Source organism: Oncorhynchus masou, chromosome 28, assembly GCF_036934945.1.
Source record: "Oncorhynchus masou masou isolate Uvic2021 chromosome 28, UVic_Omas_1.1, whole genome shotgun sequence".
NCBI lineage: Eukaryota > Metazoa > Chordata > Actinopteri > Salmoniformes > Salmonidae > Oncorhynchus > Oncorhynchus masou.
Window position 1 is genome coordinate 63,922,264 of NC_088239.1, and position 72,089 is coordinate 63,994,352.

At 42.4% G+C, this 72,089-nt stretch overlaps 1 protein-coding gene across 1 annotated transcript; it reads left to right on the forward strand.

Moving 5' to 3' along the window:
* Positions 1 to 4,384: 4,384 nt before the first annotated feature.
* LOC135518054 (tumor necrosis factor receptor superfamily member 10B-like) lies at positions 4,385 to 46,085 on the forward strand. Its single transcript, XM_064942890.1, has 10 exons — positions 4,385 to 4,619; positions 32,838 to 33,009; positions 34,083 to 34,214; positions 38,690 to 38,801; positions 39,071 to 39,210; positions 39,488 to 39,580; positions 39,697 to 39,755; positions 40,686 to 40,991; positions 41,424 to 41,460; positions 43,092 to 46,085. Exons 1-10 carry the CDS (start codon positions 4,584 to 4,586, stop codon positions 43,391 to 43,393), a joined length of 1,389 nt encoding a protein of 462 aa, XP_064798962.1. The 5' UTR covers positions 4,385 to 4,583; the 3' UTR covers positions 43,394 to 46,085.
* The last annotated feature ends 26,004 nt before the right edge of the window (positions 46,086 to 72,089 follow it).

Here is a 72,089-nt window from a genome sequence, read left to right on the forward strand (position 1 = left end):
CCCATGCAGGACTTCAAGAGTCCTGTATGCTGGACATACATTTTTTTAAGCATTTCTTATACCAAATAAAATAAAATAAAATCACATGTTATTTGTCACATACACGTGGTTAGCAGATGTTAATGCGAGTGTAGCGAAGTGCTTGTGCTTCTAGTTCTGACCATGCCGTAATCTCTAACAAGTAATCTAACCTAACAATTTCACAACAACTACCTTATAAACACAAGTGTAAAGGAATGAATAAGAATATGTACATAAAAATATATGAATGAGTGATGGCTGAACTGCATAGGCAAGATGCAGTAGATGGTATAGAGTACAGTATATACATATGATATGAGTAATGTAGGGTATGTAAACATTATATAAAGTGGCATTGTTTAATGTGGCTAGTGATATATTTATTACATACATTTTTCCATTATTAAAGTGGCTAGAGTTGAGTCAGTATGTTGGCAGCAGCCACTCAATGTTAGTGATTGCTGTTTAACAATCTGATGGCCGAGAGATAGAAGCTGTTTTTCAGTCTCTTGGTCCTTGCTTTGATGCACCTGTACTGACCTCGCCTTCTGGATGATAGCGGGGTGAACAGGCAGTGGCTCGGGTGGTTGTTGTCCTTGATGATGTTTTTGGCCTTCTCGTGACATCGGGCGGTGTAGGTGTCCTGAAGGGCAGGTAGTTTGCCCCCGGTGATGTGTTGTGCAGACCTCACTACCCTCTGGAGAGCCTTACGGTTGTGGGCGGAGCAGTTGCCGTACCCGGCGGTGATACAGCCTGACAGGATGCTCTCGATTGCATCTGTAAAAGTTTATGAGTGTTTTTGGTGACAGGACAAATTTCCTCAGCCTCCTGCGGTTGAAGAAGCGCTGCCACACCTTCTTCACCACGCTGTCTGTGTGGTTGGACCATGTCAGTTTGTCCGTGATGTGTACACCGAGGAACTTAAAACTTTCCACCCTCTCCACTACTGTCCCGTCGATGTGCATAGGGGCTGCTCCCTCTGCTGTTTCCTGAATTCCACCACTAGACTATTGGAAGAGGGATGCAAGTTCTTGTCTGCTGAATGTTAAATACAACAGCCAGTTGAACTCACGGGTAGTTTGAAAGAATAGCGAACGTGCGATAGCGGTAGACTATAGCAGTTATTTTTTAGACCCATAACCATTCAATCTTCATGGTGAGAAGTGAAACCATTCTGCATCTAATTCTAGTACTATATTATTCAAGGTTCAAATAAAATCAAATGTTATTTGTCACATGCATATATTTAGCAGATGTTATTGCGGGTGTCGCGAAATGCTTGTTTTCCTAGCTCCAACAGTGCTAGGAGAATGATGAAGATAAGGACAACAAAATGTATTTCATTTAACAGTTGAAAGCGAGGAACGAATGAAGCAACAATAGAGAGAGAAAGAGGATGTAGGCTAATAACATTAGGGGAAATATTATGAAAGGTAGGGTACATATGTGTCAGCCTACGAATTATACAAATAGGCCCTATTATATTTCAAAATTACAATCAAATTCACTGGCCTACAATTGTAGCATGTGCTGCACCAGAATTGTATGTTCTCCCCCTGCTTTATAATGGTTTGAATGAAGTAATTCCAGTCCATATGATACAGTATAATACAATACAGTACAGTAATACAGTTCAGACTCAAAAAGAGGACGTGTCTTAGGATGCCTTCTGGGCCGGCTGCCTTGCAAGGGTTAACACACTTAAATGTCTTACTCATGTCGGCCACAGAGAATGAGAGCTCACGATCCTCGTGAGCGGCAGTGGACTGCATCGACCACTCTGTTTTTCATGAAGCTGACGAATAAGTTGTTTAACTTGTTCAGGACCGAGGAGTCAGTGTCCACCAGTGTCTTTCTTCGTGTCCGCGTGATGGACAGAGAACCCCCACTGGCTAAATGGACGGGACAGTATATCCGGAAAGAGCCATGATTCCGTAAAACAGAGTATGTTACATTCCCTGATGTCTCTCTGGAAGGAGATCCTCACCCTGAGCTTGTCTACTTTATTGTCCAAGGACTGAACGTTGGCGAGTAATATATTAAGAAGCATTGAATGGTATGCACGCCTCCTGAGTCTGACTAGGAGCTCACTCCTTACTCATCTTCTCCTACGACAGGGTCTTGGAGCAGCCCCCGGGATGAATGGAATTGCCTTGAAGAGTTTAAACAAAGGATCCAATTCAGTAAGTCTAATTTCTAAATAATGTAAGAAATAAGACAAAAAAATATAAAAATACTGCAAAGTTGACCAGGAGCTAGAAACAGGGCGACCATGTATGTCAGCACTATCTTGTCCGAGGAGCAGATATAGGGAAACACTGCTAGTTTTGAGTGCTAAAATGCATTGAGTACTTATAGATGGCCCATATAGTACTAGTTCCCATGTCCAAACCAGTCAGTGTGTAATAGCAACTACTGGTTATGTCAGGAGAGGCCAGAGAGGCTTGTAAACAAGCCTATCACAACACTTCCTGTTGTTGAGTCGTGCAATGACCTCATGCACAAGAAGTAACACAGGATGTGAGCCGATGGGAATACATGGTTGCCGATTTCCTAGATAGTACAAAAACTGAAACACATGTTTATTTTATGTGAAAACTTTTGAATGGGGATGAGGCATCTGTTATTCAACTTGAACTATTTTGTTGTGCCAAAATACAACAGGTTAAAGTGTTTAGTCATGTTCATATCTTCAAACTATAGCAGGGAGATGATTGATTTGGCTCAGTTTTGACCTAAGAAAACTTTGATACTGCACTGTATTTGTTTCTCTCCTGCTAGGATTCAGTGGGGATTTCATTACTCAAGCCAAACATAAAGGCAGAGTGTGAGCAAACAGCATCTCTATGTGAAGACTGAGCTCACTGTTTATGCTCGCCAGGATTAGGGTTTCCAATGGCAAGCAACAAATATGAGTCAAGCCCAGAGTCAAACCTTCTGGCACTTTAATGTTTTTCTCTGTTGTTCTACTTTACATCAGAGGTGTGTGATGGCCAGCCCAAAGATAATTGTTTTAGTCAGATACGTAGAAGTGGAGGAGTTCTGTTTGTACAGTGGACGACGGAAAATCCTTTTGCTCTCCACCACATATTTTGTCAATTGAGCATTTCCCTAGCATAGCTGGCATAACAGTTGTCAACATGTACCCAGACACTCTCATACAGATGCTGCTCAGCTCAGGCTAAACTGCATCCTACGTACAGTAAGAATATGGCCAATATAGTCTTGTTCACCATCTGTGTAAGTTATCATAGAGAGCCTAGCAAGGGAGGATGTCAACGTGACCAACAGTAACTCTGTAGAACTATTGCACCAGTGAAGTTTCGAGCCTACATCATTCTATAATCGTAACTACATTTGTGTTATTACATGTGGAACTACAGCTAACTTGCATCGTGGGTTGCTAGGCTTGACTAAGCCTTTATCTTAATTGACACCAAAAATACATGTCTAATGGAAGCCACATTTTATCCAATGGTATTGAATTACACCATTACACTGTTAAAACTACAACACTCTAGAGATGGGCTGAAGATCTACACTAAAGATGTTAAATTACTGAAAATGAAATGTCACTTATTTTATTTCAGGGTCAAAAATCCTCTACAGACAAATAAAAAGGGAAGTTGGCTTAGCTTATCCCGTGAACTGACATAGTAATTCCTCGTCTTTAGTCTTTACTTGAGTAAAGTCACAGGTTTGCTGATTGCACAATATCTGTGTTGCATCATTGTCTGGCACTGGCAGAATGGATCCTGTGATTTAAAGAATACAATCAAGTGCTGGAATTCCCCTGGGTGCAATAACTAGTCCTAATGAATCAGTTCATCTGAGAGCCATACATGCAGCTTATTCAGGTACATTATCGAAAGTTCAGATAGTCACTCTGTCATGTGGCAATTATGTCAACCCTACACATTTCTAAATGTTCTGGACAATTACGACACCTAAACATCCCCACTTATACAGAGTGTGCTGGTCTGTCTTAAACTAAATAAGAAATCTTATTCAGCCTACTTACAGCATTGAGGTTATTGTATAATTAATTATTAATAATGAACGTATTGTATATGAATTAATTTACATTCATCATAACAGATTCATGATATATGATATTATATTTAAAATTATAGCCTAAAATTCTAGTCCTAAATATATTTAGCAAAACTTGTTGGATAGAACGAAAAAAGAACGTCCAACGTGTATCAAATATTGTTTCATTTTTCACAGTTTCGTCGGCCTACTTCTAAATGTTGGGAGTGACATTGTTTTTGACATTGTTTTTTCCACTCCAAATGAAGTTATGTGATTGGTCTATGGGCAGGGATGACGTCAATGAGTGTGGAGGATTTTCTTCGAAAGAATTATGCCATCGGCGGGACAGTCTCTCAAATGTGAGTGCGTAAAACGGACGCGTCTTCAGAACGTATCGCTTTTATATATACATGGAAACAACTGGATGTTTTACTTAAAATGCTTTATTTAAAAAAATAGTTGTGTTTGAAAGGAAGTTTTAGATTTCTACACGAGGTTGAAGTTTGAATGATAGTCGCTGGAATTCCATGATGATCTTCGATCTGACGTTCATGAAATGTTCGGTAAGAAAATAAACATTGTATTATATAGTGTTCTATGTTGTTGTAACATAGCCTATAACGTTATGTCCGATCAAGGCCACTTTGTTAATGGGATTCCTTGTAGTTTGAACGATACAAAGTAACTTTTACTCCGGCAGAAATAGTACTGATGGCCCAATGCTATGCAGATTGAGTACCTAAACTACTTTATGTAACCGTTTACAAACGAAGACTGAAGTTTACCTGAAGTTTACAACTTGCTCTCGGGTGAGGGGCCACGCACGAGCGGCCGCACGCCGCAGACCCGAGATACAATAGGCTAGGCTACAGCAATCTCAGCCGTCCGTTCTCTACTCCTTATTCAACTATAACTTTCGGTCGTGTCTCAAGTTGTAGCCCACTGCACTTGAACATCATTGCGTGATTAATGCTGCGTATGATCAGTGGTGTTTGTTTGTTTACTGGGACACATTGTAACTATTCATGTGCAGTATTGAAAGTTTATACTGTAGACTACTTAACTGTACGTGTGTTGTATAATTTTGACCCCTTCCCCCATGACAACAGTCACCATCTGGTGCGGGACATGATCCCACCCTATTAATTCAGCCCCCAGGCATCAGCTCTGACTGTCTGGGACATTGGATCAAACCGTTGGTTGGTCTCTACTCAAACAATTTGAAACACTGGCTAAATGCTTGTCATGATTTCATGATATGATCGTGTGGTATTTTTCTATTGAATGTATAGGCTAGTTATTACCTTGATGTAAATGGGTGTACATATACTTGTTAGGTTGTACCTACATTTTAATAACACCTCACTACAGTTTAGCCTACTTGTCCCACCATGTCGATCAATACATGGTTTAGCACCTCTTTACTTGTAGTTGAAGAACAAAATATTTAGAAATGTGGTCTGCAAAATATTCCAGCTTCAATATTACTGAATACAGTACTGTTGAAAAGGAATTTCAACTGTCCTAGATCCCTAGGTCACAGACAGACAGACACACACACACATGCCTATATATTTAATAGAGTCGTAGCTAGTCCTGCCAATGTAAAGTTTATTCCACACAGAAAGGGCCATTCAGTGCTGTGCTGTTGTATTTTCCAGCCGTGCAGTGCCAAAACCTGACACTATAAATATGGCATCAGTAAAACCTGAAACACTTAACCTCGGATAAAAGACCCTTTGGGTTTTCCACAAAATATACTGTTGGAGAAATTCATAGAAATAAATATGTTGGAATTGTTTTTAAATGAGTGACAAACTGAAATAACAACCAATTTGTGAGTAATTTTCATGGAAATACCATTCATTCAGATACATTTATTTCCACATTGGTTGTATTTTATTTATTGTGGTCAATTGGTTAAATTGATTGATTGGGTAGGGTTAGGCTACATAAAAGGCTTTTCCACCACTAAACAGCAAATACTCCAGTATTAAATCAACACTGGTCCAGTGTCTATGTGGGTCCACAATTTTCAGTGTTAAATTAAGACATTTGCATATTTCCAAAGAGTGCCTTTAGAAATAGCAACCATTACTGTATTGGTTAGTGACCAGAGCTTGTGAGCGGTGCAGAGCTTGCCCAATTTGACTGCAGCGTGGAGCAAGATTCCCAAAGGCTGGAGCTCCTACCTTCTCGCCCACTCCAATTTTGCTCCAGTAGCTCTCACTTCGTGAGCTCACGCCATACCCGCCCCAGCATGCATTTGCAGTCTACTTGTGTGCTGCTATAGCCCCTTGTTTTAGCTACTGTCACAGATTTAGCTAAATATTTTCATAAAGAAACTGATAAAACGCACAGGTGCTAAATCAAGGTAACTTACAAAGATGAGGAGCAAGAGAGGAAGTGTGGTGATGTCGTGTCCACAACTAAAGAATCATTGTGTAATCTGAAAAGACACATATCCCAAAAGCATGCTACATGCGCGTGCTAAAAGAAAGGAATGAGGTGGGTAGATAACTAAGTGTGTCATTGTAGCAAAGTATTTATAGACTAAAAATCAGATCGCTTAAACATTTAGTTCATTTTCGTTCTATTATCTATACAATAGACCATAAATGATTTTGGCCCAATAGGCCTGGCATATTCTCACATTCAAGGGGCTTTCTGTTTTTATTGAGTTATTAGGCCTACCTATAGAAAAATAAAAGAAGAACTTTGCATCTCTGCCCAGAGTGGCCAAAATGGTGTTTAGCATCCCCAGTGGCTCTGCAAGTGTGGTGAGGATATTCTCCACTGCTGACCGGCTCTCCAGGCACCATCGCATGAACCTGAAGCCACAGACTGGCCAAACTTGTGTTTCTAAACATTCATTTTAAGAATGAATTTAAAGGCACAAAAGTTAATTTTAATTTCATTCTAATTAAGCCACAACCCACCACTGCAACCTGTATGCTCTCGTTGGCTAGCCCTCGCTTCAAATTTGTTGCCAAACCACTGGCTCCAGGTCATCTATAAGTCTTTGCTAGGTAAAGCCCAGCCTTATCTCAGCTCACTGGTCACCATAGCACACCCACCCGTAGAACGCGCTCCAGCAGGTATATTTCACTGATCACCCCTAAAGCCAATTCCTCGCTTGGCCGCCTTTCCTTCCAGTTCTCTGCTGCCAATGACTGGAACGAATTGCAAAAATCATTGAAGCTGGAGACTCATATCTCATTCTCTAACTTTAAGCATCAGCTATCAGAGCAGCTTACAGATCATTGCACCTGAACATAGCCCATCTGTAAATACCCCATCCAACTACCTCATACCCATATTGTTTTGTTTTTTTGCTCCTTTGCACCCCAGTATCTCTACTTGCACATTCATCTTCTGCACATCTATCACTCCAGTGTTTATTTGCTTAATTGTAATTATTTTGCCACTGCGGCCTATTTATTACCTTACCTCCCTAATCTTACTTCATTTTCACACTCTGTATATAGACTTTTCTATTGTGTTATTGACTGTACATTTGTTTATTCTATGTGTAACTCTGTGTTGTTGTTTGTGTCACACTGCTTTGCTTTATCTTGGCCAGGTCGCAGTTGTAACTGAGAACTTCTTCTCAACTGGCCTACCCGGTTAAATAAAAGTGAAATAAAAAATAAAATAAAAAATAAAATACGTGCAATTTATATATTATAATGATTTACTACAACAAAATGTTGTTTAAATGCTGAGGGCTTTATATCCCTACCAGCCTATTTTGTCGCACTCGCAAATGCTTCACAGTGTATTTCATTGTAGACTATAGCCTTGAAATAATTGAAATAATAGAGCCTAAATAATTCATTTTCATTCCTTCTTAGGCTCCATGTCTGGCTCCTGACCTATTTACAGTGTTTATATGTTGTTTAATATGACATATAGCCTATTTGAAATGATGTCTGCTTCTTACATTCCAATGTTTATTCAAATCCTTCTCATTCAAATCCATATTGTTTAGTTAATTGGTAGGTCCAGTTATTCATACAAATAGATGGGTTTTGGTTAAATTGATTTTAATGAATGGAGCAAATTTGGAGTGGCAGATGTTAGACGCTTGTAAGTGTTAGCTAGCGTTAGCCACGTAGCTAGAATTCGTAACATGCTGTAACGTAGACGCAGGGAGTTAGGAAACAAGTGCTGTGTGAGTTTAATGATAATGAATATAGGATGAATACAAAACAAGAGAAGCGTCTAATAAGGAAACATAAACAATAATACCTGATGAATGATAGAACAGAGTGGTAGATAAATGGTAAGTAGTCAAGGTAGTAATGAAGTCCATGTGTGACTGATGATGGGGAGCAGGTGTGCGTACTGATAGTTGCCAGGTGTACGTAATGATGGGTTGCCAGGACCGGTGGTTAGTAAACCGGTGATGTCGAACACCGGAGCAGGGTAGCGGGAGTAGACAATGCCGACCAGGACGACGGCCCTGAGGGCGAGGAGCGGGCCGGTCAGCGAAGTGGAAATCTCAGATGATGTTGGGATCTAGAATGTAGTCCAACAGAACCCAACAACGCATCTCTGGACCGTACCCAACAGGTACTGGAGCCAACACTCACGACGTCGGGAGTGGGGAGCTGTAATCTATACATCACCTCATTGACGGGAGGACCTTCAATGGCCCCACAAACCGGGGACTCAGCTTCTTACAGAGCAGGCGGATTGGGAGGTTCCTGGTGGAGAGCCAGATGGGATAACCAGGATGGAACACAGGAGCCTCACTGTGGTGGTGAGTCTCACGTTGGCATCGTTCCAGATCTCTTCTGCGTGCCTGAACCACTCGTCCACCGGAGAAGCTTTGGTCTGGCTCGGGGTCCACGGAGCCAGGGCTGGCTGATAACCCATAACACACTGGAAGGGAGTCAGCCCGGTGGAGGAGTGACGTAAAGAATTCTGGGAGTTCTCTGCCCAGGGAAGGAATGGGGCCCACTCCTCCTGCTGGTCCTGGCAGTGACTCCTCAGGAACCTCCCCAGCTCCTGGTTCATCCTCTCCACCTGCTTCTTAGACTGAGGCCGGTACCCGGCTAACTGGTTAACTGCCTTGTTCAGGGGCAGAACGACAGATTTTTACCTTGTCAGCTCAGGGATTCAATCTTGCAACCTTAGTTAGTTAATTAGTCTAACGCTCTAACCACCTGCCTCACGAGGAGTCTGCCTGTTACGCGAATGCAGTAAGAAGCCAAGGTAAGTTTCTAGCTAGCATTAAACGTATCTTATAAAAAACAATAAATCATAATCACTAGTTATAACTACACATGGTTGACGATATTACTAGTTTATCTAGCGTGTCCTGCGTTGCATATAATCGATGCGGTGCGCATTCGCGAAAAAGGACTGTCGTTGCTCCAACGTGTACCTAACCATAAACATCAATGCCTTTCTTAAAATCAATACACAGAAGTATATATTTTTAAACCTGCATATTTAGCTAAAAGAAATCCAGGTTAGCAATATTAACCAGGTGAAATTGTGTCACTTCTCTTGCGTTCATTGCACACAGAGTCAGGGTATATGCAACAGTTTGGGCCGCCTGGCTCATTGCGAACTAATTTGCCAGAATTTTACGTAATTATGACATAACATTGAAGGTTGTGCAATGTAACAGCAATATTTAGACTTAGGGATGTCATCCATTAGATAAAATACGTAAAGGTTCCGTATTTCACTGAAAGAATAAATGTTTTGTTTTCGAGATGATAGTTTCCGGATTCTACCACATTAATGACCTAAGGCTCGTATTTCTATGTTATAATTAAGTCTATGATTTGATAGAGCAGTCTGACTGAGCGATGGTTAGCACCAGCTCGCTCGTAAGCATTCATTCAAACAGCACTTTCGTGAGTTTTGCCAGCAGCTCTTTGCAATGCTTCAAGCTTTGCACTGTTTATGACTTCAAGCCTATCAACTCCCAAGATTAGGCTAGTGTAACCGATGTGAAATGGCTAGCTAGTTAGCGGGGTGCGCGCTAATAGCGTTTCAAATGTCACTTGCTCTAAGACTTGGAGTAGTTGTTCCCCTTGCTCTGCATGGGTAACGCTGCTTCGAGGGTGGCTGTTGTCGATGTGTTCCTGGTTCGAGCCCAGGTAGCGGCGAGCAGAGGGTTGGAAGCCATACTGTTACACTGGCAATACTAAAGTGCCTATAAGAACATCCAATAGTCAAAGGTATGTGAAATACAAATGATAAAGAGAGAAATAGTCCTATAATTCCTATAATAACTACAACCTAAAACTTCTTACCTGGGAATATTGAAGACTCATGTTAAAAGGAACCACCAGCTTTCATATGTTCTCATGTTCTGAGCAAGGAACTTAAACGTTAGCTTTCTTACATGGCACATATTGCACTTTTACTTGCTTTTCCAACACTTTGTTTTTGCATTATTTAAACCAAATTGAACATGTTTCATTATTTATTTGAGGCTAAATTGATTTTATTGATGTATTATATTAAGTTAAAATAAGTGTTCAGCAGTAACCACTGCTTTTAACCAGGGCAAGGTGACCGGAAACATGACCGAATACAAACAGTGTAGCTATTCCCTCTGCAAGGCAAACAAACAAGCTAAGCGTCAGTATAGAGACAAAGTAGAGTCGCAATTCAACGGCTCAGACACAAGAGGTATGTGGCAGGGTCTACAGTCAATCACGGATTACAAAAAGAAAACCAGCCCCGTCACGGACCAGGATGTCTCGCTCCCAGGCAGACTAAATCACTTTTTTGCCCACTTTGAGGACAATACAGTGCCACTGACACTGCCCGCAACCAAAACATGCGGACTCTCCGTCACTGCAGCCGACGTGAGTAAAACATTTAAACGTGTTAACCCTCGCAAGGCTGTTGGCCCAGACGGCATCCCCAGCCGCGTCCTCAGAGCATGCGCAGACCAGCTGGCTGGTGTGTTTACGGACATATTCAATCAATCCTTATCAGTCTGCTGTTCCCACATGCTTCAACAGGGCCACCATTGTTCCTGTTCCCAAGAAAGCTAAGGTAACTGAGCTAAACGACTACCGCCCCGCCCCGTAGCACTCATTTCCGTCATCATGAAGTGCTTTGTGATACTAGTCAAGGACCATATCACCTCCACCCTACCTGACACCCTAGACCCACTCCAAAATGTTTACCACCCAAATAGGTCCACAGACGATGCAGTCTCAACCACACTGCACACTGCCATAACCCATCTGGACAAGAGGAATACCTATGTGAGAATGCTGTTCATCGACTACAGCTCAGCATTTAACACCATAGTACCCTCTAAACTCATCATCAAGCTCGAGACCCTGGGTCTCGACCCCACCCTGTGCAACTGGGTACTGGACTTCCTGGCGGGCTGCCCCCAGGTGGTGAGGGTAGGTAACAACATCTCCACCCTGCTGATCCTCAACACTGGGGCCCCACAAGGGTGCGTTCTGAGCCCTCTCCTGTACTCCCTGTTCACCCACGACTGCGTGACCATGCACGCCTCCAACTCAATCATCAAGTTTGCGGACGACACTACAGTGGTAGGCTTGATTACCAACAACGACGAGACGGCCTACAGGGAGGAGGTGAGGGACCTCAGGAAAGGAGGAGGAGGTCAGGAAAATGACCTCACACTCAACGTCAACAAAACTAAGGAGATGATTGTGGACTTCAGGAAACAGCACCCCCCTATCCACATCGATGGGACAGTAGTGGAGAGGGTAGTAAGTTTTAAGTTCCTCGGCGTACACATCACAGACAAACTGAATTGGTCCACCCACACAGACAGCATCGTGAACCTCAGGAGGCTGAAGAAATTCGGCTTGTCACCAAAAGCACTCACAAACTTCTACAGATGCACAATCGAGAGCATCCTGTCGGGCTGTATCACCGCCTGGTACGGCAACTGCTCCGCCCACAACCGTAAGGCTCTCCAGAGGGTAGTGAGGTCTGCACAATGCATCACCTTGGGCAAACTACCTGCCCTCCAGGACATCTACACCACCCGATGTCACAGGAAGGCCATAAAGATCATCAAGGACAACAACCACCCGAGCCACTGCCTGTTCACCCTGCTATCATCCAGAAGGCGAGGTCAGTACAGGTGCATCAAAGCAGGGACCGAGAGACTGAAAAACAGCTTCTATCTCAAGGCCATCAGACTGTTAAACAGCCACCACTAACATTGAGTGGCTGCTGCCAACACACTGCCTCAACTCCAGCCACTTTAATAATGGGAATAGATGGAAATTGATGGAAATATATCACTAGCCACTTAAACAATGCTACTTAATATAATGTTTACATATCCTACATTATTAATCTCATATGTATATGTATATACTGTACTCTATATCATCTACTGCATCTTTATGTAATACATGTATCACTAGCCACTTTAAACTCTGCCACTTTGTTTACATACCCTACATTACTCATCTCATATGTATATACTTTACTCAATACCATCTACTGCATCTTGCCTATGCCGTTCTGTACCATCACTCATTCATTTATCTTTATGTACATACAGTATTCTTTATCCCTTTACACTTGTGTGTATAAGTTAGTAGTTTTGGAATTGTTTGGTTAAATTACTCGTTGGTTATTACTGCATTGTCGGAACTAGAAGCACAAGCATTTCACTACACTTGCATTCACATCTGCTAACCATGTGTATGTGACAAATACATTTGATTTGATTTGTATTGTTGTAATTGTCATTATAAATTGGCCGATTAATCGGTATAGCCTTTTTTTGTTCTTCCAATAATCGGTATCGGTGTTGAAAAATCATAATCGGTCAACCTCTAGTGGAAATATTTATATATAACACATGGAAATTATGTTGTTGACTGCACTGGGCCTTCAACACTTACAGATGTAATTTAACATCTGAATCAACACTAGCAATGTTACACTGGGACTCCCTAGTGGCGCAGCGGTCTAAGGAACTGCATTGCATTACTACAGACCTGGGTTCGATCCCAGTCCATGACCGGGAGTCCCATAGGGTGGCACACAATTGGCCCAGCGTCGTCCAGGTTAGGGGAGGGTTTGGCCGGGGGGGGGGGCTTTACTTGGCCCATCGTGCTCTCGCAACTCCTTGTGGTGGGCTGGGTGTTTGCAGACTAACTTCGAACGTCAGTTGAACAGTGTTTTCTTTGACACATTGGTGCAGCTGGCTTCCCTGTTAAGTGGGCAGGTGTTAAGGCAGGTTGGCGGATCATGTTTTGGAGGACGCATGACTCGACCTTCGCCTCTCCCAAGCCTGTTGGGGAGTTGCAGCGATGAGACAAGATTGCAATTGGGTATCACGAAATTGGGGAGAAAAGGGGAGTAAAAAATAAATAAAAAGAAAGAAATGTTACACTGAAAATCAACACTAGCTAACACTGGACAATTTGCTGTGTACAATCTAGCACTAGAGGTTGTTTTGGTCAGAGTAACCTAATCATCACATCCAAGTTTGAAGTCATGCATTTTTCCGCTACTTAGACCAAATTGCTTCTCTCTCTGGGGTGGCGATGTCATTGTTTATCTCTTCTGTAAACAACAGAAACTTTTGAAGTCTTCTCTCCAGTCAATGCTTGTTGCTAGGGGACTGCGAGCAGACTTTCAACCCCCTTGATCGAGCGGACACTCAACTCCCCCAATGGTCCTCCCTCGACTCCTTTGCAAATGACTGCAGTGTACTTGCCTGTCTCTTCAGTAAACTTCCTGTGTAGAAAATACACAGATTTACAGATTATTAGGGGCATCAATCCAGTCATGCCCAGCCCACACTCATTTACACTAAATGTTATCTGTGGTTTGGTTTACTTTACTACTGGGTGTGGGTTCACACAGGAAATCACTCTCTATCTCTATGGGCAACGAAGGAAAAGACAACCATCAGCGAGGCCTACTGCTTCTATATTAGTAGAAGTACAGTGAGGGGAAAAAGTATTTGATCCCCTGCTGATTTTGTATGTTTTCCCACTGACAAAGAAATGATCAGTCTATAATTTTAATGGTAGGTTTATTTGAACAGTGAGAGACAGAATAACAACAAAAAAATCCAGAAAAACGCATGTCAAAAATGTTATAAATTGATTTGCATTTTAATGAGGGAAATAAGTATTTGACCCCTCTGCAAAACATGACTTAGTACTTTGTGGCAAAACCCTTATTGGCAATAACAGAGGTCAGACATTTTTTGTAGTTGGCCACCAGGTTTGCACACATCTCAGGAGGGATTTTGTCCCACTCCTCTTTGCAGATCTTCTCCAAGTCATTGAGGTTTCGAGGCTGACGTTTGGCAACTCGAACCTTCAGCTCCCTCCACAGATTTTCTATGGGATTAAGGTCTGGAGACTGGCTAGGCCACTCCAGGACCTTAATGTGCTTCTTCTTGAGCCACTACTTTGTTTCCTTGGCCGTGTGTTTTAGGTCATTGTCATGCTGGAATACCCATCCACGACCCATTTTCAATGCGGGAAGGAGGTTCTCACCCAAGATTTGATGGTACATGGCCCCGTCCATCGTCCCTTTGATGCAGTGAAGTTGTCCTGTCCCCTTAGCAGAAAAACACCCCCAAAGCATAATGTTTCCACCTCCATGTTTGACGGTGGGGATGGTGTTCTTGGTGTTCTAGGCAGTATTCCTCGTCCTCCAAACACAGCGAGTTGAGATGAGGCCAAGGAGCTCCATTTTGGTCTCATCTGACCACAACACTTTCACCCAGTTGTCCTCTGAATCATTCAGATGTTTATTGGCAAACTTCATAAGGGCATGTATATGTGCTTTCTTGAGCAGTGGGACCTTGCGGGCGCTGCAGGATTTCAGTCCTTCACGGCGTAGTGTGTTACCAATTGTTTTCTTGGTGACTATGGTCCCAGCTGCCTTGAGATCATTGACAATATCCTCCCGTGCAGTTCTTTGCTGATTGCTCACCGATCTCATATTCATTGCAACTCTCCGAGGTGAGATCTTGCATGGAGCCCCAGGCAGAGGGAGATTGACAGTTATTTTGTGTTTCTTTCATTTGCGAATAAACAATCTTGTCCCTGACATCATTGGAGAGCTCTTTGGTCTTGGCCATGGTGGAGAGTTTGGAATCTGATTGATTGCTTCTGTGGACAGGTGTCTTTTATACAGGTAACAAGCTGAGATTAGGAGCACTCCCTTTAAGAGTGTGCTCCTAATCTCAGCTCGTTACCTGTATAAAAGACACCTGGGAGCCAGAAAGGGGGTCAAATGCTTATTTCCCTCATTAAAATGCAAATCAATTTATAACATTTTTGACATGCGTTTTTCTGGATTTTTAGTTGTTATTCTGTCTCTCACTGTTCAAATAAACTTACCATTAAAATTATAGACTGATAATTTCTTTGTCAGTGGGCAAACGTACAAAATCAGCAGGGGATCAAATACTTTTTCCACTCACTGTACAAGTTCAACAGTGTGGCTAAGGATAGATTCCACTATTGGTCCCCAAAGCTACTTCATGCTATGGATGGTTCACAATTAAAAGTCACATAGCATACATGCCTAGTCTAAAACTATAGAACTTTAAAATATATCTCCTATATGATACTGTCTTTTATAATACTGTCTCAAAGATACAAACCATGGAACAGTGAAAGGAAAGAGTACCAGGCTGGCACCACTTACATTCCATTGCAAGCACTGGCGTTGATAGAGTAGAGAAGTCACATGCAGACTACAGCCTACAGTATGATGCAACCCCAGTGCAAGCCTTTTAATCAGAGGGCAGGTTGTCAGTGTGGTGGTTAGACTCACTCACAGGTCTGACTGATCGGTTCTCATTTAGAGTTCATATCAAACCTCAGAACGTAAAAGGAAGGATGTGGTGGGAAGGTGTGATCGTGTTAACATGTTTCACTCTATCTTTTTTATCACCAAGGACCAGAACAAACAGAGTGGCGGTTTTTAATATGTATGTCATTGAATAGACATTCAATGTGCATATTTGAATCACACCTGTTACTGTAATCTCCTCAGTGAAAAGGGTTGATAAGGACTAGTGAAGGTGACGTGTTCCTCTATTAACTACTCATTCATTCCAGACATGTAGTCAAATATCTGAACCACTTACAGCGCATGACCAAAACGTGTTTACCTGTTTAAAATGTAATATAATGTCATGTGTTGACCAAGTTCATCTGGAAATACACCTGTTCAACACCTTATGTAAAACTCAGTTTCCTGTAGACAGACAGACAGACAGACAGACAGACAGACAGACAGACAGACAGACAGACAGACAGACAGACAGACAGACAGACAGACAGACAGACAGACAGACAGACAGACAGAGAGACAGACAGAGTGCAAGAGTGTCACCTGACATAGCTGGCATTTATGACACCCACTTAACCTGAGGAACATGCCAAGACATGTTTGATATAGTTGAAGTTGCTCTAACATTCTCAAATTGGTGCCTTCACTATTATTGATTGGTGTTCATTATGATTGTTTGGATAAATCAATTGACTTTACCCGAGACCTAGAACTATCTGTTTGATGCAGTTGTTATCCAGCAATTCTGTCAGGATTACCTGTTACTTATGGAACACAGATAGTGAACCTTGTACTTTATTTCATGGTGCATGAGTTACTAGTTATTTACTAAGAAATGACTTACTAAAATGGTAACTAGATAATAATAACATTAACTACATCGTTGTTTCTTTGAGATTCATTAACCTCCTATAGCTCAGTGATTTACTGTGAAAAGAATGCATTTCATTGACTACTAGTTCAACTAAAGTGCATTCATGAAAACTCAGACAGTTTGATGTCTGAATTATCACCAGTCTGAACACAGACATCCGGAACACTACCTAGGATGGCATGTCCTATCATTGACAGTTGCCACACTTCTGTTTGAAATTTGAGTTCAAACTGCCTCAAAGGTGTCTCACAACCCTGCCAAGTCCTCTATCTATTTTTTACCTCTCGGATCTTATACCAAATAACGCCAAAAATGTTCCGAGGATGTTAAACGCGCCCCAACCTTTGTCCATAGGGTGGGATAGTGTTTACAAAGACATAAATCACACGTTGAGATGGTCACTTAGGCCCTGTAGACCTATTGGACCAGACACACAGTCTGAATCTTTATGGATAAGACTATAAACTATCCAGTGGCTTCAAATAGCTTTTTATTTGGAGACACCCTGTTATGGCACTAATGTGATTGTCTTTGGAACAAGGTAATGGACTCTCTTTAGAGACTTGAGAGTGAGTCACTCTTCTCTTTCTCTCCTTCTTCCCTTCTCTCTATCTCGCTCCACACTCCAACAGCCTACCAATAGCTGTGTCATTCCTTTCTAACTTGGTCAAATTCAATATATGGGTTGAAATGAACTTAACTCTGCGCTAAAAATACAGAATGTTACACTCAAGCTAATAGGTGGCATTAAGTTGGCTATCTACAGTGTTACCGTGAAGTTAGTTTCACAGAAGGTAAAACTAGGGCTGGGCGATACGGCCTAAAAATTATATCTCTATTTTTTTTGTTCACAATATATACAGTACCAGTCAAAAGTTTGGACACACCTACTCATTCAAGGGTTTTTCTAATTTTGTACTATTTTCTACATTGGAGAATAATTGTGAAGACATCAACTATTAAATAACACACATGGAATCATGTAGTAACCAAACAAGTGTTTAAAAAAATCTAACTATATTTTGTATTTTAGATTCTTCAAAGTAGCCAACCTTGCCTTGATGTTGAAATCAAGTGGCCTACCTTATTTCTCAGAATGAGAAGGAGTTGCTAATTCCTTTTTATAATTGTGTTTTATGCTTATTGCACATTTATAAAACACAGACTAGACCGCAAGTATAACAGTATTTGGCTAAAATGCTGCTTGTGGTACATGATACCCCAATGCTGTGCAAACTGAGCATTTTCCAGAATCAATGTTCATTGATACTCTCATTTTATTAGTCTATGCTCTGCACTAAATTTGAGTAGTTGAGACGTAAAAGGGTCTCGTTAGAAAAGTTAACCTCCTCTTAATTAAAATAATTTCTCAATGTGTTTCGGTGTCCATAGGAATGATTTCTGTTGGACCAAACCTCAAATGCAAATAGCGAGTTGAAACCGCTTGTCAGAGAGGAAGATGTGATATTTCAACTTTGTTGGCATAAGAGGCAGGGGACGTGCTTGGTGTGTGTGTGTAAACCATAGAGGAAGAGGTGAAGGAAGAGGCTTCACTCTCACTAAAATCTGTCCAAAATAAGTCCATTGCGTTTCTATGGGCTTATTTAGGACCTATGGGCTTATTTTTTCCCGCCTTTGGTACAACGACTCCCATTGTTAGGCCAGAGATGGGCATCTTGTCATTATACAGTTGAAGTCGGAAGTTTACATACATCTTAGCCAAATATATTTAAACTCAGTTTTTCACCATTCCTGACATTTAATCCTAGTAAAAAGTCCCTGTCGTTAGGTCAGTTAGGATCACCACTTTATTTTAAGAATGTGAAATGTTAGAATAATAGTAGAGTTTGATTTATTTCAGCTTTTATTTCTTTCATCACATTCCCAGTGGGTCAGAAATTTACATACACTCAATTAGTAGTTGGTAGCATTCCCTTGTTTAACTTGGGTCAAACGTTTCGGGTAGCCTTCCACAAGCTTCCCACAATAAGTTGGGTGAATTTTGGCCCATTCCTCCTGACAGAGCTGGTGTAACTGGGTCAGGTTTGTAGGCCTCCTTGCTCGGCACGCTTTTTCAGTTCTGCCCACAATTTTTCTATGGGATTGAGGTCAGGGCTTTGTGATGGCCACTCCAATACCTTGACTTTGTTGTCCTTAAGCCATTTTGCCACAACTTTGGAAGTGTGCTTGGGATCATTGTCCATTTGGAAGACCCATTTGCAACCAAGCTTTAACTTCGTGACTGATGTCTTGAGATGTTGCTTCAATATCTCCACATCATTTTCCTCTCTCATGATGGCATCTATTTTGTGAAATGCACCAGTCCCTCCTGCAGCAAAGCATCCCCACAAAATGATGCTGCCACCCCTGTGCTTCACGGGTGGGATGGTGTTCTTCGGCTCCCCTTTTTCCTCCAAACGTACCGATGGTCATTATGGCCAAACAGTTCTATTTTTGTTTCATCAGACCAGGGGACATTTCTCCAAAAAGTACGATCTTTGTCCCCATGTGCAGTTGCAAACCATAGTCTGGCTTATTTATGGCGGTTTTGGAGCAGTGGCTTCTTCCTTACTGAGCGGCCTTTCAGATTATGTCAATATAGGACTCGTTTTACTGTGGCTATAGATACTTTTGTACCTGTTTCCTCCAGCGTTTTCTCAAGGTCCTTTGCTGTTGTACTGGGTTTGATTTGCACTTTTCGCACCAAAGTACGTTCATCCCTAGGAGACAGACCGCGTCTCCTTCCTGAGTGGTATGACGGCTACGTGGTCCCATGGTGTTTATACTTGCGTATTATTATTTATACAGATGAACATGGTACCTTCAGGCGTTTGGAAATTGCTCCCAAGGATGAACCAGACTTGTGGAGTTCCACAATTTTCCCATAATGTCAAGCAAAGAGGCACTGAGTTTGAAGGTAGGCCTTGAAATACATCCACAGGTATACCTCCAATCAACTCAAATTATGTCAATTAGCCTATCAGAAGCTTCTAAAGCCATGACATAATTTTCTGGAATTTTCCAAGCTGTTTGAAGGCACAGCCAACTTAGTGTATGTAAACTTCTGACCCACTGGAATTGTGATACAGTGAATTATAAGTGAAATAATCTGTCTGTAAACAGTTGTTGGAAAAATTCCTTGTGTCATGCACAAAGTAGATGTCCTTTCTGACTTGCCAAATCTGTAGTTTGTTTACAAGAAATGTGTGGAGTGGTTAAAAACGAGTTTTAATGATTCCAACCTAAGTGTATGTAAACTTCCCACTTCAACTGTATACAGATTTCTGGTGTGAATGTGGAGGTGCACACAGCACAGAGGATCGAAGGAGACTAGACCAAAAATACAACATGAGAACAAACAGACATAAACGCTCATAAAAACGACAAATTACAAAACCTAGATTCTTACGATACAGGCATTTGGAAAATCGTGCAAATACATTCAACATATCACCCATCCCTAGGTCAAACTCCTACTCAACAAAAGGGTGATTTTGAAAGGACCTTTTCAGGTCAATGTTTTTGTGTAAAGCTACGCAACAATAAACCTCACAGAATTCCCCCTTGCCCCCAAGTCCCACCACACACATGCATGCACATACTGGTACGCACACTGGATGTGTTCAAACATAAAGAGTAGTTAACTAAAGCACACTTGTTTGACTCTTTACCACAGCTCTTAGATATTTCAGCCCACTTATTTCTCACACTTCATCAAGGCACTAAGTCAGATGTATTGTGGTCACTCAGGGCCTCATTGTCAGTTGTGTTAGCAAACACAACTGTTTGACTTTGAGCAGAAAATTCACAAAGGTTGTTGTCTACCTCTTGTACGAAGGTAAAAGTCAACTAACCTAACCTGTCACACACTGTAACCCAGTGTCACACACACACATACAGTACACACTCTGTGCAATGGCTCAGTAATCAGTGAACCCTACTCCGATGAGGAAACCGAGTGTGTGTGTCTTGGAGCTGTGGCTTCCTTGAGTTAAAAATAACTGCTAGAGCGGATACGACCTAGTGGCTCTTGGCCCGGGCCAGGCTTGGACTAGGAGGACTAGGACTAGCCATTGAGAGAGAGAGAGTGCAGTGTTGAGCTGAACCCGGCATGAAGCCTCGGCATTGTCTGGGCCTTCCTGTACACCCTGGGAGGAGGGGGACGCACCGTTTCACATGCTCCCTACTGATACGCTGTGTCCGTGTGTCTGTATGCGCGTCTGATGGTGGATACTGTATGTGTGGCATTGAAGTTTGGTGTCATCGTGTCGTGTATGTGTTTACATAATGTGTGTGTTTGTGCGACTGTGCATGCTTATGTGTTTTGTGGTTATTGGTGTTTTTGAGGGGCTTTATGTACTACACTGTATTTGTTTGTGCAGTATATAACATAAAGCCACACACTCTCACCCCCGACATATATCTTAATGTTATGTGTTAGTGTCTGATAAAGAATGCAGTTGTGGTGGGTGAGTGACGTGTTGTTAATGGTACAAGCTGTGATGTACCATACCCCAGACCCCTACCACAGAAGAGGTACACATACTGTATACAAGTATGTCACTCTGGTTTATTACTGAAAGACATATAACTAGAGCTTCAAAAGATAAGCTGGATTTATCTCTCAAGTAGAAGAAGAGTTTTCTTTCAGCATCTTGTTCAGGGTTATCTATGTGGGTTTGAATGGTCAAGTATCTAACTTGGGCTTACTCAAGAGTAATGTGAGTCAATTTAACACACTTTCATTTAGGAATTTCCAGATGTAAAGAGGGAGAGAAAGTAAACTAAAAGAGTGGTGTGCCATCAAAACATCAAAGGATGCATTTCAAAATGATACACTACCATGAGGAATGTTGCTAGTATATGGGTGCACACTATCAGTTAGACATGTAATGATATACAGTATTGTACATTTGGCTACAGGGCAGTGTTTTTACTAATGCTATTGAAGGTTACCTATTATTTACATGGTTATACCGGTAGGAAAGAAAAGAGTGCAGGAGTCTGAACAGACGAAGAACTAGATAAGTTGTGGTTTGTATCTTGAATAACAGTCAAACTGAAAACAAGTACCTTGTTTTTTGTTGTTGCCTTTCAGTTTTGGACTTTCAGTAAATCAAGATGCAAACCACAATGTGTCTTGTTCTGAGTCAGGTACTTTGGAATCTCTTAGGGGTGAGTGAGATGAGTAATACTTGAATGTCTCCTCGAGTGAAGACCTCGACCTGTAATATACAGTGCCTTCAGAATGTATTCACATCCCGTGACTTTAAATCTGCATTTTGTTGTGTTACAGCCTGAATTTAAAATGGATTAAATTGAGATTTTGTGTCAATGATCTACACACAGCAATACCCCGTTATGTCAAAGTGGAATTATGTTTTTTTTTTAATGTGTACAAATTAATTAAAAATTAAAAGCTAAAATGTCTTGAGTCAATAAGTATTCAACCCCTTTGTTATGGCAAGCATAAATACCCTGAACAAAAATATAAACGCAACATGCAACAATTTTAAAGATTTGACTGAGTCAGTCAATTGAAATAAATAAATTAAGCCCTAATCTGTGGATTTCACCTGACTGGGAATAAAGATATGAATCTGTTGGTCACAGATACATAAAAAAGAAGTAGGGGCGTGGATCAGAAAACCAGTCAGTATCTGGTGTGACCACCATTTGTCTCATGCAGCGCAACTCCTTTACATAGAGTTGATCAGGCTGTTGATTGTGGCCTTTGTAATGTCCCACTCCTCTTCAATGGCTGTGTGAAGTTGTTGGATAGTGGCGGGAACTGGAACACGTCGATCCAGAGCATCCCAAACATGCTCAATGGGTGACATGTCTGGTGAGTATGCAGGCCATTTGAAGAACTGGGACATTTTCACCTCCCAGAATTTTCTAATCAAATCTAATTCTATTGGTCGCATACACATATTTAGCAGATGTTGTTGCTGGTGTAGCAAAATGCTTGTGTTCCTGTGCTGGCATGGTTACACATGGTCTGCAGTTGTAAGGCCGATTGGACATACTGCCAAATTCTCTAAAACGACGTTGGAGGCGGCCTATAATAGAGAAATTAACATAAAATTCTCTGTTAACCGCTCTGGTGGACATTCATGCAGTCGGCATGCCAATTGCTCGCTCCCTCAACTTGAGACATCTGTGGCATTGTGTTGTGTGACAAAACTACACATTTTATAGTGTTCTTTTTATTGCCCCCAGCACAAGGTGCACTTGTGTAATGATCATGTTGTTCAATCAGCTTCTTGATATGCCACACCTGTCAGGTGGATGGATTATTTTGGGAAAGTATAAATGCTCACTAACAGGGATGTAAACAAATTTGTTCACAACATTTGAGAGAAATAAGATTTTGGTGCAAATGGACAATTTCTGGGATCTTTTATTTCAGCTCATAAAACATGGGACTAACTTTTTACATGTGTAAGTTCAGGAGTAAAGATTTGCTTAATAAGTAACTGTGTGTGCAATAATAGTGTTTAACATGGTTTTTGAATGACTACCTCACACGTACAATTATCTGTAAGGTCCTCAGTCGAGCAGTGAATGTCAGACACAGATTCAACCACAAAGACCAGGGAGATTTTCCAATAACTCGCAAAGAAGGGCACTTATTGGTAGATGGGTAAAAATAAATAATAAAGCAGAGCATGGTGAAGTTCTTAATTACACTTTGGAGGGTGTGTCCACCCAGTCGCTACAAGGAAACAGGCATGGTTCCTAACTCAGTTGACGGAGAGGAAGGAAACTGCTCAGGGATTTCACCATGAGGCCAGTGGTGACATTAAAACAGTTACAGAGTTTAATGGCTGTGGTAGGAGAAAACTGAGGATGGATCAACAGCATTGTAGTTACTCCACAATACTAATCTAAATGACAGAGTGAAAAGAAGGAAGCCTGTACAGAATAAAGATATCCCACAACATGGATCCTGTTTGCAATAATGCACTGAAGTAAAAGTGCTAAAAATGTGGCAAATAAATTAACTTTATGTCCTGAATAAAAATTGTTATGTTTGGAGCAAATCCAACACAACAAATCACTGAGAACCACTCTTCATATTTTCAAGCATGGTGGTGGATGCATCATGTTATGCGTATGCTTGTCATCAGCAAGGACTAGGACGTTTTTCAGGATAAAAAGAAATGGAATAGGACTAACACAGACAAAATCCTAGAGGAAAACACAAGGCCAAATATACACTGGATTTGCTTACCAAGACAACATTGAATGTTCTTGAGTGCCCTACTTACAGTTTTGACTTAAATCAGCTTGAAAATCTATGGCAAGACTTGATAGCTGTGTCTCAATGATCAGCAACCAACTAAACAGAGTTTGAAGAATTTTCAAAAGAATAATGTACAAATATTTTTAAATTCAGGTATGCAAAGCTCTTAGAGACTTACCCAGAAAGACTCACAGCTGTAATTGCTGCCAAACGGTGATTCTAACATGTATTGACTCAGGGGGTGGAATACTATGTAATCAATATATATTTGTGTTGTTGTTTATTTTTTACAAATGTTGGAATTCTTCTTCAACTTTGACATTACAGAGTATTTTGTGCAGATCGTTGAAAAAAATTAGATTTAAATCCATTTTAATCCCACCTTGTAACACAACAAAATGTGGAAGAAGTCAAGGGGTGTGAATACTTTCTAAAGGCACTGTATGTCTTCAGGAAGTTGTAAAACTGACCTAATATAGTTAGTATAAGCAATGGACCCACAAGAAACTACTTAACATGTTTTTCAATTTCAAAACATCTGTCAAACTATGATTTTGGCGTGAACTAACCCCTTAAGCATCTCTGCGCTAGAGGTCGACCGATTAATCGGAATGGCTGATTAATTAGGGCCGATTTCAAGTTTTCATAACAATCGAAAATCGGTATTTTTGGGCGCCGATTTTGCCGATTTAAAAAAAAATGTACACCTTTATTTAAGCTTTATTTAACTAGGTAAGTCAGTTAAGAACACATTCTTATTTTCAATGATGGCCTAGGAAAGAGGCAAAACGACAGATTCTTACATTGTCAGCTCGGGGGACCCAATCTTGCAACATTACAGTTAACTTGTCCAAAGCTCTAACCAATTGCCTCACGAGGAGCCTGCATGTTACGCGAATGCAGTAAGCCAAGGTAAGTTGCTAGCTAGCATTAAACTTATCTTATAAAAAACAATCAATTAACGACTGTCGTTGCTCCAATGTGTACTTAACCATAAACATCAATGCCTTTCTTAAAATCAATACACAAGTATATATTTTTAAACCTGCATATTTAGCTAAAAGAAATCCAGGTTAGCAGGCAATATTAACCAGGTGAAATTGTGTCACTTCTCTTGCGTTCATTGCACGCAGAGTCAGGGTATATGCAACCGTTTGGGCAGCCTAGCTCTTTGAGAACTAATTTGCCAAAATTTAAGGAATTATGACATAACATTGAAGGTTGTGCAATGTAGCAGGAATATTTAGACTCATGGATGCCACCCGTTAGATGAAATACGGAACGGAATAAACATTTTGTTTTCGAGGTGATAGTTTCCGGATTTGACCTAAGGCTCGTATTTCTGTGTGTTTATTATAGTTAAGTCTATGATTTGATATTTGATAGAGCAGTCTGACTGAGGGGTGGTAGGCAGCAGCAGGCTCGTAATAGTCAAAGGTATATGGTTTAGAAAGAAATAGTCGACGAGTTATAATTCCTGTAATAACTTGCGGCTGAACTTGAAAGGAGTTCCTTCGTTATTTTACCGTTCATGTCTTCCATAGAGAATGTCTTGATCTACTTCAAATAAGGTCTGTGTTTCGTGCAGGCTTAAACCGCCTCGGCGTTTTGATACCCGTGTAAATCTCACTAGGAGAAGGTAACGTTTGTCAAAATATTTTCATGAATCCACTCTATAAAAAAAAAGATATTCGCTTATATTTAGCCAATATTGATCAGAGTTACCTTGTCCTATGGATATCTACACAGTTATAAAATTGGCAAGGTGGTGTAAGCCTACACGAAACACAGACCTTATTTTAAGTTAATCTAAAAAATATCCTATGGAATAAATGAATGTAGGAACCGCTTTTCAGATTTTGCTAGAAGGTGTCATGGGAATTATGACTCGCACTTTGGTAGTCAACTCTTACCATGTCCATTATTAAAATAGGATTTCCTGCATATAGAAATGACAGTTTTTGTTTTCAACATTCATCACAGGTAACTTAAACTCAAACAGTTGAGAGTATTTGTCTCCTAAGCAGACTCTTCAGTATCATTGTCACTTCAGAGCTGTGTGTGTTTTACAGATGGCAGAGAAAAGCAGAGCACCAGTGAGGGACTATTACATGGAATTGGCACCAGGGAAAGCAAGGTGTCTTATTAGTGATAAAGATGTAAGCATGAGGTCAGCAACGGCTAAATCAAAACATACCACCAACCTGTGGAATCACCTTAAGAACACCCATCCGAAAGCCCATATGTATTATATTAAGTTAAAATAAAAGTGTTCATTGTTCATTCAGTATTGTTGCAATTGTCATTATTACAAAAATGTGTGTATATATACAGTATATACACATTTTTAAAAATCGTCCGATTAATCGGTATTGGCTTTTTTTGTCCTCCAATAATCGGTATCGGTATCGGCGTTGAAAAATCATAATTGGTCGACCTCTACTCTGCACTCACTGTGTTTCTATCTCAGCCTACCTTCTTCTTAGCAGCACTTTCCTTCACTAATCTGAACCTCCATATCAGGGCCTGTTTCCTTCATCCGCCTGTCCAGTTAATCTGAACGGATGGGTGTACAGTATCCCCACTAACACGTATTTCCCTCCCAGATAATGGATGAGTGACTAATGGGAAAGGCATGATCGGGATACAGACGAGGGTCAGGGTCCCACTCCCCAGGGGCCTGCTGCTCCTTATCAGATATGGCTCTGATTGAAATCATCTGTTTTATATCAAATAAAGTACATTCTGACTTGACCCCGCTGCTGTGTGTGTGTGTGTGTGTGTGTGTGTGTGTGTGTGTGTGTGTGTGTGTGTGTGTGTGTGTGTGTGTGTGTGTGTGTTCCCCCCCCCCCCACTCTCCTGAGATAATGAGGCTCACTGTAGGACCCACAGGAGGGGAATAAAACCCTCTAAATGCCACATTGATAACCTGCTCGGCTGAAAGGGGGTCCTGTCATTCAGTAATAAATACAACTTCAGTGTACACAGTGGCATATGTCGAGTGTTCCAGGGCAATTTGGAAGTACCCCTGGCAATGACAGGAATTAGATGAGAGTAACTGCCGCCGGACTGGGAGACAGTGAGGCTCACAAAGGCTGCAGTCCATTCATTCTCGCTCTCTCTTTCTTTCGCTCTGTCTCTTTTTCTCGCTCTCTTTTTTCTCGCTCTCTCTATCTTTCTCTGTTTCTCTCTTTGCCTCACTCTCTCTGCCATGTGCAGGCCAGGATGTCTGCTGTACTGTACTACACTTGAGTATTTAGTATTGGTGGGCTGCCAGAGACCAGGGACTGTGGCTTTAGGACTTGGAGGGATCTTTTTCAGCACTGAGGTTAAGGTGGCTACTCTGGTCCTCTTCCTTATGAAACTCTACCACATATTTTAGGCTTAGGGCATAGGGTTAGAGTTAGGGTTTTAGGGTTAGGGGTTAAGGAAAATAGAATTTTGAATGGGAATTAATTGTTTGGTCCCCACAAGAATAGTTAACCACACGTGTGTGTGTGTCTATGTGTGCGTGTGCGTTGCATGCATGTACTGCCCAGTTTTTACATAATCAGGTCAATACAATTTTTAAATGATTTCTTTGAAATTTTTCAATAAATGTTCATATTTGTAGCTACATTTTAAGTAAATACCTGCAGTCAACTTGTGCAATACATTAGGAGATAAAGCTGATTGTGATCTTCAATTAACCTGTCACATTATTGTACATTATGAAGCTTACCATCATTCCCTTGAACAGTTGAGCCAGTCACGTGTTTGTTTGTAAATAATGTCTAATATTCATCATAGAAAGCCAGCTACATTTCCAAATATTTTGCTTAAAGTTAATCTTGGATTTTACCTGAGAAAAGTAGGCTACACTGAAAGGTACTGGAGAAAAGTAGCGCTGTCTGCTGATAGAATGCCTCGTTTGTTAATTCTCCTCCGAGTGGAAAAGTGCAACTGAAGCACAGAATTAGCATTTTGGTTATATTTATTTTTACCTTTATTTTGTGGGATTTCTTTGGGCACCCCTTGTGTACTAAGCCGGTAATACTGTAAATCCCAGAATGAGAGAAGGGGGGTATGATGATATGAAAATCTGGTTAATGCCCAACCCTAGTAACTACAAGGAAATAACCAGTGTGACATGAAAGTGCAGGCAGTTACACAAAAGGTGTGTGAAAAGTGGTAAGGCCTGTAGTCAAGTGTACAGGTAGCTGTAATGTTGGTCGATCAGGTTTTGAGGCATAATTTAAATTGTCTGCATTTAGAACTCAGTACTGAATAATATGTATGTCTACTACTCCGTTTCATACCAAGAGCTTACTGTACAATATGGAAGTAATTTAGCAGAATAGACAATTCAACACTTGGGCAGCAAACCTCAGTCACACAAAAAGCTCTCTTTCTAATGGCCATGGCTCAATGGGAAAATTCCATTGTTAGATATTTCTCCTCCCCATAAAGTGACCTTTTTCCTCTTTGAGGCGCCTGTAAACTGCTGAGACAAGAACAGGTTTGTCTGTGAGGTTGGGATGGCTGCTGCATGGAGGAATCTAGTGATCCACAGGCCCAGGAATGCACTCAGACAGGATGTTATGTCACTGCTCAGCAGCACTTCGTGTGTGCGTGTGTGTGTGCACGTGCGTGCGCGTGTATATTTTCCAGTAGCCACCTGAAGTAGGATCAGGGAGTTAGCTATCTAACTTGCCTAAAAATTCTGAAATAACATTTATGGGGGGATAAGCTCGAAATGGGCGTGGTCTAAATGACAACCAAAAAGTTATTTAGTTATAAAATCAAGTTATAACTCATTGAACCGGCTTTGTAGTATACCCTTCAGGCTTTTCATTGTGAACATAACCATGGTTACGCTTCTAAGCAAGCCTGATTACTGTTTGTGGGATTCCTCATGGTTTCACTACTTCTCTTGTCTATAGTGTGCTTCCAATGCACGGATCAATCTCTCCTCACTCTTCCCTGGTTGTGCTTTTCTCCTTTTTCTATCTTTCCCTCTTTCACAAATGCATGCTGTCGTTTTCCCCTTCTCCTTCTTTTTCACACGGCCTCAGTCCTTTGCTTTCACCCTCTCCCCTCCCACAGTCACACATTCAACTCTTTAACTAGCCCTGTACAATCTCATAAGCTATTAACCCCTCTATCTTTTCCTCTCTCCCCCTTCTCTGTCATTCTCTCTTTCTGCCCTCTCTTTCTCTCACTCCCCCTCTCTTTGCCTCTTCTCTCTCACTATGTTTGGATAAAGCTAAATGGTGTGATTGTGAGTGCTCTGCTGGTCGTCGGCCCCTCCGCTCTGCCTCCCCGTGTCTGTGGAAAGTCTGACGTGAGCAGAGAGAGCGGGGAGAGGGGGTGGGAGGGGGGAGAAGGAGAGAGCCAGCAAAAGGCTCGGCGGGTGCACAGCAGCGCTGCACCGGCCAGGAAACTCTCTGTGAACAATAAGGCATGGCCGGCCGCCTTCCACTGATCCAAGTGAGGAACGACAGGAGCTTAGACTCAGGAGTCAAGTCTGTTTGTCAGGAGTCAACTCCAGTCTGTAAGGAGTCAACTCTACTGTAGTCTTACACAAGTCAACTCCAGTCTGTCAGGAGTCAACTCTACTGTAGTCTTACACAAGTCAACTCCAGTCTGTAAGGAGTCAACTCTACTGTAGTCTTACACAAGTCAACTCCAGTCTGTAAGGAGTCAACTCTACTGTAGTCTTACACAAGTCAACTCCAGTCTGTCAGGAGTCAACTCTACTGTAGTCTTACACAAGTCAACTCCAGTCTGTAAGGAGTTAACTCTACAGTAGTCTTACACAAGTCAACTCCAGTCTGTCAGGAGTCAACTTCAGTCTGTCAGGAGTCAACTCTACTGTAGTCTTACACAAGTCAACTCCAGTCTGTCAGGAGTTAACTCTACTGTAGTCTTACACAAGTCAACTTCAGTCTGTCAGGAGTCAACTCTACTGTAGTCTTACACAAGTCAACTTCAGTCTGTCAGGAGTCAACTCTACTGTAGTCTTACACAAGTCAACTCCAGTCTGTCAGGAGTCAACTCTACTGTAGTCTTACACAAGTCAACTCCAGTCTGTCAGGAGTCAACTCTACTGTAGTCTTACACAAGTCAACTCCAGTCTGTCAGGAGTCAACTCTACTGTAGTCTTACACAAGTCAACTCCAGTCTGTCAGGAGTTAACTCTACTGTAGTCTAACACAAGTCAACTCCAGTCTGTCAGGAGTTAACTCTACTGTAGTCTTACACAAGTCAACTCCAGTCTGTCAGGAGTTAACTCTACTGTAGTCTTACACAAGTCAACTTCAGTCTGTCAGGAGTCAACTCTACTGTAGTCTTACACAAGTCAACTCCAGTCTGTCAGGAGTCAACTCTACTGTAGTCTTACACAAGTCAACTTCAGTCTGTCAGGAGTCAACTCTACTGTAGTCTTACACAAGTAAACTCCAGTCTGTCAGGAGTCAACTCTACTGTAGTCTTACACAAGTCAACTCCAGTCTGTCAGGAGTCAACTCTACTGTAGTCTTACACAAGTCAACTCCAGTCTGTCAGGAGTCAACTCTACTGTAGTCTTACACAAGTCAACTCCAGTCTGTCAGCAGTCAACTCTACTGTAGTCTTACACAAGTCAACTCCAGTCTGTCAGGAGTTAACTCTACTGTAGTCTTACACAAGTCAACTCCAGTCTGTCAGGAGTCAACTCTACTGTAGTCTTACACAAGTCAACTCCAGTCTGTCAGGAGTCAACTCTACTGTAGTCTTACACAAGTCAACTTCAGTCTGTAAGGAGTCAACTCTACTGTAGTCTTACACAAGTCAACTCCAGTCTGTCAGGAGTCAACTCTACTGTAGTCTTACACAAGTCAACTCCAGTCTGTCAGGAGTCAACTCTACTGTAGTCTTACACAAGTCAACTCCAGTCTGTCAGGAGTCAACTCTACTGTAGTCTTACACAAGTCAACTCCAGTCTGTCAGGAGTCAACTCTACTGTAGTCTTACACAAGTCAACTCCAGTCTGTCAGGAGTCAACTCTACTGTAGTCTTACACAAGTCAACTCCAGTCTGTCAGGAGTCAACTCTACTGTAGTCTTACACAAGTCAACTCCAGTCTGTCAGGAGTCAACTCTACTGTAGTCTTACACAAGTCAACTCCAGTCTGTCAGGAGTCAACTCTACTGTAGTCTTACACAAGTCAACTCCAGTCTGTCAGGAGTTAACTCTACTGTAGTCTTACACAAGTCAACTCCAGTCTGTCAGGAGTCAACTCTACTGTAGTCTTACACAAGTCAACTCCAGTCTGTCAGGAGTCAACTCTACTGTAGTCTTACACAAGTCAACTTCAGTCTGTAAGGAGTCAACTCTACTGTAGTCTTACACAAGTCAACTCCAGTCTGTCAGGAGTCAACTCTACTGTAGTCTTACACAAGTCAACTCCAGTCTATTAGGAGTCAACTCCACTAGTTTCCCAGGAATTCCATGTAACCCACCATTTGAGTAGACACTATGTTCATCCACTGTCTTTGTTTACAAACTACTCCCCAAAAATTATAGTACCAGAAATCTGTGATTTCAATACGTTATGTTATTTGACCATGGGGGAAAAATAAAAGAGCTATTGTGTAAGTATTGTGGGTTAGATTGAACTGAGCGCTGTGTGCCAGTTATGAAGGTGGGAGGGTGGTGGGGCACGATGGGGTCTACAAGGGAGAGACAAAACCTACCAAAACTAGGCCGCTCATTTACACGAGGAGGTGTCACATTGCTTCCAAGGGGCTTCGTGGTGGTGTCGCATGTCGGCCCAGTCAAAGCGCTGGGGTTTTAAGAATGTGGGTCATTTGATGTAGAGGTACTAAAGTGTGTTGTTTGCCAGTGAATAGGACCTTCTCACAGTGACAAGGTGAAAAGGCGTGTGAACAAACACTGGTGCCTTTGGGCCACACTAAAGTGCTCCGCTGTATTCTACTCTGTCCCCCCAATCCATACAAGCCCTGTTATTATCAGGCACAGGAATGGATTACTGGGATCACATCTGATATGGGCAGCAACATACTAGCTTTAGCTATAGGATACCCTATCAATCCCCATTGTCTCCTCACTAGAGAGGATTATGGTTGTCCAAGACAATGGATTTAACCAAAATGACATTTTGAATAGATTGAAATTGTTTGGATACGCTTTGAACTATCTGTTTGAAGTGTCTGTCTGTGTAAGTGTAATTTAAAAAAAAATCTATGCACACTAAACATATTTTTGCTGGTTTAGAATCAGATATTTTTTAATAGAATGGTATTGCACTCCACCACATTTAAAAAAAAAAATCTGGTTTGAACTTGTATGTTTTTATCCCAGGGATCTTCTTTGAACCCCAGAACGGTGATGAAACGTGACCTGGCCATTCAACATGCCTAGAATCCTACCTCAAAAACTGTATTGAATGACATTAATTCAACATTTAAAATCAGTATATGGTGTAAACTCTGCATACATACACATGTTATGTTATTTTCTAACTCCAGCCTGCTCTCCTAATTGGCTGTCCTCTGCAGATGTTCAGATCAGGTGGTTCAAATTAGGCCCCAGATTGCTCGCATACAGTTTCTTATGAGAATATAAACTCTCTTCTCTCCCCGCTCCCAAGCGGGTGGGCGAGTGAGTGTTTATATAGACTGGTAATGTGAACCTCTCCCTCCTGTATGATATGAATGGGAGCAATCTCTCTCTTTCCCAGTCTTTCTCTCACTCTCTCTTGCTGCACTGCCCTTTCCAGGTGGTCATTGTAAGTAAGAATGTGTTGTTAATTGACTTGCCTGGTTAAATGAAAGTAAATGAAACTTTCTACTACCCTGCCTCCTCTAGGTGGTGGTGTTCTTGCTGTGCTCAGGGCTGGCCTGCTGTGGGGCGGAGCTCAGGGGCGTGTTGGCGGCCCAGTGGTCCGGCGATGACAGGAACCGAACGCAGCGACACAAAACCTGTGTGGAGAACCAGCAGTACCGCCATCAGGACCTCTGCTGCCTCAACTGCCAGGCCGGTAAGGAGAACCCAGGCCCAAAACCCGATGTAGAACCCAAGCAATAACTTTGGTTATATACACTGCTATCAGTACAGGCCAGCAGAATCAGAGCTACTAGAACCTGAGCCCGGAACCAGAACTACAATCACACTTTATAAATAAAACATAGAATCCAAGCTTGAACCAGTCCTTCTAATACATTATCAACAGGCCTTCCAGAGAGGAGGGAACTCTATAACATTATTTCCGTCAGAGTAATGCCAACTATGGATAGCAGGATAGCAGAGCAGAGCGGAACCTATGCCCAAGCTAGCGGCAGGGAACCCAACCCACGCTCTGTAGCAACACCCAGTAGTAAACATTAAGGGAGGGAGTAGGGTTTCTTTAAAAAGTTGTGTTACTAGCTGAAATAGTCCCATTAAAACCTAACCACTGCGCTACTGATGCCAGCGCTGTGGAATGAGCCAAGGATATTATAGCAACACGAGCACCATTGCTATCAGGCTACTGCTAACAAGCTATTGCTATTTCCAATTAGATGACCCGTTTGGACCTTTTTAGGTCAGTCAGATAGGAAAAGGCAGAGACACAGTTTGAACTGCCTCTATCTCTAGCTAGTTAGTCAGGAATGGCAGTGAACTTTTCAAGCTTTTCCTCTGTACATTTCTCACATTCTCTCCTTCCCTCTATCGCTCTCTCTCTCTTTTGGGTGTGATAGTATCGGCCTTTTCTCTAAACACATGATAATCAGGTGCCTAAAGCATGTCATGCGTGAACGGGCCGGGGAAAAATGCTAATGTTACATCACAACCAAGAAAGTAGACGCAAAACCACTGCAGTAGTATATAGTTTGCATATGCCATGGCTATGTGTCTCTGTTCCAGTATTAGACATAGGAAAAGCGCAGACACAAGCATACAGACTACCACCGTCACAACAAGCACACCACCCCTTTGTCTTACTCAAAGAAATGCTTCAGGCTAAATATGTATTTTGACCTCAATAAGGTTATTGTTAAGTATTAATCAAACAAATAAACAGCCTATAACAGACTATTTCTGTTTGTAAAAATGTTATTGATTGATGGACAGGTACGTTCGTGGACGGGGCGTGTGACCGGGACATGGAGCAGGGGAGATGCATGCCCTGTGATCACGGCCACACCTACACAGAACACTCCAACGGGATGAACCACTGCCTGCCCTGCACGCACTGCCGCAAGGGTAATGAAGTCCTCTGCTGTTTATTTGTAGTCCTGTAAAAGAACAAACAGTTACCTGTTACCTGGCCTCTTTTAGCTGTCCTTAAAGAACTGTCTTACAAGTTTGTATCGTTAGAAGAAGAGACTCTCCATTTCACATGAAGTTAGCTATTAGCTAACCACAATGTCTCTCTCTCTCTCGTATCTGTTGCCAATTCATAAACTATTAACCAAGGTAGACACCAATTCCGGGAGTCTACTCATGGAGCTTTGGGCATTCACAGTTCAGCTTGATATACTTTTGTTCCAGAGAGTGTAGAAGAATACATGGTGGCTTTCTCCCTGTCCTCAAAGCTCCATGATCATTTGATACAGTGGTATTACATGGCATACGAGGGTGTGCCTGTCTTAGTTTTTTTCACACAAACTGAATGCAGAGTGTGTGTTACCTGTCTCAGGAGATTTGTGTGTGTGTGTGTTCGTACATTACCTTGCAAAGCAGTTCGGTGTGTCTTTGTGCCATGTGAAAGGCCTAACCCACTGAAAGGAGATAACTGTTACAGGGGAACGACATGTTTTGTGTTGTGAAAGAGCTTTATTATGTGAGTGCTTCAGTGCATACATATCTCACAGTAAACATTGGAAAGATTAGTAATAATAACTTAGTAATATATACCATCTGAAACAGAACTGAAAATAAACTTTTACCTAAACTATTGAATGTATGATACAATGTATATACACAGTATATACATACAAATATATGTGGACACTGCTTCAAATTATTGGATTCAGCTATTTCAGCCACACCATTGATAACAGGTGTATAAAATCGAGCACACAGCCATGCAATCTCCATAGACAAATACTGGCAGTAGAATGGCCTTACCGAAGAGCTCAGTGACTTTCAATGTGGCACCGTCATAGGATGCCACCTTTCCAACAAGTCAGTTTGTCAAATTTCTGCCCTGCTAGAGCTACCCCGGTCAACTGTCAGAGCTGTTATTGTGAAGTGGAAACGTCTAGGAGCAACAACAGCTCAGCCGCAAAGTGGTAGGCCACACAAGCTCACAGAACAGGAACACCGAGTGCTGAGGTGCGTAGCGCGTAAAAATCATCTGTCCTCGGTTGCAACACTCAGTACCGAGTTCCAAACTGCCTCTGGAAGCAACGTGATCACAAGAACTGTTTGTCAGGAGCTTCATGAAATGGATTTCCATAGTCGAGCAGCCGCACACAAGCCTAAGATCAACATGCGCAATGCCAATTGTCGGCTGGAGTTGTGTAAAGCTTGCCGCCATTGGAAACGCGTTCTCTGGAGTGATGAATCACGCTTCACCGTCTGGCAGTCCGACGGACAAATCTGGGTTTGGCGGATGCCAGGTGAATGCTCCTTGCCCCAATTCATAGCGCTAACTGTTAAGTTTGGTGGAAGAGTCACAATGGTTTGGGGCTGTTTTCCGTGGTTCGGGCTAGTTCCAGCGAAGGGAAATCTTAGCACTACAGTATACAGTGACATTCTATACAATTCTGTGCTTCCAACTTTGTGGAAACAGTTTGGGGAAGGCCCTTTCCTATTTCAGCATGACAATGCCCCCGTGCACAAAGCGAGGTCCATACAGAAATGGTATTACGAGATCGGTGTAGAAGAACCTGACTGGCGCTGCACGGAGCCCTGACAGCAACCCCATCGAACACCTTTGGGATGATTTGAAACTTCGACTGCGAGCAATGTTCCAACATCTAGTGGAAAGCCTTCCCGGAAGAGTGGAGGCTGTTATAGCAGCAAAGGAGGACCAACTCCATATTAATACCCATGATTTTGGAATGAGATGTTTGACGACCAAGTGTCCACATACCTTTGGTCATGTAGTGTATGGTGGGCTGTTCTTAAGCCCGACGCAACGTGGAGTGCCTGGATACAGCACTTAGCCATGGTATATTGGCCATATACCACAAACTACTGACGTGCCTTATTGCTATTATAAACTGGTTACCAATGTAATTAGAGCAGTAAAAATAAATGTTTTGTCATACCCGTGGTATAAGGTTTGATATACCACGGCTGTCAGCCAATCAGCATTCAGGGCTTGAACCACATAGTTTATAATAGTACTTGTGGGTGTGTCTAATCGGGTGGGTCTAATCCTGAATGCTGATTGGTTAAAACCACATTCCAGCCAGTGTCTATTCCACAAATTGCCAATGGCTAAGTCTATGACCTTAAAATGCTTATTTACTCTGTTCCATCTGACTGCGCAATCCATTGTCTCATCAAACCAGCCAAGCAATTTATAATTTTGATCTCCACTATATAACGCATCTAGACATTATCTCACATTGCTTTTAGACTAAAATTTAGTTTTTATCAGAAGACATTTGCTAAATATTTTTAATATTCAAATTCAATCTCCTGCTGTCCCATACAAATGAACGTGTCGGGACGAGACAGGCAGCGTTTTTATGGATATATACAAAACTTTTTTTTTTTTAAAGGTACAACAAAACACAGCTAAGTGTTAACAATCTGCAAGTCTTTCCAGCTTCAGTTTGAAGCGATTGTTACTGTAGCTGTGTTGTTGGCTAGCTCCTCTGAACGATGGTGTTCTGACGAGTTAGCACATTTTCTATGCCAGGCGAAATCACGCCTCATCAGCTTATTGTTATGGAAGTATCCAAATAAATGTCACTTAAACAAATGCAAATACAGCTACTTTGCTGTTATTCTGGCTGCACTTTTTGACATGACTGTAAGTTAGCCGTAGTTGGCTAGTTAGCAGGTAAGGGATAAGAACGTTGCCAGCCAGTTTGGCAATGGAACATTTAGAACGAACGACTGGGTGGCGTCCATAGATAGAGAACAAAAAGACTGAATGACTGGGTGGCGTCCATAGATAGAGAACAAAAAGACTGAACGACTGGGTGGCGTCCATAGATAGAGAACAAAAAGACTGAACGACTGGGTGGCGTCCATAGATAGAGAACAAAAAGACTGAACGACTGGGTGGCGTCCATAGATAGAGAACAAAAAGACTGAACGACTGGGTGGCGTCCATAGATAGAGAACAAAAAGACTGAACAACTGGGTTGCGTCCATAGATAGAGAACAAAAAGACTGAACGACTGGGTTGCGTCCATAGATAGAGACAAAAAGACTGAACGACTGGGTTGCGTCCATAGATAGAGAACAAAAAGACTGAACGACTGGGTGGCGTCCATAGATAGAGAACAAAAAGACTGAACGACTGGGTTGCGTCCATAGATAGAGAACAAAAAGACTGAACGACTGGGTTGCGTCCATAGATAGAGAACAAAAAGACTGAACGACTGGGTGGCGTCCATAGATAGAGAACAAAAAGACTGAACGACTGGGTTGCGTCCATAGATAGAGAACAAAAAGACTGAACGACTGGGTGGCGTCCATAGATAGAGAACAAAAAGACTGAACGACTGGGTTGCGTCCATAGATAGAGAACAAAAAGACTGAACGACTGGGTTGCGTCCATAGATAGAGAACAAAAAGACTGAACGACTGGGTGGTGTCCATAGATAGAGAACAAAAAGACTGAACGACTGGGTTGCGTCCATAGATAGAGAACAAAAAGACTGAACGACTGGGTTGCGTCCATAGATAGAGAACAAAAAGACTGAACGACTGGGTGGCGTCCATAGATAGAGAACAAAAAGACTGAACGACTGGGTTGCGTCCATAGATAGAGAACAAAAAGACTGAACGACTGGGTTGCGTCCATAGATAGAGAACAAAAAGACTGAACGACTGGGTTGCGTCCATAGATAGAGAACAAAAAGACTGAACGACTGGGTTGCGTCCATAGATAGAGAAGAAAAAGACTGAACGACTGGGTGGTGTCCATAGATAGAGAACAAAAAGACTGAACGACTGGGTGGCGTCCATAGATAGAGAACAAAAAGACTGAACGACTGGGTTGCGTCCATAGATAGAGAAGAAAAAGACTGAACGACTGGGTGGCGTCCATAGATAGAGAACAAAAAGACTGAATGACTGGGTTGCGTCTCCAGCAATCCAGATTTGTGTAGGGACTATATCTTGTGGAATTATGAAATAGTATGAATAAATTCATCAAAATAACTTTAATGAAAATATGTCAATCGTTATTTGAATATGTTGTATGAACCTGTTGTATAAAAGTGATAATGCCCTCGAAGTATAATAATATATCCTCCAATCCTCCATCCTATATCCTCCAAACACCAGCTTCTCTGGCATTAAAACTTAGGGTGCGTTCGTAAATTCACTTTGGAGTACCAGAGAGTGTAAATTTAGAGAACTAAAGTAGGAGTAGGGTTGATCAGAGCCATATTCATCAGGTGTTGAGCGTTCGTAAATTCATCAGTTATTCTGCGCTCTGGTACTAAGATGAGTGCTCTGAAATTGGAGTAGATAGCAAGAGTGAATGTACGAATGTGCCCATAATTACGATCGCTCTCACTCTCTCTTTTTTTCTCCCTCTTCAGATCAGAGCAAGACGGTACCTTGTACCAGTACCACAGACACCCAGTGCCAGTGTCGTGCGGGCACCTTCTGTGTGCCAGAGCAGGCCTGTGAGGTCTGCAAGAGATGTGCCAAGTGAGTGCCACCCTAAACATTTAGAACACTACTAAAACCACCATAATTTAGTCCAGAAATCACCCCTGTAGGCCTACTAAACAGCAGCCTTGTCTCAGATCAGTCTTTACTCTATAGCCAACTTCTATTGTCGTTGCCATGAGTTGTCAAGGAGTTGGCAAGACCGCACAAATTGATCTGAGTTTAGCATTATGTCATTTTTAACCAAGTGTCTACTGCACTAGCCCCTTCAAAAATAAAATACTAATTCCTTTTTCTTGTCTTCCTAGGTGTAAAGTGGGGGAGGGGGAGGTGAAGAAATGCACCCCCATTTCCAACACTTTGTGTAGGAAACTGGACGTCTCACCTACCCTCCACCTTCCTACGCTCCCCACCCCCACCCCCGCCCCCAGCTCACTAAGGACCATAGGTAGGCCTACATATGTCTTTAGCTATCTGTTTTATAGGCTCTGAATCTTTTTTTATTGAGGACAGATTAAATAAACAGAATGAACTGTATATAGTTCATACACTGATATTTTTTCAGCTTAAATAACATGACACTTGCTTGTTAGTGGAGCGCAAATTCCTAATTTACTGAAGTCATAGGTTATGGGGTGTTTAATTGTGAAAAATAAGCATAGTTTCTATCAAGTCTGAAATGTGATTCTGATTGGTTGTGTTTCCTCATTTCTCCTCCCCAAAAGCTACGCCATTGGTCATTCTGCTCCTGCTCTTCCTCCTCTCCATTGGGATTGGTGTGTGGCTTTGGGTCAAGAAGCCATGTACATTTCAGCCAGGTGAGTAACAAAAACAAATGTCCCTCACCACTCCGTGTGTATTGAAATACATATTGACACAACACTGCAGATTGGTTGTCTGATATGGTTGTTGTCTAATTCTCCATGTGTTTTAGTTTGTCTTTCAGGTTCAGACAGTCGCTGTGACTCCAATGAGATCGTGAAGATTCCCATCGTAAGTTTTCCCCTCTCTACTCCTTTAGTTACAGTATGTCTTTGGGGTTATGTTATCTATCAGTGTAGATAAAAAAATCTGAATTCATCATGAGGGTACAGTGGCTCGTGTGTCTGCGTACCTACATACATGTAGTCAGATCCGGCCCTATGTAACATTTTGTTGTGTGTCCCCCACCGCTACCTTGTGAGCACAACATTTTAGTCCCCCCCCCCCCTTGACAGCAGAGAGTTAATATCATGCGTTGAGAAAATGTTGCAGTTTTAAAGCAAGTTTGCTGTAATTCTACACATTTTGCCATGGGGCATAGAGAAGATTTCGCAACTCATTTCATACAATTCTACAAATTTTCCCATGGAAGAGAGAAATGTTTGCATATCTAAGCGACTAACAAAATCAATGGGAGCCCCAGGTCATTAATTCGACCATGATTACTACAAGTTTAGATAACTGGCTAGACTAAACTTTTTAGCTGACATGGGCTGATTGAGTGACTGCCAATTACTGACATAACAAGAGAAAAACTGCTGATGCACAACCACATTTTGAAATTGCACCTTGTGTATTCTACCATTATAACTCTCAACAGTAAGTTGAGATCCTGACTGAGTTCCTAAAAATTTATCTGCGGGCCTATAAAAGGGGGGCTGGGCCACCAGTTGACCATCCCTGGTGTATATCAGTCTGTTGGCTATATATGAATCTTCGGTGGGGAATTGTTTTCATGCATCTTCTCAGAATGTCTCAGTGTACTTTGATCTGCTAAGTGACACAGTCGAAGGTCATAGTGATGCGTCACTGACTTTTTCTGGTTTTGGCAGAAGATTAGTCACACCGGCCTGAACCATATCAACTAATTATGATTACATCTATGATATGAATGTCCTCTCTCTCTCTCTTTCTCTCTCTATGTAAATCTCTCTCTTTTAGGATGAGAGTGGACCCACAGCAGAGGAGAGACAAAACAGCCAGAACGCTGGCCTGGAGGAGGAAGAAGTAGAGGAGGTCCGTCCCGAGTCACGTCCCTTGCTGCAGGAGACCCAGGGTAGGCTGATCAAGGCCTCCCCTCCCCTGAGCCTGGGGGAGGACGAGGACCGTGGCCTGGGTGACAGCCTGCCCAACACCACCAGCTCCTCCCAGACAAGTTTGTCGGCCTTGCCCACCGCTGGGGCAGCCTCGTCGAGCAGCTCTCCCCGACACAGCCCCTCCACCCAGAGACTGCAGCCCACAGCCGGGGTGAGAGAAGGAGGGAGAGGTGGTTGGGGGGCAGTGGAGGGAGGGAGATGTTGAAGAATATGGGGGCAGAGAAGGTTAGAAGAGGGCAGGTACCTTGCAAGAGAGGGGAGCAGGGGGAGCGTGAAATCAGGGGGGATTGGGGGACAGGGACCCTGGGGATAGGTATGGCCTAGGACACAAAACCAAACAGACCCTGCTAGCAGCAGATCATGTGAGCACGGAGACGAGTTGTGCATTCCTGCAGCAGACACATATCCTGAGAAGTGCAATAACAATAGCACATTGCAAGTTTGAGTATTTTCACCAAGGCAGACTTTCATAACACTAATAATATTTTACTGACAGTATTTCTAAACACAAAAGGGATTTTGTCCTCGGTAGTCTGTAGAAGGGCTGTGGTTAACTCTTGTTTTTTCTCCTGTCGTGTTTCAGGATGATCCTCTACAGAAGAGATTGGTGCCCCTGCAAGGTAAGGGACCCCGCACAGAGCTGGAGTGTGGGCCGGGTTCTAGTAGGGAGGCAGTGGTGTAGTGGAGGGTATACGCAGCCTTATACCCACTTATCTTTCAGTGGGTATTGCGTATACTCTCTTCTTAATCCCAACTGATACGTATTTAAGTAGTGTGGTGGAAGTATACGCTGTATAAATTAATAAGGCTGATGGAACAGATCAGAATGTTTAGCATAAAATGTTGATTAACTATTATTTATTTGTTTCAAATTGCAATTGCTGGAAAACACCATTCTAAAATGTGCACTGCACATGCAAGCAGTTTCATAGAAATAGATGGAAATATCCATTAGAAATGTATCATGTGTTGTTAATATGACTAGCATAATGCCTTTGGCTGCTAGACAATGAAACAAAGTGTGACCTTGAGAGTGAAAACCTAATAAAAAAGGGAAGGATCTGAAAACTATGAATTTCTGACAGCTTAATTTATTTGTTTCAACTGTACACCTAATCTAAGCCTACTTGCACAGTACAGCTTGGCTTGGCCTGACTGTGAAAGACCAATATGGGATTTATGGTTTTAGGTCATTCAGAGTGTATGTTACTGTTTCTCATAGGTTTTTTCACACAGGATGCCTTGGTATACCCACTTCTTCTCAGGCACCACTACACCACTGTAGGGAGGGGTTCCACAAACACCATAAACAACACATTCATCAAATCCTGACTGTGGTCTGTTCAGAAGAATGAATTGTTACAGAACAGTCTGATAGAAATGTATTGTCTATAAGCTACATTTTATATGCAAGGTTTGAGTATTTCGACTTCTTGAATACACTCCATAGAGATGGAATAACGTCGAGTTCATGTCAGCCCTCAGCAAGTCAAAAAAATAATGAATTTGATGGATTTTATATATGGATTTTATGTCCTTTGTCACTCATTCATCCTATGATGAATAGAGATTTGAATTTAATGAATAGGGACTACAGGAATACGGGATTTACCTAAAGAATAGTTTTTGCTACTGAACTATAGTCAGTATAGCTTGGCTTTGTTTTTATCTCTGCCTGAAGTAAATTGCGTGTGTATAGCACTTATTTACTATTGGCTCCACGGTTTAACCTTGTTAGCTCTGTATTCAGTGGTTAATTGCTTTAGGAGTTAATTCCCCGGCATTAAGAGGTTAGAAACAATTTACAATTTGGATGCTAAAAAGGAGCTCTATTGTAAGGCCGAGAAAATGAACAAAATGTGACGGGGAAAGCACACCGCCACAGATTCAGGAACAGATCATAGTTGATGCAGAGCTACTTTAGTTCAGTGCATGACTGTACATGTTTATCTATTGTTTAATATATTATTGTTTTCTGCTTGAGAATTGTAATTCATTTAAGTGAAATCATCAGGAAAAGGAAAAATTACGATAAAGAGTTATGCTTTCTAAAATAAAGGGCAGGAGTTTTTTTCCTGACCATGTGACCAGTTCAGGAAAAAAGTCCGGACCTTACTTATTGTCTATAACTAAAGCACATATTTTCTTGATGGTCAGGAAAACAGGAAAACTCTCCTATTTTTTGATATCAGTACCAATGAATTAGCAAAGATGTAACCAAGTGAACACTTCTTCTCCTTTCTCTCCCCAGGAGATGAGACATCCCTGAAGAAGAGCTTTGACCTCTTCGACGAGTGCCTGGATGTACGGATCCACAACAAGTTCTTCCGCTACATTGGTGTCAATGACAACCACATCAAGATGGCAGAGAGAGCCCTTCCTGGCGACAAGGTGTACGACCTGTTGAAGAACTGGATGCAGAAGGAGGGTCTGAAAGCAGACATCAACGCACTGCTCCAGGCCCTTCTCAGCCTGGACCAGAGGCGCTCCGCTGAGAGCATCGCCTTAGCTGCCATCAAGAGGGGCTACTACAAACACGCAGACACGCCTTGACACCCCCAGCCCACTGGGGGCGCTGCCTTGGAGACGCGTGTGGATTGCAATTAAATTAAAAACATTGTTGAAAGACAACGTCAACTCTTATTGGCCTAAATGGTCTGATGTATTCGGCCTTCAGGCCAGTGCTTTCTTATAAACTGGAGGAGTTGGAGATGGACATTGTTGTCTTTTGAAGATCAGACAAAATGGTTTGGTGTATTCGGGCCTATAGACCAGTACTCTCTAATGCAGGGTTTAGAGATGGACGTTGTTGTCTTGCAAGAAGACATCAACTGTAATCGGCTAATATGGCCTGGTGTATTCGGTCTTGATAGGCCAACACTTTCTAAAACTAAATGGAGGAGTTGGAGATGGATGTTGAGGTTATTTTAAGAGATGGCCTCAACACAAGTTCGCGGCCATTGTGGTCATATGTAAGCTGAGGTGATTGGATGGGTCTGAAGCTCACCTTCAATGATTTTATACCTTGCCCCTTCTTTCTGAGACTGACATGGCTTATAGGCCAATACTGACCCCTGGGACAGGGACATACACTGGTTTGTAGGAGTGGCATTAGCTAGAATTTGGCACTGATACTGCATCTTCTTGATGCACTGGCCTCTGGCACATGAAGGGTTTAGAGCAACAGGTAACAAATGCCCATATTAGGAGGAAGTATAAACTACAGGTAAAGAGACCATTTAAGCACAACGCTGTAAAAAAAATTACAGTAAAATATGGAACATGGTTGACAATGCAGATTGATATGAGTCATAACCGTATTAGAAGTTTTAACGACAGTTATAAATGGTCCATTTGAATATTTACATGTGTGTATAAATATGTCTCATACGGTGGCTTGTTACTGTTTACAAATTCCAGAATTTGTTTATGATTTGAAATGTGCCATAGGCTCATTTAAAGTGAATAAGTGCAGGTAAGGGCAAGGAAGTTGTTTTTTTATAAATGCAGAAGTGACTAAACTGAATGTTTTATAGACTGCATTGTTAGTTGTTTTGTTTTTCAGTGTTAATGCATTCTCACCCCACTGGGCACAGACATCAATTCAACGTCTATTCCACTTTGGTTCCAAGTGATTTCATTGAAATGACGTGGAAACAATGTTGATTCAACCAGTGTGTCCCGTGGGACACTTGTTGGAAGTTATTTCCATAGCTATTTCTTTTGTTAGTCAAATGTTTCTAAACAGTTCCTACAAACACTCAGAGCCCTCAAGGTTCCATCATTTTTTATTTATTGACATTCATTGACATATTTATTTTAAACGGATGGTGATTATGTGTCATTATTTATGCCATTCCGAACAAAGCAGCCCTGGAAAACTAAAGAGCACAGTAATGTGTTACTACATTATCAAGACTACATTTAGCTACAGGGCATCATGACTGACATCAAATAGACAGGAGTGGCTGAACTGCATTTGGGGTTAACCCTTTCCTGCTTGATGCCGGAGCACTGATCAAAGACTGAGTTCAGTGCACATACGGTCAAAGAAGTTCATAGTTCCATATGCCATTTCTGCACATAGAGTTTCTTATTCAACCAAGGTGGTCATGATAATGTCCGTTTTGTGTTAAGGCTCTTGTAGTGATTGTTAACACAATGTTTTTAATCTATTTGTGGGCTATTGTGAGCCTTTCTCTCTGTGGTAGAGGGCAGACTTTTCAAGCCTGAGCTAATATGCCTGATTCACAATATAGGGGCGACCCAAATTGTACTTTTCACATTGTCCAGTACAGCTCTGCTTGGTTTGGCTCGGTAGTGTGAAAAGGCTACTAATGTATTGATACAAAGTTGGACCCCTTTATACTTGTCAACAAACATGTATATGCAGGTACGCAAATCACATTGCTTCTCATTGTTTGGCTCTGACAAGAAGATTAATGAAAGCTTTTCAGGATAGTTAATCCACGTTTATTTCCTGTAGCGTCCTTTGTACAAACATTTGTAAGAGTGTATTTATGTGCTTCACAAAATATATATGTACATACATACAGTTATTAACAAAAAATAAAAACCTAAAAGCAGAAGGAACTGAATGAAGTGTGAAGTAAATTGTGTAGAATAGACTTAGTGAGGCCATAAGTGGTGAATCGACCTAAGTACTAGAATATGATGTTAGACACATTAAACTTGGTTTAGCCCCTTTTTCCCTGTAGTCTAGTGGTTACACTTGTGTAAAAAGGAAATCATTATATTTTATAGCTGAGATATGAAGCTACAGTGCTGGCACTGCCATCTATTGACAGACAATGAAAAACCAGCCTGCATCAATTTCTAGGGACCTTTTTTTTTCTTCATAATGCTTTTCTACAACCTTTTTTAACACATCCCTTCTGTTACAATATTATCTTTGAGACTGCTTTTGGCTTTTTTATGAAGTCTTAGGAGTTAGGGTTATGAATTGGTGTTCACATCGTGTTTGTGCTCTGGCAATTGATTTGAGAATAGTTGTTTTTTTCTCTTTGTACTTCTTCATATTTTACTACAAGCCTCACACTTTTCTGTTTATTTGTTGCATAGCTTAAAAACGTGTTTATACTGCCCATGTAAATGTTTTATGAACAACTCTTTAAGTAATTTTCTCCCTTAGACAATTGTTTGCTTGTGTCTGGATTTCAGATACGAATGTAGCAAAGCCATTGTATGTTTAATGTCAATTTTAAATAAATGGTTTGTACAAATATCTTGTATTTGCTTTTTGTATTTTTGTATTAAAAAAATGTAACAAGTCAGTTAAGTAAAAAAACAACCCTGGGCTAATTGTGCGCTGCCCTATGGAACTCTCAATCACGTCCAGATGTGATACAGCCTGGATTGAGGCCTGGATAATTAATTAACCACTGAGTGCATGCAGTATTAATGTATTTATACAACAGTGTGTGAAACAATTGCATATTATTAAAGTAACTGTCCAGGGAAAATCGTACTTATAAAAATCCAAAGTGCACAGTTCCTATGCAATTTTAATGCACTTTTATGACACAAAGAAAAGGCTTAAACTATAAGGTACTTGTTTAGCTCTGCTAGCTGTGGCGTCGAGGAACTAGGGCAAGCACACTTGTAGTCGTTTCGTTTGGAACACTGCCCAGCATCCCCGCCAGCACACAATTACTATTGTTGATTATGCAATCCAAGTACGGTCCATTATAAATCGTAATCTGGATCAGATGGGCGTCAGTGTTGAATTTCAGCCGGATCCCGAAACCTCTCTGTTTTTTACTTTTTCGTTCCGGAACCAATTCCGGTACCTCTCCTATTGCATTTCAAATTATTTTCACTGGTAGCTATGTAATAAGTGTAATAAAAGCAATCACTTAATTGATGTTGACTTCTCTATAATTCTACTGCTCCCTAAAAAACAATGTGAAAACGTGCTTGATATTCTAAGAATTGATTCATGTTGGAGCAGCCGGGTTTATGTTTCCGCAACATTCTAGCCTATATAGCACAACACTGGTGAGAGAGAAGCGCGCATGTATCTCTCACCGAACTGAAGAGACTCTTTCCGCCACTCTGCCCTGATAGACATGAGCCTGCAACACTCATCTTTCCAGCGTGGCACTTCGTCATTTATTTCCTTAGAATCATAGCCGCAGGGAGTCCCACTGCACCCCTGATAGATTGAAATACATTTGCCAAAGTTTCACTTCGTCGCCAAACCCACTGGCTCCAAGTCATCTACACGTCTCTACTAGGTAAAGCACCGCCTTATCTCAGCTCACTGGTCACCATAGCATGTGCTCCAGCAGGTATATCTCACTGGTCACCACCAAAGCCAATTCTTCCTTTGGCCGCCTTTCCCTCTAGTTCTCTGCTGCCAATGACTAGAATGAACTGCAAAAATCACTGAAGCTGGAGACTCATATTTCCATCACTAGCTTTAAGCACCAGCTGTCAGAGCAGCTCACAGATCACTGCACCTGTACATAGCCCATCTGGAAATACCCTATCCAACTACCTCATCCCCACTGTATTTATTTATTTATCATGCTCCTTTGCACCCCAGTATTCCTACTTGCACATTAATCTTATGTACGTCTACCACTCCAGTGTTTAATTGCTATATTGTAATTACTTCGCCACCATGGCCTATTTATTGCCTTACCTCACTTATCCTACCTCATTTGCACATGTTGTATATATACTTTTTCTACTGTATTATTGACTATATGTTTATTTATTCCATGTGTAACTCTGTGTTGTTGTATGTGTCAAACTGCTTTGCTTTATCTTGGCCAGGTCGCAGTTGCAAATGAGAACTTCAGTTCAGCTACATTATTTATCTCATATGTATACGTATATACTGTACGCGATACCATCTACTGCATCTTGCCTATGCCCCTCTGTACCATCACTCATTAATTTATCTTTATGTACATATTCTTTATCCCTTTACACTTGTGTGTATAAGGTAGTAGTTTTGGAATTGTTAGCTAGATTACTCGTTGGTTATTACTGCATTGTCGGAACTAGAAGCACAAGCATTTCGCTACACTCGCATTAACATCTGCTAACCATGTGTATGTGACAAATAAAATTTGATTTGAACTTGTTCTCAACTAGCCTACCTGGTTAAATAAAGGTGAAATATATATAGTATATATTTATTTTTTTAAGTTATAGAATTACTGCTGTCTGTACATAAATAAATGGAATAATTTAGAATACAACACCAAGAGTAAGCCTATAATTTAGCCACAGAGGATCAATAGTGTATTTTATTTTAATAGCCTAGCTGTGGATTGTGTGTTGCCCAATCACAAGGCATGTCTACAGTCGCGAACGCGGCAAATCATGCAATATTTCAAATACATCGAGGGAAAACACAGGTTGGAAAGCAAGTGGATCCTGCTGAAAATAGAAGACTAATCTGTCTATATGCTACCAATTTATCAACTTACAAATAGGCCTTTTGAGTGAACATCGTTGTTTTACAAAGTAAAGATAATTCGGGAGAGATAATCATTTGGGACAAAAATCAGCCATTGCTGGTGAGTGAGCTGCACATCATTGGGTGAGTCAGTGAAACTGTAAAGATTTTTTAGGAGTATAATTTCCTCCTCATATTGTACAATGTGTGTCTCCCAGTGGTGCAAAGTACTTAAGTAAAAATACTTTAAAGTAGTACTTAAGTCGTTTTTTGGGGTATCTGTACTTTTATATGTACTTTTTTTACTACTTTTACTTCACTACATTCCTAAAGAAAATAATATACTTTTTACTTCATACATACTTCCAAAAGTACTAGTCACATTTTGAATGCTTAGCAGGACAGGAAAAAAATTCAAATTCACGTGCTTATCAAGAGAACATCCATGGCCATCTGTACTGCCTCTGATCTGATGGAATCACAAAATACAAATGCTTCGTTTGTAAGTGATCTCTGAGTGTTGGAGTGTGCACCGGGCTCTAAATAAAATAAAAACAAGAAAATGGAGCCTTCTGGTTTGCTTAATATAAAGAATTTGAAATAATTGTACTTTTGATACTTAAGCATATTTTAGCAATTACATTTACTTTTGATACTTAAGTATATTTAAAACCAAATACTATTAGACTTTTACTCAAGTAGTATTTTACTGGATGACTTTCACTTTTACTTGAGTCATTTTCTATTGAGGTATCTTTACTTTTTCTCAAGTATGACAATTGGGTACTTTTTCCACCACTGGTGCCTCCATACACCTAGGCCTAGGCTATTGATGGATTCAAGACGTTTTTATCAAAGTAGTCTGTCATTTCAATAATTTGAGGTATAAAAAAATATTCTGCTGAAGTCTCCAGTCATCTAAAATTATGTAGAAGTGCATTAAATGCATTTATAAAAGGCAACATTTTTCCCAGACCCTAGGCTAGAAAAAATGTCCCCCATGTGTGCAACTTCTGCAATCGCCTCTACTCTACTTCTCTATGCCAGTAGGCAAAAGCATTGAACATGCATGCAATGCTTTATTATAAAGGTGATTTGTTTTCAAGTGTTCTGGTACCTCAGAGCCCACCCTGTCACCTCACTCTGGGGCTCACATTTTGTTCCGGCACCTCCCAATTTAAAAAACTAAGCACTGGTGGGCATGTTTTGAAAGCTTGTTCTATTGCCAACATGACTAGCTAAGTTATAAAATACGATCTTACAGTGTTAGCAGTGGCGATCCATCATTCAGGGCAGGTGGGGCTCTATTTTGTTTTCTAAAACAGAGCCCTACCTGTTTAGCAAAAAAAACAAAAAGATTTCCACTTGAATATGTTATTCTGTATGTATTGTAATATACACGTATTTCAGTTTCTTGGACTGCCATATATCCAGTGGCGACCCGTCATGTATGTATTGCCTGTTTTGCATGTTATTTTAGCCTTAATACATGTCACATATGCAAACAATGTAAATAAAAAATACCAAAAAAATAAATTGCGTTAATATATAATGCAGAATAAAAACATGCTCTCTTTTTTGCTTTCTTGAGTAAGGCAGCTCCAATATGCAGGTGTTTCAGCCTAGCTCAGTACTTTTTGTAGTGGTGGGGCAGCCAGTGGAAAATATGGAGCATAGGGGTTCTCTAGTTGTGCTCTGATTGGCTAAGTGTTCTGTCACACATGGGGAAACTACATCGCCGCAAAATCTACAGGTAGAGCTTGAAAATTCAAGCCCTTTGGGTGCTGCCACAGTTTCTCTCTGGCAGTCTGATCCTGTGGTATCAGTGCCTCTGATACAGAGCTTCTTCTCATCCAGAAACTTGTTCCCCTTGTCCATTTTCCAGATGATGTCCCTGTATTGGTGCATAGTTAACCGCAGGATGACATTGCGAGGGGGTCCATCATATCTTCGTTTCACAAGTCCATGTACCACGTCGATCACGTCTCTTAGCTTGTCTTTGATGCACGGAGCCACCTTCCCCAGGATATTGATGACCACTTCCCTAATGTCCTCTGCCTCTACATTTTCCTTGTTCTCCCTCACAACTGTGTGACGCTGACACGGCCATCAATCTTCTTTGATGTTTCTCTGGTAGCCCGCTCTATGATGGAAACTTTGGAGAATGTGGCTTCTTGTTTTACTAGTCAGGGTCTGGATTGCAGTGACAATTTCAGACATGGACGTGTCCTGTTTCACTTTTTTTCTCCGGTGGTTTTCAATTGTAGTCTGCGGTAAAGAGGTTGCAAGGATCTCGTCTTGGTCAGTCATATTCTTTCTATTGCTTGAGCTTGCGTCATCGTGTGTATCCATGCTGTTCTGGCTCTCGTCGTAGCTAGCTAGCAAGCCTGCCGTCTTCTGTGAGGTTTGGATATTCCGTCATCTGTTGTCTTTCTGTCATGTTCTTCCCATTCAACTTGACAAAAACTAATTCTAAACTTGCCATATGTAGCTAAAACCAGTTATAGCTACATTGAAAGCCAATATTAGACTGTTAACCACCTAACCCTCAAAGTTGTTTGGACAAGTGAGAAAACCATCCCTCTCACAGCCACGCCATCTACTCCTCCCACTGTTAAAAAATTGCTTGGTATTTCCTCATAGTGTATGTCTTATTCCTGAAGAGGATGAGCTGGCCAATCAGCGGTCTCCTCACATAAATATTTGAAATGATTGATAAGCGCCCACACTATTCCAACACAGAAAAACTGATTTTAACATACTTACTTACCATTATTTGAAAGGAAAACTATTTCACTCATATTGCAAGTAATTATAGGTCAGATTCATTGAAATCTGGAAACACTGGACAGTTACTTATTTATATTGTGTTTCTTAAGTTAATTTCAATGAACAAATTACGTTTACACAATCAACCTCTGCGTCACCTCTGCTGTCTTCAACCAGGATCTCGCCGATCACTGCCTCATTGCCTGCGTGCGTAATGGGTTCGGGGTCAAACGACCACCCATCATCACTGTCAAACACTCCTTTAAAACTCTTCAGCGAGCAGAACTTTCTAATCGACCTGGCCCGGGTATCCTTTTCTTTGGCTGGCCATGCATTCCACCTGGCTACCCCGGCCAATATCTCAGCAACCCCTGCAGCAACTTGCCCAAGCCCCCCCCCCCCCCCTTCTCTAGACCCAAACTGTTATAGACCTATATCCTTCCTGTCCTGCCTTTCTAAAATCTTCGAAAGCCAAGTAAACAAACAGATCACCAACCATTTCAAATCCCACCATACCTTCTCCACTATGCAATCTGGTTTCTGAGCTGGTCATGGGTGCACCTCAACAACGCTCAAGGTCCTAAACGATATCATAACCGCCATTGATAAAAGACAGTACAGTGCAGCCGTCTTCATTGACCTGGCCAAGGCTTTTGACTCACTGCATTCTTATCGGCAGACTCAATAGCCTTGGCTTCTCAAATGACTGCCCCTCCTGGTTCACCAACTACTTCTCAGATAGAGTTCAGTGTGTCAAATCGGAGGGCATGTTGTCCGGACCTCTGGCAGTCTCTATGGGGGCTGCCACAGGGTTCAATTCTCGGGCCGACTCTTTTCTCTGTATATATCATTGATGTCGCTTCTGCTGCTGTTGATTCTCTGATCCACCTCTACGCAGACGGCACAATTCTGTATACTTCTGGCCCTTCTTTGGACACTGTGCTAACAAACCTCCAAACAAGCTTCAAGGCCATACAACACTCCTTCCGTGGCCTCCAACTGCTTTTAAGTGCTAGCAAAACTAAATGCATGTTCTTCAACTGATTGCTACCCGCACGCTCCCGTCCGCCTAGCATCACCACTCTGGACGGTTTTGACCTAGAATATGTGGACAACTACAAATACCTAGATGTCTGGTTAGACTGTAAACTCTCCTTCCAGACTCACATTAAGCATCTCCAATCCAAAAATAAATCTACAATCGGCTTCCTATTTTGCAACAAAGCCTTCTTCCCTCATGCTGCCAAACATACTCTCGTAAAACTGACTATCCTACTGATCCTTGACTTCGGCGATATTACTAAATATCCCCCAACACTCTACTCAGCAAAGTGGATGTAGTCTATCACAGTGCCATCCGTTTTGTCAACAAAGCCCCATATACTACCCACCACTGCAACCTGTATGCTCTCGTTGGCTGGCCCTCACTACGATTTGCAAAAATCACTGAAGCTGGAGTCATACATCTCCCCTCTAACTTTAAGCATCAGCTGTCAGAGCAGCAATCACTGTACCTGTACACAGCCAATCTGTAAATAGCACACCCAACTACCTCATCCCCATATTATTACTTACCCTCTGGCTATTTTGCACCCCAGTCTCTACTTGCACATCATAATCTGCACATCTATCACTCCAATATTAATGCTAAATTGTAATTATTTGTAATCTCCCTACTCTTCTACATTTGCACACACTGTACATTTTTCTATTTTTCTTTTCTATTGTGTTGTTGACTGTTTGTTTGTTTATGTGTAAGTCTGTGTTGTTGTTTTTGTTGCACTGCTTTGCCTAATCTTGGCCAAGTCTCAGTTGTAAATGAGAGCTTGTTCTCAACTGGCCTACCTGGTTAAATAAAGGTGAAATAAAATACAATTTAAATAAATCAACATTCCATATAAGAACTGGGGTAAATTCAAATTGTCAGTCAATTCAGGAAGTGTACAGAAAAATTATAATTCAATAAAGAGTTAGCTACTTTTAATTACTTCTCAATAAACTGAAAAGGAGAAACTATTTCAAATGTTTTTCAACTTCATAATTTTAAATTCGAATCCCTTTCTGAATTAGAATTGACCCATACCCTGTTCCACATTATGTCATAATGCTGTTCCACTGTGTAGTTAGCTCATTCGTGATGTCATAATGTAATTCTGCTGTACAGTCTGTGATGTCATAATACCATGACATTCCAATCAGCAGTTCTCATTACTTCTTTGTTGTTACTTTTCAACCTGGCTGTGTGTAACACTGAGAGACACAGACACAGTGCAGCGAGAGGGACCTTTCCCCCACTGGCTCTGGTGGTGTTGTGGGTGTGAAGATGGTGAGGAAGAGTGGGGCGTTCGACCTGAACCGCTGCACTGTGCGGCAGCTGGTACAGCTGTCTGGCATCCCTCTGGACAACGCCAGGAAGCTGGTACGTTTCAGGGGTCGCCAGCAGAGGAGGGCCCGCCGCATGGAGGAGGTGAGGAGGGCCCGGTTGGAGAGGCGACATAATCTCCGGGCTGAGCTCCAGGAGGAGGAGGGGGAAGTCGTAAGATCACACAGGCACCGAGCTGGAGCAGTGCTGGGACCTGTACCAGGACCGGGTAACAGGAAACGTACAGAGGATGGTGTGTCCATGTTGTCAGCACCAGCAGTTCATCCTCCGAAGCGAATGTCTGGCCAGAGGCATATTTCCCTGCTGGAGAACCAGCAGCAGCAGGCACAGGAGGAGGTCCACCAGCCCAGCCCAGAGCCCTCTCACCGAGCTGGGCTAGACCTAGAGCCAGAGACCCTCCCTCTCCGGAGACTCAGTGGGAATGAGAGAAGAATAAGCAGGGGAAGCCAGCAGCACAGCAGACGCAGCAGTAGGATGAAGTCTGGGCAGCGGGACAGTCGTAAAGTTATTGTCATCGAGATCAGGACACCCAGGGACAGAGTGTACAAGGACCACAGTAATGATCCTATGAGTGAAGATGAGACAGAGTTCCAATATGACTGTCCAGTGAAACGAGAGGACAAGGCGACTCACTACTCTGGCCCCATCTACTCTCCGCTCCTACAACCACAGGATCTGCTGCCACAACAACAGCCCTACAATTTCTCTCCAGCACAACTAATTCAGCAGGAGACCTCCATGGATTCCTCCAGGCTTCCTGCCCAAGCTCCCCCAGCCCAGGTGCCTCTTGCTGGTCTATCTCAGGTCGAGCCACAGGATCCATCTGGAGCTTTCCTTCAGGAGCCATCTCCACTCCAGCTCCAACCTCAGCCCCAGGCATATCCAGAGCCCACACTGCCTGCACCAGGCCCTTGCGAGGCAGCCCAGGAGGCTGGACAGGGCCAATGGTTCCAGGGAGCTTGTTGTAAGATCTGTGGGGCTCTGGAGCGGTGCTGGGCTAAGATACGGTCACGACCGCATCTGCAACACACCGCCTCTTTAGAGACGAGAAGAACCACGGTCCTCCAGAGGAATCAAAGGATCCTGGAGGAGAGGAGGAGGTGCAGGAGGTGGAGGAGGAGGGAGGAGCAGGAGAGGGAGCGGAGGAGGGAGGCGCAGAGGAGGGAGAGAAGGCAGAGGGAGGGAGCAGTGCAAGATGGTAGGAGCAAGGCAGAAAATCCCAGACAGCGACAATGCATCATTTCTTGATCTTTATGCATAGTGGCATCGGGCTTACCCATGTCATGAGTAACTGAGAAATAAAATACTCCCAAAATACAGCTAAGTTGATCCTACAGTTTGTGTTCTCCTCTTTGCAAGTGTTGTTGAAGACATAGTTCTATTGATGGTATTTACATTGACATTACACCGTTCTTCTTGAATAACTCACAAGTCGTGATACTATGTATGAAAGTAAGTAAGAACTAGAACAATTAAGCAGCTATCAGCTAAATCAGTGCTATTAAGAAAGTACAAGTGCGAGCGTTAGTGCAAGAAAGAAGTACAACAGTAAGGTATTTATTTTGTGCAAGAAAGACAAGTACAATAGTAAGGTATTTATTTTTTGTTGGAGAAGGGGGTTGGACACACCCACACACACGCATTAATCTTGGGAGTAGGTTATCTATCCATCATCTCCATGCACGCTGCTGTATTTTCCTCCTATCACCACTAGATGCCGCTGTCATATACTTAATTAACATAATTCAAACATATACAAAGTAAATACCAATACTTATTTTTTACTTTCACCTATGAAAAAAACATGAATTCCCCTCACCTCAATGTTCTGTCATGCTGACATGAATTGACCAGATGGATGAGTTCTTTCAAAGAAATAACATTTTAATCTTTAAATTATTACCCAGCACTCTCTAGATTGGGAGTAATAAGTACTGTGACAACCAACCCCCTACAATATGTATATGTCAGCTCAATCTGAAATTATCTTTAAATATCAATCTCTCTATAGTGCTGAACTTCAATGCGGTTTTGACTCGAGCCCTGAATCTAGCCCTAGGCTACATAACACATAGTGAGAAGGGATTGCATTAAATCTAGCCGTGTCTGAGATCAGTTTTGGTTATTGTTCTTCTCTGCCTCATTCAGGTGTAATTTGTCTATATCTATCCCCACAGTGAGTGACCTATGGCCTTATTCCTTTTCTAAGCACCCAAAGGTCCTACTTTCAGTTCTGATAACAGTTGTGAGTGGGCTAGCTCAGAAGCTGGGTGGTTTTGACTGAGAGGAGGAGTCCGTGGTACTAGACGTACTGCCTCCCCTGTTATTTGGGGCGGATCCGTCAAACTGAGCAACAGTGTGTGTACTGCTAGTCTTCTTGGGCCGCACACTGAACAGATGCGTGGGGGGCGGGATTTATATGTGACACCTTCCAGCTCTGGCGCCACTAGGGCCATAGGATGCCGCACCCAAGCCACTCTGCCCCACTGGCGCAGCAGCCCATCTGGTTGACCCCCCCCCCCCCCCTCCCACCTCCACTACAGGGGTGGGAGCCCCCCCTCCAAGAACAACATGCCCACCCGGGCCCCCCTGCCATGCAGGTGGTCCACGTTTGACCACCAGCTGGCTCTGGCCCTCTGGCCGCAAGTCAGCAGGGTGAACCAATCAATCAATCACATTTATTTATAAAGCCCTTCTTACGTCAGCTGATGTCACAAAGTGCTGTACAGAAACCCAGCCTAAAACCCCAAACAGCAAGCAATTCAGGTGTAGAAGCACGGTGGCTAGGAAAAACTCCCTAGAAAGGCCAGAACCTCGGAAGAAACCTAGAGAGGAACCAGGCTATCAGGGGTGTCCAGTCCTCTTCTGGCTGTGCTTGGTGGTGATTATAACAGAACATGGCCAAGATGTTCAAACGTTCAAAGATGACCAGCAGGGTCAAATAATAGTAATCACAGTGATTGTCGAGAATGCAACAGGAGAAAATATCAGTTGGCTTATCATAGCCAAAATAAATTGTAGACCTCCACAAGTCTGGTTCATCATTCAGGAGAAATCTCCAAACGCCTGAAGGTACCACGTTCATCTGTACAAACAATAGTACGCAAGTATAAACACCATGGGACCACGCAGTTGTCATACCGCTCAGGAAGGAGACGCGGCCTCTATATGTGGATATATTGAAGCAACATCTCAAGACATCAGTCAGGAAGTTAAAGCTTGGTCGCAAATGGGTCTTCCAGATGGACAATGACCCCAAGCATACTTCCAAAGTTGTGGCAAAATGGCTTAAGAAGAACAAAGTCAAGGTATTGGAGTGGCCATCACAGAGCCCTGACCTCAATCCCATAGAAAATTTGTGGGCAGAACTGAAAAAGTGTGTGAGAGCAAGGAGGCCTACGAACCTGACTCCGTTACACCAGCTCTGTCAGGAGGAATGGGCCAAAATTCACCCAAATTATCGTGGGAAGCTTGTGGAAAGCTACCCAAAACGTTTGACCCAAGTTAAAACAAATTAAAGGCAATGCTACCAAATACTAATTGAGTGTATGTAAACCTCTGACCCACTGGGAATGTGATGAAAGAAAGAAAAGCTGAAATAAATCACATCACCTGGTGAATAAGTGTAGCATTTTGATTGGTTGTGTTTGGAAAAGGTAAGCAAGTCACTTCCTTTTAGGTTTTTGTATTTTAGGTAGAGAATAGTGTGTGGTGCTTTGAAAAAAAGTGTTTTATGCAATTGACAACTGAGTCAAAGCCTGAGAAATAGCATATGGTTTTGGATATTTGGTGTGTAGTTTTGCACTTTGAGTGAGAGGTTTCAAAAATCGTGTGACATGTAAATATTTTGTGTGTAAGCAGTTGTAAAAAACAGTAATTTATTGCATTTTGGGACCTATAAGCATGATGTGCCTGAGAGATCTCAACCATTAGATCAACCAACAGTCAAATCATTCCAATTCATAATATTGGCAATGAAAAGATGCCCTCCTCCAACATGGTGTCATTGTTTCTAAGATGTCCTTTATACAGTTGAAGTCGGAAGTTTACATATACCATATAGCAAATACATTTAAATTCTGTTTTTCACAATTCCTGACATTTAATCCTAGTAAAAATTCCCTGTCATAGGTCAGTTAGGATCACCACTTTATTTTAAGAATGTGAAATGTCAGAATAATAGTAGAGATCATGATCTACCAATCAAAGAGTATGCAATGTAGCAAATTATTGTTGGATGCCAAATGAACATCCCCCTGTCAAACCCACTGAGTGTGCAGGCTTTTGCTCCAGCCCTACAGTGTTGTCTGATATGTCTCTCCTTTGTTTTGATTGCGTTTATGCTGTGTGTGTAGGAAGGAGAGGCGAGCAGTGAGAATGATGGTCACCATTGTACTCTTGTTAACTGCCTGCTGGGCTCCTCTCTCTCTCTCTATCTGCTCCTGAACTATGCTAATCACACACACACACACTCACCTATGCACACACACGCACGTGCATGCACACCCAGTTTCCACGCTATATAAATAGCTTACATGGTTAACTGACTGCATCATATGATTTTGTCTGGCCCAGCCTGGTGGGACTGAAAGGTCCCACCAGTAAACACATCAACAAAGGACAAAACAATAGGTGGCACACAACAAAAACAACTTACAAATGGACAGTCCTCACATCAATACAGGACAAAGATACTCCAAAAGAGCCTTCTAAACAAACACTGATTACAGTTTTTTCCAACTGCTTACACACGTTTTCAAGACTGTCTCCTTTTTTTTAAACTCTACACACAATTCCCAAAACTGTACACTCAAAAGGATATACAGATGAGTAAATATGGTATGTCTGAAGTACTGGAAGTAGTGTTGCATACATAGCTCTACAAAGTCATGTCGCATATTCTTGACTCTGTCAGAGCTTCTCTCAAATGACACCTTGTAAATTGTGTCATTATTCAAGATATGCTCTCTTATCTCTCGAATCCTAATTGCATTGTTGGCCAAAACCGTATTTATAATTGCAGTCTCTTGTACATCTGTAAACAAGCGTCCTTGTTTACAGATGTAAATGTAGCATTTTGATTGGTTGTTTTGGAAAAGGATAGCAAGTCACTTCCTGTTAGATTTTTGTGTTTTAGGTAGATAATTGTGTGTTGTGTTTTGAAAAAAAAAATTATGCAATTGACAACAGAGTCAAAGGCTGAGAAATAGCTTATGGTTTTGGATATTTGGTGTGTATTTTTGCACTTTCAGTGAGAGGTTTCAAAAATCGTGTGACATGAAAAGATTTTGTGTGTAAGCAGTTTGAAAAAAACTGTTATATTAATAATACTGTTCTCCATGCATTGTGTTTTACAACTTGATAAGAGCTATTGATTAGCGCTTCTTAAATTAGTAATCTGTTTGGATAAGAGAATTGTAAATATATAAATGACACTTCTTTTAGATCTATTTTACAGTATAATTACAGTAGACAAATGTGAAACTAGTCATAAGGCAAAAAACTGAAACATATCAATATATCAACTTTCCTACCGTAACATTTATGAAATGCTGTGACATTAATTAAAATGTTAATGGAACACCTATTAACTTGCAGGGGTGGGCACTTTCGAGTGTCTTAATTATAGGCTACCCCGATTTTCTCTGTCTCCTATTTCTATCATGTTTAATATTAGCCAGTACCAGTGTCGACCGCCAGTAGGCCTAATAACCACACATACTCAACTTGCAATTTACTGTTAGTTCCCTTCAGTTCGTAATAGCCTACATTATTATTCAATTGAATTAGCTTGTTCCATTGACCTTCATTTGCTTCCTCTGTAAATGCCATCAATGATGTGTGGTTGTTGCTGAGGACAATTAATTACAGTTAATAAATAAATAAATTAAATTAAATTAAATTAAATAAATAAATATATATATATTTATATATATATATACACACACACACACACACAGTGGGGCAAAAAAGTATTTAGTCAGCCACCAATTGTGCAAGTTCTCCCACTTAAAAAGATGAGAGAGGCCTGTAATTTTCATCATAGGTACACTATGACAGACAAAATTAAAAAAATAAAATCCAGAAAATGTAAGATTTTTAATAGATTTTTATTTGCAAATTATGGTGGAAAATAAGTATTTGGTCAATAGCAAACAAGCAAGATTTCTGGCTCTCACAGACCTGTAACAACTTCTTTAAGAGGCTCCTCTGTCCTCCACTCGTTACCTGTATTAATGGCACCTGTTTGAACTTGTTATCAGTATAAAAGACACCTTTCCACAACCTCAAACAGTCACACTCCAAACTTCACTATGACCAAGACCAAAGAGCTGTCAAAGGACACCAGAAACAAAATTGTAGACCTGCACCAGGCTGGGAAGACTAAATCTGCAATAGGTAAGTAGCTTGGTTGGAAGAAATCAACTGTGGGAGCAGGTGAAACCAAAATATAACTTTTTGGTAAAAACTCAACTCGTCGTGATTGGAGGACAAAGAATGCTGAGTTGCATCCAAAGAACACCATACCTACTGTGAAGCATAGAAACATCATGCTTTGGAACTGTTTTTCTGCAAAGGGACCAGGACGACTGATCCGTGTTAAGGAAAGAATGAATGGGGCCATGTATCGTGAGATTTTGAGTGAAAACCTCCTTCCATCAGCAAGGGCATTGAAGATGAAACGTGGCTGGGTCTTTCAGCATGACAATGATCCCAAACACACCGCCCGGGCAATGAAGGAGTGGCTTCGTAAGAAGCATTTCAAGGTCCTGGAATGGCCAAGCCAGTCTCCAGATCTCAACCCCATAGAAAATCTTTGGAGGGAGTTGAAAGTCTGTGATGCCTAGCAACAGCCCCAAAACATCACTGCTCTAGAGGATATCTGCATGGAGGAATGGGCCAAAATACCAGCAACAGTGTGTGAAAACCTTGTGAAGACAGAAAACGTTTGACCTCTGTCATTGTAAACAAAGGGTATATAACAAAGTATTGAGATAAACTTTTGTTATTGACCAAATACTTATTTTCCATAATTTGCAAATAAATTCCTTAAAAATCCTACATTTCTGGATTTTTTTCCCTCATTTTGTCTGTCATAGTTGAAGTGTACCTATGATGAAAATTACAGGCCAAATTGGTGGCTGACTAAATATTTTTTTTTTGCCCCACTGTGTGTGTGTATATATATATAAATAAAGGTATGTTGGCTAATTAAATCATCATTATACAGCAGAGCTCAGGCGAAGCCATAACAATTTGAACACAACGCATGGTGCAATACTTTTCTGGGTCATCACACGGTTCCATGGCTAGTGGAGGCAATAGACAAGGGTATAGCCTACAATTATAGACTGTTCTCCCTATTATAATTATATGCATTATATATATATATATATGTATATGTACATTTCCATGGGTTCAAGAACTGAATGTGATAATTTTCTAAATATGTAAAGGTTCTTCAGACTTGTTTTTATGATTCAGAAATACTTTCATAAACCTAAATAATCTACAAGAGCAGAGTATTTATAAATCTACCAATTGGTGCTGAAACAGAGATGAATATGCATATATTAAGATGGCTTCCTTTCATTGATCCATAATATCCAGAACCCATACTCTATGTACAGTATATTCTAGTCTGTCTACAAAATAAATTCAAACTAAACGGTACACCATATTTAAAGGGATGGCTTAAGATAAACGTATTGAAAACCCTATTGAAGAAAAACTCCATGAGAAAATCTTTTGGCCAGCGCACACAAGGGAATAAGGGTTCTTCGCCTGCAAAGGCTGTTATGCACCTGCATAAGGTAAGTTTGAATATCAAACTGAATACCAAACTGAATACCAAACTGAGAAGTGCGTAGGAAAGGCCTAAATTCCTACGTCGGTATCGGGTCCATTGTTTGTTATGAATATGGATATTCTTTCTATTCAATAGAAACATCTGACAAAATTGTTATCTGAAATACTGTAATGAAAAGATGGCTTGGCACAATGGTATTCTGAAAGTGAAATAGTGCTTTGCAGATGGACACAGGAAGGAACCACATTGAATGAAAAGTTACTCCCTCAGTTTGCTTTTTCTAAAAAGATACTCAAATAAAAAATATATATTTTAAATTTCAGAATAAATAGCCTCAAAGTATGATTCATTGCAACAGGGACATTAGAATTAGAAAACATAACCGCAGGCTTACAGTCAGACAGTTTAATTCCAAATCTATTTGGTCAATTATGTTATGGCCTAATTCGATGTTCCCAAACGGTGCACCATGGCTGCTGGATGACTAGATGTGATCATAAACAATTGTATTTATTTAGTTGATGCTGAGTCACAGCATAAACAAGCATAAACAAGTTTGGTAACCACTGACCTAGTTGAATGTCAATGAGTCATCACTGTCTTTTCAATGTGGGCCAACTAACAACATTAATCTTCACATATTGTTTTTTCTATATATATATTTAAATAAAAGAGAGAAAGAGAGAGAGAAATGGACCCCCATTGCCACAGCAGTGTAACGGGGAGGGGGGGGGGGGGTGCATCTCGATGGTGCAGCTGTACAGTCGTGGCCAAAAGTTTTGAGAATGACACAAATATTCATTTTCACAAAGCCTCTGTGTCTTTAGATATTTTTGTCAGATGTTACTATGGAATACTGAAGTATAATTACAAGCATTTCATAAGTATCGAAAGCTTTTATTGACAATTACATGAAGTTGATGCAAAGACTCAATATTTGAAAGTGTTGACCCTTCTTTTTCAAGACCTCTGCAATCCAACCTGCCATGCTGTCAATTAACTTCTGGGCCACATCCTGACTGATGGATGCCCATTCTTGCATAATAAATGTGTGGAGTTTGTCAGAATTTGTGGGTTTTTGTTTGTCCATCCACCTCTTGAGGATTGACCACAAGTTCTCCATGGAATTAAGGTGGGGGGGAGTTTCCTGGTCATGGACCCAAAATATCGATGTTTTTTTCCCCGAGCATGTGTTTCCTTGCACTATGTGTTTCCTTGCAGCTAACCATAGTTGACAAAGGAAGAACAATGATTCCAAGCACCACCCTCCTCTTGAAGCTTCCAGTCTGTTATTCGAACTCAATCAACATGACAGAGTGATCTCCAGCCTTGTCCTCATCAACACTCACACCTGTGTTAACGAGAGAATCACTGACATGATGTCAGCTAGTCCTTTTGTGGCAGGGCTGAAATGCAGTGGAAATGTTTTTGGGAAATTCAGTTCATTTGCATGGCAAAGAGGTACTTTGCAGTTAATTGCAATTCATCTGATCACTCTTCATAACATTCTGGAGTATATGCAAATTGCCATCATACAAACTGAGGCAGCAGACTTTGTGAAAATTAATGTGTCATTCTCAAAACCTTTGGCCACGACTGTAAAACTTGTTGAAAATATGATGACCCATGCCAAATCTTTCAGTCTCCTGAGGGGGAAATAGGCTTTCTTCACGACTGTCTTGGTGTGTTCGGACCATGATAGTTTGTTGGTGATGTGGACACCAAGGAACTTGAATCTCTCAACCTGCTCCAATACAGTCCCGTTGATGAGAATGGGGGCATGCTCAGTCCTCCTTTTCCTGTAGTCCACAATCATCTCCTTCGTCTTGATCATGTTTAGAGAGATGTTGTTATCCGAGCACCACACGGCCAGGTCTCTAACCTCCTCCCTATATGTTGTTTCATTGTTGTCGGTGACTGGAGTCGTGCTTGTCCATGCAGTCGTGGGTGTACAGGGAGTACAGGAGTGGACTGAGTATGCACCCCTGAGGGGTCACAGTGTTGAAGATCAGCATGGCAGATGTGTTGTTGTCTACCCTTACCTCCTGGGGGCGGCCTGTCAGGAAGTCCAGGATCCAGTTGCAGAGGGAGGTGTTTAGTCCCAGTTTCCTTAGCTTAGTGATGACTTTTGTGGGCACTATGGTGTTGAACGCTGAGCTGTAGTCAATTAACAGCATTCTCACATAGGTATTCCTTTTGTCCAGGTGGGAAAGGGCAGTGTGGAGTGCAATTAAGATTGCGTCATCTGTGGATCTGTTGGGGCGGTATGCGAATTGGACACTTTTACGGACGGTTGTGGCTGCTTTGGGTGATGTATTGTTGTCTCTACCTTTTTGACCTTTGTGCTGTTGTCTGTGCCCAATAATGTTTTACCATGTTTTGTGCTGCTACCATGTTGTGTTGCTACCATGCTGTGTTGTCATGTGTTGCTACGTTGTTGTCTTAGGTCTCTCTTTATGTAGTGTTGTCTCTTGTCGTGATGTGTGTTTTGTCCTATATTTATCAGGAATCAAGGTAAGACCCAGGTGCAGACTGTCGAGGTAACAATGTTTATTGTCGCAACAGGGTCTGGCAAAGACAGGTCAAGGCAGGCAGGGGTCGAAAAGCCAGGGTAAGGCAAAGGTACAGGACGGCAGGCAGACTCAGGGACAGGCAGAGAGTTCAGGCGGGCGTGTACAGGGTCAGGACAAGCAGAGGTCAAAAACCAGGAGGATGAGGAAAGAGAGGCTGGGAAATGGTAGGAGCTGACAGAAAAACACTGGTTAGCTTGAACGAACAAGACGAACTGGCAACAAACAGACAGAGAACACGTATAAATACACAGGGGATAATTGGGAAGAGGGGCGACACATGGAGGGGGTAGAGACAAGCCCAAGGATAGGTGAGGTAACGTAACGCAATCAACCTGCTAGCTAGCCAGCTAGCCCCCGAATAGCAGCACTGTAGAAACTATTACACTCGACGGAACGACTTGATTAGTGTAGTGTCAACATCGCAGCCACTAACAGCTAGCCTACAAAGTCAACAACGCAGCCACTGCCAGCTAGCCTACTCCAGCAGTACTGTATCATTTCAATCATTTTAGTCAATAAGATTCTTGCTACGTAGGCTTAACTTTCTGAACATTCGAGACGTGTAGTCCACTTGTCATTCCAATCTCCTTTGCATTAGCGTAGCCTCTTCTGTAGCCTGTCAACTATGTGTCTATCTATCCCTGTTCTCTCCTCTCTGCACAGACCATACAAACGCTCCACACCGCGTGGCCGCGGCCACCTAATCTGGTGGTCCCAGCGCGCACGACCCACGTGGAGTTCCAGGTCTCCGGTAGCCTCTGGAACTGCCGATCTGCGGCCAACAAGGCAGAGTTCATCTCAGCCTATGCCTCCCTCCAGTCCCTCGACTTCTTGGCACTGACGGAAACATGGATCACCAAAGATAACACTGCTACTCCTACTGCTCTCTCTTCGTCCGCCCACGTGTTCTCGCACACCCCGAGAGCTTCTGGTCAGCGGGGTGGTGGCACCGGGATCCTCATCTCTCCCAAGTGGTCATTCTCTCTCTCTCCCCTTACCCATCTGTCTATCGCCTCCTTTGAATTCCATGCTGTCACAGTTACCAGCCCTTTCAAGCTTAACATCCTTATCATTTATCGCCCTCCAGGTTCCTCGGAGAGTTCATCAATGAGCTTGATGCCTTGATAAGCTCCTTTCCTGAGGACGGCTCACCTCTCACAGTCCTGGGCGACTTTAACCTCCCCACGTCTACCTTTGACTCATTCCTCTCTGCCTCCTTCTTTCCACTCCTCTCCTCTTTTGACCTCACCCTCTCACCTTCCCCCTACTCACAAGGCAGGCAATACGCTCGACCTCATCTTTACTAGATGCTGTTCTTCCACTAACCTCATTGCAACTCCCTCCAAGTCTCCGACCACTACCTTGTATCCTTTTCCCTCTCGCTCTCATCCAACACTTCCCACACTGCCCCTACTCGGATGGTATCGCGCCGTCCCAACCTTCGCTCTCTCTCCCCCGCTACTCTCTCCTCTTCCATCCTATCATCTCTTCCCTCTGCTCATACCTTCTCCAACCTATCTCCTGATTCTGCCTCCTCAACCCTCCTCTCTTCCCTTTCTGCATCCTTTGACTCTCTATGTCCCCTATCCTCCAGGCCGGCTCGGTCCTCCCCTCCCGCTCCGTGGCTCGACGACTCATTGCGAGCTCACAGAACAGAGCTCCGGGCAGCCGAGCGGAAATGGAGGAGAACTCGCCTCCCTGCGGACCTGGCATCCTTTCACTCCCTCCTCTCTACATTTTCCTCCTCTGTCTCTGCTGCTAAAGCCACTTTCTACCACTCTAAATTCCAAGCATCTGCCTCTAACCCTAGGAAGCTCTTTGCCACCTTCTCCTCCCTACTGAATCCTCCTCCCCCTCCCCCCTCCCTCTCTGCAGATGACTTCGTCAACCATTTTGAAAAGAAGGTCGACGACATCCGATCCTCGTTTGCTAAGTCAAACGACACCGCTGGTTCTGCTCACACTGCCCTACCCTGTGCTCTGACCTCTTTCTCCCCTCTCTCTCCAGATGAAATCTCGCTTCTTGTGACGGCCGGCCGCCCAACAACCTGCCCGCTTGACCCTATCCCCTCCTCTCTTCTCCAGACCATTTCCGGAGACCTTCTCCCTTACCTCACCTCGCTCATCAACTCATCCCTGACCGCTGGCTACGTCCCTTCCGTCTTCAAGAGAGCGAGAGTTGCACCCCTTCTGAAAAAACCTACACTCGATCCCTCCGATGTCAACAACTACAGACCAGTATCCCTTCTTTCTTTTCTCTCCAAAACTCTTGAACGTGCCGTCCTTGGCCAGCTCTCCCGCTATCTCTCTCAGAATGACCTTCTTGATCCAAATCAGTCAGGTTTCAAGACTAGTCATTCAACTGAGACTGCTCTTCTCTGTATCACGGAGGCGCTCCGCACTGCTAAAGCTAACTCTCTCTCCTCTGCTCTCATCCTTCTAGACCTATCGGCTGCCTTCGATACTGTGAACCATCAGATCCTCCTCTCCACCCTCTCCGAGTTGGGCATCTCCGGCGCGGCCCACGCTTGGATTGCGTCCTACCTGACAGGTCGCTCCTACCAGGTGGCGTGGCGAGAATCTGTCTCCTCGCCACGCGCTCTCACCACTGGTGTCCCCCAGGGCTCTGTTCTAGGCCCTCTCCTATTCTCGCTATACACCAAGTCACTTGGCTCTGTCATAACCTCACATGGTCTCTCCTATCATTGCTATGCAGACGACACACAATTAATCTTCTCCTTTCCCCCTTCTGATGACCAGGTGGCGAATCGCATCTCTGCATGTCTGGCAGACATATCAGTGTGGATGACGGATCACCACCTCAAGCTGAACCTCGGCAAGACGGAGCTGCTCTTCCTCCCGGGGAAGGACTGCCCGTTCCATGATCTCGCCATCACGGTTGACAACTCCATTGTGTCCTCCTTCCAGAGCGCTAAGAACCTTGGCGTGATCCTGGACAACACCCTGTCGTTCTCAACCAACATCATGGCGGTGGCCCGTTCCTGTAGGTTCATGCTCTACAACATCCGCAGAGTACGACCCTGCCTCACACAGGAAGCGGCGCAGGTCCTAATCCAGGCACTTGTCATCTCCCGTCTGGATTACTGCAACTCGCTGTTGGCTGGGCTCCCTGCCTGTGCCATTAAACCCCTACAACTCATCCAGAACGCCGCAGCCCGTCTGGTGTTCAACCTTCCCAAGTTCTCTCACGTCACCCCGCTCCTCCGCTCTCTCCACTGGCTTCCAGTTGAAGCTCGCATCCGCAACAAGACCATGGTGCTTGCCTACGGAGCTGTGAGGGGAACGGCACCGCAGTACCTCCAGGCTCTGATCAGGCCCTACACCCAAGCAAGGGCACTGCGTTCATCCACCTCTGGCCTGCTCGCCTCCCTACCACTGAGGAAGTACAGTTCCCGCTCAGCCCAGTCAAAACTGTTCGCTGCTCTGGCCCCCCAATGGTGGAACAAACTCCCTCACGACGCCAGGACAGCGGAGTCAATCACCACCTTCCGGAGACACCTGAAACCCCACCTCTTCAAGGAATACCTAGGATAGGATAAGTAATCCTTCTCACCCCCCCCTCCCCCTTAATGATTTAGATGCACTATTGTAAAGTGGCTGTTCCACTGGATGTCATAAGGTGAATTCACCAATTTGTAAGTCGCTCTGGATAAGAGCGTCTGCTAAATGACTTAAATGTGAAACTGATCAAGGCTTGACAATATTTATTTATTTTGTATTTCTAATACCAGCCCCCGTCCCCGCAGGAGGCCTTTTGCTTTTTGTAAATAAAAACGTGTTCTTATCTGACTTGCCTAGTTCAATAAAAGGTTAAATAAAACATTTGTAAAAAATGTAAAATCATATTAAACACTATTATTGCATACAGAATGAGTCCATGCAATTTATTATGTGACTTGCTAAGCACATTTGTACTCCTGAACTTATGTAGGCTTGCCATAACAAAGAGGTTGAGTACTTATTGACTCAAGGCTTTTCAGCTTTTAATTTTTTATTAAATTGTAAACATTTCTAAAAACATAATCCCACTTTGACATTGTGGAATATTGTGAGTAGGCCAGTGACACAAAATATAAATGTAATACTTTTTTAATTGAGGCTGTAACACAATAAAATGTGGACAACGTCAAGTGAGGTGGATACTTTCTGAAGGCACTGTACATGTGGTAGTTAACCAGGAGCCATGACTTTTTGTGTGAGCAAATGTTTTAGTACCCTGTCTGGTCTGATTGGGGGGGGGCTCCTTGGATTGAAAAGATTGGTCTCAGTCAGTGGAATCTATTCATCCTAAATCAACCACGGATGTTTTAATACCCAGACTGCAATACGCCATAGCATGGCCTGGCGTGAATCAGTGTGCTGCTATATGCCCTCTGAGATGGGGGATGGCGCTCTGCCATCACTATTATCACCACAAAGGTCAGGGTGATTAGGTCAGAACTGGGATTGTTCATGATGACACTACCATTCAAAATGATTGAAAGTTTACTTATAACATGGTCATAACCTAATCTACTAGTGGTTGGAGTGTATCTGTTAAACCACAAATATATTTCAGAATATGAAGACAGAGGGTCGATGGCAAGGAACATCATCGGGGGGGGGGGGGGGGGCTAACTCTCATGTTGAATATAACACAGAACAGCAGATCAGCACATGTGAAGACAGAACATGGAACATTGAGAGCGAGAGATGCACAATCTCTGTTTGTTGGATAGCGTTACCACTAGACCAAACTACGGTACAATTTGTCTTATGTAATGTTGAGACACCTGAGTGGGAGTGATAGCAGGACCCCAGAAAAAGGAAAATGTTCCGGGTGGAATCATCATCTCTAAAAATCTAAATCACAAATGGAGTTGTAGTTACCAAGTTGGTATTTTACAGCCTTGTGTTGCCCGATGTGCTGTGGATTGGGAGCAATTCACAATGAATATTGCAGCAATTCTGTGGGAGAGTGTGAGATGCCTGGTAAAGATTTGAACTCTGGTTGCCATGACTCAAATGCATTCACGAAACAAATGCTTCAAGAAAGTTGTCTCCCATGGGGAATTGGTTAACTCTCTTATCAACGGAAATTTGATAACAATGACTGAACTTTCAAGTCCCTTCCCACTGCTGACAACATTGGAGGCTCCTCAGAAAAGGGAAGGACCATCCTCCTCAGTGAATTTCATAAAAATAGTGAAACATTAAAAAGGTTATACTTTTCAGATATAATTGTACTAAATATATTCACGTCACCAAATAATTGATTAAAACACATTGTTTTGCAATGAAGGTCTATAGTAGCCTCAACAGCACTCTGTAGGGTAGCACCATGGTGTAGCTGGAGGACAGCTAGGAGGCTCATGGTTTCTCACACCCTTCCATAGACCTGCACAGTAATTATGACACCCTCCGGAGGACGTCCCCCAACCTATCAGAGCTCTTGCAGCATTAACTGACATGTTCTCCAACCAGCCGAAGGATCAGAGAATTAATCTAGTACTGAAAGCTTATGCTACAGCTAGCTAGCACTGCAGTACATAAACTGTGGTGAGTAGTTGATTAAAAGAGAGATAAATTCAATAGTTGAACAGTATTGAACAAATACATTTCTTTAACAATGAAGGAAAAGAGAGAGAGAGAGAGAGAACAAGCAATATTTAGTTGTATTTTTTCACTTTCACATGTGGCTAATGCAGATAGCTAGTTTAGCCTGTTCAAACAAAGAGTGATGCTGTGTTAGGTAGCTGGCTATGGCTATCCAATACTGGAACTCTTCAAAGTCAAGGTAAGCTTTTGGTTTTATTAATTTATTGCCACCGGAGCCCACCGTTGTAACTGCTAAACTGCTTGATGACTGTACACTTTACTGCATGATTGTAGCATGGTTTTCTAACGCGTTAATTCTAGTAGCTATGTTGACTATGACGTTAGCTAATATGGTGACAACGATGTAGGTTGTACGTAGCGGTTATGATATGAAGGTTTGTGTCACGTTCTGACCTTTATTTCCTTTGTTTTGTCTTTATTTAGTATGGTCAGGGCATGAGTTGGGTGGGCAGTCTATGTTTGTTTGTTCTATATTTTGGGTATTTCTATGTTTCGGCCGAGTATGGTTCTCAATCAGAGGCAGGTGTCATTAGTTGTCTCTGATTGAGAATCATACTTAGGTAGCCTGGGTTTCACTGTGTGTTTGTGGGTGATTGTTCCTGTCTCTGTGTCTGCACCAGATAGGACTGTTTGGGGTTTTCACATTTCTTGTTTTTGTAAGTTTGTTCATGTGAAGTGATTTATTAAAACATGAATCAAAATAACCACGCTGCGCTTTGGTCCGCCTCTCCGTCAATGGAAGAAATCCCTTACAGTTTTTTTGTCTGGTCACAGACAGCTAATGTGTTGTGCACTAAACATGTATGTCCAAAGAAGAAGAATCTAGCATCCTATCGTTTGAAGTGAACTTTACCGACCTGTTCCATTGCAATCTGAGAATCAATATTGTATGAAAAATACATTTCTTTAGAAAAACAGTGACAGACATGGCATTGGTCACATGGGATAAAGCAATGATCTCATCTGAAATGTCCTTCAGGACCAAGGCTTTGTACCTAACTGTAGTTAGATATAATAGACCTGTCATGACCAGGGCCGGAGTAACAAATGATAGGCAGCGGGGCTTTGGATTGTTTTTTGGCCACACAGGGTAGTAGGATACACAAGGTGCAATTTCGAAATGTTCTTGTGCATCAGCAGTTTCTCTTGTTATGACAGTCACTCAATTAGCCATGTCAGCAAAAGTGTTTTTATTGGTAAGTTCGTCTAGCCAGCTATCTACACTTGTAGTAATTCAACGTGCCCTGACTGTAACGGCCGTCATCGGTGGAAGAAGGTGAGGACCAAGGTGCAGCGTGGTAAGTGTTCATGATTTTTAATATAATCAAAACTGAACACGAAACAAAACAACAACTAGGAAGAACGAACAAACGAAACAGTCCTGTCTAGTGAATGACACACAAAACAGAAAATAAACACCCACGAAACACAAGTGGAAAAAGGATACCTAAGTATAATTCTCAGAGACAACTAACGACACCTGCCTCTGATTGAGAACCATACCATGCCAAACTCAAAAACTAACCTAGAAAAACAAACAGACTGCCCACGCCAACTCACGCCCTGATCATACTAAAACAAAGACAAAACCAAGGAACTAAGGTCAGAACGTGACAGTACACCCCCCCAAAGGGGCTGACTCCGGCCACAAAACCTGAACCTATAGGGGAGGGTCTGGATGGGCATCTGTCCGCGGTGGCGGCTCTGGCGCGGGACGTGGACCCCACTTCACCATAGCTCTGGCAGCTCCTGGCTGACAGATGGGAGACTCTGGCAGCTCCTGGCGGACAGACGGGAGACTCTGGCAGCTCCTGGCGGACAGACGGGAGACTCTGTAGGAAGGAGACTGGGCTGTGCTGGCAAACCGGGGACACCATGCGTAGGGTTGGTGCCATGTACACCGGCCTGAGGAGATGCACTGGAGACCAGATGCGCTGAGCCGGCTTCATGGCACCTGGCTCAATGCCCACTCTTGCCCGGCCAATACGAGGTGCTGCAATATACCGCACCGGGCTATGCACGCGCACCGGGGACACCATGCGCCTCACGGCATAACACGGTGCCTGCCCGGTCCCTCTCTCTCCACAGTAAACACGGGGAGTTGGCTCAGGTCTCCTACCTGACTTAGCCACACTCCCTGTGTGCCTCCCCCCCAATACATTTTTGGGGCTGTCTCTCGGGCTTCCAACTGCGCTGCCGTGCAGCCGTGCTGCCTCCTCTCGGCTTTCACTGCCTCCAGCTCAGCCTTGGGGCGGCGATACTCTCCAGCCTGGGTCCCTTGCTGTCCAGAATCTCCTCCCATGTCCAGGAGTCCTGCGATCTCTGCTGCTGCTGCCCGTTACCATGCTGCTTGTTCCTTTGGTGGTGGGTGTTTCTGTAACGGCCGTCGTCGGTGGAAGAAAATGAGGACCAAGGTGCAGCGTGGTAAGTGTTACACAAGTGGAAAAAGGATACCTAAGTATAATTCTCAGAGACAACTAACGACACCTGCCTCTGATTGAGAACCATACCAGGCCAAACTCAAAAACCAACCTAGAAAAACAAACAGACTGCCCACCCCAACTCATATCCTGACCATACTAAAACAAAGACAAAACAAAGGAACTAAGATCAGAACGTGACACTGACCTGCAGGGGGCTCCCATTGATTGTTTTTGTCACAAA

Coding starts and splice junctions, on each gene's coding strand:
- LOC135518054 (XM_064942890.1), top strand. CDS start 4,584: ATGATGATCTTCGATCTGACGTTCATGAAATGTTCG. Junction 39,211..39,487: donor CAGCTCACTAAGGACCATAG/GTAGGCCTACAT, acceptor CCTCCCCAAAAG/CTACGCCATTGGTCATTCTG. Junction 39,756..40,685: donor AGATCGTGAAGATTCCCATC/GTAAGTTTTCCC, acceptor TCTCTCTTTTAG/GATGAGAGTGGACCCACAGC.